Genomic DNA, 72,089 nt, shown 5'->3' with positions numbered 1-72,089 from the left:
CTCATACCAGGTCCTGGGTGCTACTTAAAATTAAGTCCAGGATCACTGCCCCTCTGGTTGGATCCATGACCTACTGTTCTAGGCAGAGGCATTTGGGGCATCTAGAAATTGTTAAATATGTATTGTGACAGAAACACATATGTAGCCAGTCTATATTTTTAAATTGTTCTTTAAAAGAATTTAAATTGTGTTTTTAAATTGTTTTTTGTTTTAAAATTTGTAAATTTGTTTTTATTGTTTTTAATTGTTGTAAACCTCCCAGAGAGCTTCAGCTATGGGGTGGTATATAAATGTAATAAATAAATAAATAAATATGAGGGTAGACCACAAGAGCAACATAACGCACACCAGGTCAGCAAGCCAACATAGAAATGACTACATCACTTTTTTTAAAAAAAAAAAACAAGAGCAGTATTAATTTAAAATCCAATCCAACCTTTAGGGCCCATCTAAAACAAATCAGGGATGAAGCCAAACATGCCTCCAGAGGGACGGTTCTGCTCTCTTGAACCTCCCTCTTTGCTTTGCTTAATGTGATGGATATAATCACCTTCCACAACACTGACTTCAGCAGAGCCAGTGGATGGACAAGGCAGTGACCACCACCAATGCTTTTCTTTCCTTGCCCTCACATACCTTCATTCTATCACCTGACACTCTGATTCTGGCTCCCTCTTGCTCACCGCATGCAAAGTCTGTCTTTCTCTTTCTCTCTGCTTCATCCCTTGTTGTCCATTTTCTTTCTCCTTCCTTCTTTGCTCTCCATAGATCTACTGGCTATGTCCTCCATGTTCTTTCTTCTTTCCTCTCTTACATAGATCCACTGGCTGTCTCCTCCCCCTTTCTATCTTCTTCTTGGCTCCATCCCCACCTGCTTGTTCCGTTGAGTATTATTACTGGTGAAGGAATGGCTTTTCCCTTGGTGAATACACCATGTATTCATGGTGTGGCATTGAATTTAGAGCCTGGAGTTGGCATAATAACATAGCCCTAATTGTTTGCCGGAGGTTGCATAGGATTTTCTTCTAACTCTAGTGGTGGAATGACAGGTTGGAGAATTGGCCCAAGAAAACATCAAATATTCTTGTATACTAGAAGTAGCTACCCAGTAGCCCCCCAGGTGTTGTTGGGCTACAGTTTGGCATTATGCAAATTGTGGTGTGTGTGACCACACTTGCAATGCTGTGTACAGTTCTGGTAATCTCATTTCAAAAGGGATATTGTAGAGTTGGAAAAGGTTCAGAAAAAGGCAAACTCAAAAACCAAGGGAATGGAGCAACTCCCCTATGAGAAATGGTTACAATATTTGGGGCTTTTTAGTTTAGAGAAAAGGAGAGTAATAGGAGACATGATAGATAGATATATAAAATCATGCATGATGTTGAGAACATGTATAGAGAAGTGTTTTTCTCCCTCTCTCATAACACTAGAACTTGGGGGCATCCAATGAAGCTGAATGCTGTAAGTTTCAGGACAGATAAAAGAAAGTAACTACTTGACACAGTGCATAATTCAGTTATGGAATTTGCTGCCACTAGAAGCAGTGATAGCCACTTACTAGGATGGCTTTAAAAGAGGATCAGATACATTCATGGAGTATAAAGTTATCAGTGGCTACTAGGCACAGGGGCTATGTCATACCTAGACTGTCAGAGGAAGTATTCCTCTGAATGCCAGCTGCTGGGAATCACAAATGGGGAGAGTGCTGTGGTGCTCAAGTCCTGCTTTAGGGCTTATGGTAGACATCTGGTTGGCCACTTTGCTAACAGGATACTAAATGAGCCACTGGCTGGATCCAGCAGGCTCTTCTTATGTTATTGAGTCCCATCATCCCCAACCACTGATCATGCTGGATGGGGCTGATGGGAGTTGGAGTCCAACAACATCTGGAGGGCCACAGGTTTCCTATCCCTGCTTTAAGCTTTCACACACAAAAAAGTGCTTGGAAGGAGAGCACTGAACTGTAATGTAAGCAAAATATTGATCCTTAGAGTAAGCAGGATCTGACTAACACAGCTACTTTCAGTGTGGAAGTTTGATAAGATCTGAAAGTATAGCAAGAAAGATATGCAATGCTCTATACCCAACACCCTAGCTCTGGGTAGGATACATGGATGTTCAGCAATAAGTGCTATCAATCCCTTGGTTCTCATCCTTGTTGCATCTTCATGATGGTCAGTGTGTTCAAGGGTTTCTTCTAGGTACCTGAAATGCAGAACTGTTAGTATGCCCATGGAGACCCGCATTACTGCACCTTCCTAATGGGTACTTGGATTAGCAAAGAAAAAACAGTTTGTCCAAAAATCAAGTGTCTGTCTAGAGAGGTACTATAAGATTTATGCTAAAAACAAACATTGCAGCAGACAAGTGCCATTCCTCAAATGGTCTTGGGAACCATAGTAAATTGGAAGATGTCACAAATTTCAAAGCATAATGATTTCATCATTTTTATCTTAGTGAGATGCAAATATAAAGTAGTGTAGAGCTATGTCATGTTCACTGTAACCTAAAGGAAAGAATCTAATGTAACCTAACTTTCTTCAGGGGATGGACAAAAATTACTTCTCTTTGCAGACCTGTCCACTGACACTATATAAGTGAAAAATGGATGGTATGCTTGGGGAACAAAAATCAGAACTAGTTGTGCATATATGCAGGAAAATGTGATATCAGAATGGTCAGGCCTGCCAGCTCACCCTTACTGATGCATTGGGCATACAGATTTGTCCAGGTCATAATGCTCTGATGTATTGTGCATTAAGCATCATTTCTTAAAGTAGTCTTCTCCATCTTGAAAATGAGATTTGGCACATGCAGTGTCAGTTTTCAGCTGGCCATGCATCCAAAGCCAGCTGTGCATGTAGGTGCATGCACATACGTTATTTAATGTTTGTCCTTTACTCTCAATGATATGCTTGATGGTTGCTGGGAAAGTACATGACCAGACCAACCAATCAACCAGCTCTTTGTGAGTAACTTCACTATTTGAGTCAATTCTCTTTCAGACTTGTATGTTTGCTGTCACCCATCCAGAACTAAGATTCTCTTTTGTTCCTGGTGCATTTAGGGTATTTTTGGGTAAGGGTTGGTTGGGATGAATTTCTAAATGGCTTTCAGCCATGGTTAATGAGAACTGTAATTCACAGAGAGCAACACAATAAGGCTTATATATACAGCACCATATCAATATACATGCACTAATATTATGAACCAAGAAAGAGTTCTTGGAGAACAGATAGATATGCTTTTTCTGAATACCTGCCAAGACAAAAAATAAATAGAAAGCCAATTCCAAATTGAGCTAGGGGATGTTTATCCATTACTACTTTCTCACTTGAGTTAAACACAGCTGTTTTTAACCTGCAAGAGTACCCCTGAGGTTTATCTTAACTGAGGTTTCCAAATCAATGTTTTCATCAGTTAAGGCAGGTAACTGAGGGCCTAGCTCACCAGATAAAATCAATGTGCTATGAAGATGCCATAAGTTTCTCTTCACATTCTGATGCTTTGTCACCTGGAAGCAGTTTTGTCATAAAGGCTGAAGTGATGTTGGAAGCCCTGTGTTGCCAAGACTTGGATCCTTCCTACTGCCGGAAGAACCAGATGAAGAGCAACTCCCACTATGCCCCTTGGATCAAGCTTTAGGGGAAAGAGACTACTAGCGAGGGATTGAAATAGTATAGGAATCACCAGGAATCAATGGAGATGCCAAGATCATAGAAAAACCTTGGAAGTAACTTGATCAAAAATGTATGCAAAATGTAGGTTCTAGTAGGGATTGATTGAGAGGTGGGAGCTTGCTATATGTGACATGCAAATATGTATATTAGATCTGTTTTATTTGAGAAAAACAACTTGGGGGGCAGGGAAGGGAAGAAGGCACACAATCCTTTCTTGTTTGTAGCATCTGTACTCCAAATCCTTCCCAAGCTGCTCTTCCCCACAGCATTTGTAATGTGGGCTACCTGTATTCTGCTTCCATGGTGGTGAGGGAGTCTGGGAAGCAATTTGTAACAGAGAAGTTGTAGTTAGGCAAATAGTTAAGTACTCCCTTCTGCCGTTGCTTCTCCATTTAAAGTGTCTCAATATCCTGAAGTGCTTTTTAAAAACAAAATTGTATTGGGGCTCTGTACATGCATTCATCCATAACAGGTAGCTGGCCTCTTACTCAACCCCCCTTTTTACATACCACCATCACCATAGACCCATGCATGCCATACCAAACCATTCTGGCTTAGCTAGGAGAAAACCCTTAAAGAGTCCTCATACAAGTTTTAAAGAAGAAAATGTTACATTGGTAATGATCCAGATCATTTCTTGTCCATTGTCCTCCAGAATAAATGCTTATACAGTACTATTAAACCCACCTGCCTGACTGATGCATTAGTAATTTCAACAACAGGGCCCTACTGAAGGGAGGTCAGTAGATAATTGACTGTCCAACAGCTGGGCAATGTTAAGGGCAGTTGATGGTCAGGGTGGTTTATTTGAACAATGGGCCAAGTTTTCAAAGGAGCCCCTTAATGCTAATAATAACAACAATAACTTTCACTTTAATAGAATGATTCAACATGGCCAGGAGGTAGAGTGGGAAGAATAAGCTACTGAATGCAAATACTTTCCCCCCAACCAAGAATATCAAGTATAAGCATGTTGAAAAATATCCTTCAAAGTATGCGTGTGTGGGGGGGAGGGGGGTTACGATGGAAACAGTGTGACCAAATTCCAAGAGCCATTGAATTCCCCCTTCCCCCAAAAATGTCTAGTGTGCATATGGCCAGTGTGGTGTAATGCTTAGAACGTTGGACTAGGACTGGGAGGCCAGAATTCAAATCCCTACTCAACCATGAAGGTCACAGGATGACCTTGGGCCATCTCTAAGCCTACCCTACCTCACAGGGTTGTTGTGAGGATAAAATGGAGAGGGAGAAGAAACATGTGCCACTGTGAGCTCCTTGGAAGAAAGGTTGGATAGAAATAAAACAAATAATTAAATAATATGGTTAATCTTTATTGTACACCGCTTTATTCAAACATAATTTTAACCTACAATTTGGCTGAGTAGAAACTATAATGCTGCTTTCTTAATGGTGTGAGTTTCTTAAATAAGAAACTGATTCAGTTAAAGCAATGGTTTTCAAATGTCCTACCTTTGGAAAACCATGTCTATACTGGCTTGTCTGTCATGGAGTCCTGTGAATTATGGAAGATTCTGGGGCAGATTTCAGGGTGCACAGTCAGTTGAATTGCATCCTTGTGAGAATGCATTTTAGACCATACCCATCACTCTCCCTGATTGAAGAGAAAGATTGGTAGGGGTAGACAAGCTGGTTTCCTGGGAAGCTGGTCTATCATTAATGATCTCATAAGGGCTAAACTGAAAGTAGGCACACAACATCTGCATGCAGCTGCTGAGACTCAGCCCTGTGGCCAGCCTTCCTTGTTAGGTGGGGCAGTCACATTTCTAGGTGGGGCATTGGGGAGGGAGGTGCATAGCACTAGCCAATACCTTTTCAACACACACACTCACTGTTCGAGAGCATGTGAGGGCCAGGCCACAGGAAAGGCAATGACCTTCCCACTCAGTCCTCCTCCATGCAGAGAGTGTGTGTTAACTTACATAATAGACAATGTAAAGGTCAAGTTAACAGAAAATTTAATATGAACACCAAGAAATAAATTATTGGCATATTTTTTGTTTCATAAGAAAAAAATGATGTTAAGGATACAGTGAACAAGAGGATACCAAAAGGTGTTAACTCTTCCTTGAAGGTCCCTCCTTCTAGTCTTGTTCCTGACCTTTAAATTTTCCAAGGAAATTTTTTTTAACTGGTGGCTATATAAAGGACTAACTAAGCAATTGAAAACTAATCGTGGAAAGCACTTGGATTTTTTTTTACTGATTGCTGGGTTGATTTTTTTTTCTGCCCAGAAACTCTAAGAAGGCCTCATGGTGAGCAGCACACATTGGAAAAATAATAAATTAGGCCTGTTAAAACTTAGGTGGCCAGCCAGCCACCTAACTGTAGTATGCACAGCAGTGTTTCTATTCCTCTAGAGCTGTTTTCATTCTTTGCCCTCAAGTACTCAAGAAAAAAAAACCCACTATGATTGTGAGTATAGTGAGTACTTTAAAAGAGTAAAATGATAACTTAGGGAGATACTTTTTCAGATCACTTTATCACCATATTTCACTCTTTAGCAATAAGCACCCAGTCCTGCTCTAGTCATAATAACAAATGCAGAATAAACAAATTCTTACTTCTTACTGCACAACTGAAATTGAAACAAAAAAGCAGAGCAAAGGAAAGTCCAAGGGGTAGACTCTAGCCCATAATACAAAGTTCTAATATTTAAATATTCAAGGGTCATGTTACTATCAAGGCTGCTTTTTTCAAGATCACTTAAGCAATTATAGGGTAATTGTGATCATGAAAAATCCAAGAGAGTCTTAAGTGGACAGACTTTTGGGAACTCTTCCAGATGAGGCTTTGGTTGTATAGTCACCCTGCCTTCTTGGTTCTTTCCTTAAATTGCTCCTGTTCCTAAAACAAGCTATTGTTCTTTAAATGGAGGTTTTAAATTGTCTGTCATGTCACAAATTAAAACAACAATTTTAAAAAAAATCAGAGTGGGGGCAAAAACTGTTGACCCATTAGGCTTTACTACCACAGGTTGTTTTTCATCAAGTCTGAAAGTTTCAAGAAGTCTGGGGAAGAAGGAGTGTTATCAGCTGCAAAGCCTGTGTCTGGCCTGGGAACGGACAGCCAAGGCCGGTACCATGGCAACCATCAAGATAGCGACTGGGGAAACGTTCTAACAGTTTTTTGTTAGTGTCTGTCTAAGTTTTGCTTTCGGAGAGAGATGTTCTGTCTAGAGGGGGGGGGAAGCTACTTGTAACTGCTACAAGCCTTAATGTCCGAGTAAAAAGGACTCTTAACAAGATCTATTGCCTCTGTGATGTTTCTTGACCATTTTACTTCCAAAAGTAACGTGTGCTGTCACGCAACAACCGCACACATCAACAGGGTTATGGGCCCAGATCCAGCGCACGTTACACAGGAGTAAGTGGCTGGTCTGAACGGCAGACGGAGATCCAGAGGGCAGCTTGATTGATTGTGCCAGACAGAGGTGAGCGAACATGGCTGTAAACATGTCTGGAGGCTTGCCGATGGAAAGACTTAATGAAAAGAATTATGCCAGCTGGAAGCTGAGAATGCGGGCTTTCCTAATAAAAGAGGATTTATTTGATGTTTTTGAAGGAACCCCCCCCAGTTCCCCTCACAGCAGCCTGGAGACGCAGAGATGAGAAGGCGCAGGCTTTTATTACTTTGGCTCTATCAGATTCACAATTGCTGTACGTGAGAGATGTTCCCACAGCCAAATGGATTTGGGACGTGTTGCAGGCTTTACATGTTCAACAGACAGCTGGGTCTAAGCTGTGTTTGGCATGGAAGCTGTACCAGATGCGCTTCACGGGTGAGTGCACCATGAGTGAGCATCTCACTGAATTCAGGCATTTGTTTGCTGAGTTAAAGGATCGAGGGGTCGAACACAGCATCCTTCAGAAGACCTATATGATCCTGGCTTCACTCGATGGAAGTTGGAATAATTTTGTGATGGCGATGGAAGCTATGCCAGATGGCGGCCTGAATGTAGCTTTTATTGAGGAAAAACTGACCCAGGAGTGGCAGCGGAGACAAGAGGCGAAAAGTGCAGAGCCGAAGGAGGCAGTCAGAAGCAAGCAGGATAGCAAGCAGGAGGAGCCACGGCTGAAAACTTGTTACTTTTGCGGAGCATGTGGGCATATTCAGAGAGACTGTGCAGTCAAGCAAAGAAGCAGGGACGGAGGCTGGAAACAGAGCAGTGTGAACTTTGTCAGCGCAGAAAAGCCTCAGTTTATGGATACAGACTGGACTTTGGACAGTGGAGCGTCCCATAGTCTCGTAAAGGACTTACGTTTATTGCACACATCAAGAGAAGTGCAGGACTATGTTTTACTGGCTGATGGATCGAGACGAACTGTCAAAGTGCGAGGAATGGTGAGATTGGATAAGATTGGCATAATTTCTGATGTATTGTATGTGCCTGACTTGTCTAGTAATATTTTGTCTGTTCGAAAACTGACCAGCATTGGGTTTTTAGTGGTGTTTGACAGAGACAAATGTTTTGTGAAAAGAGGGGGTGAAATATGCATGCAAGGGAGCCTGAAAGATGATCAGTTTGTAATAAAGAGCAATCAAGCAGGGTGTGCTGTGTTAAATGCTGTAGCGCAGACACATCAAGGCTGTGTACATGATTGGCACAAAAGGCTGGGGCATGCAAATTATGACACGATTAAGAAAACCCCGATGCATAGTGAAAACATGCGGTTGAAAGATTGTGGGCAGTTAATGGATTGTGATGCCTGTGGGCAGTGGAAGCAGAAGCTCCAATTCTTTTAAGACGCTCTGAGAGAGCTAACATTGGGAAACCTCCTGACAGATTTACTGTGGGGGTAATTACCAGCCCAGGGATGCACAAAGAAGTGCAGATGGGTCCAGAGACACTATATCTGACTTGTGTTCAACCAAAATTTGGTTAATAAAGTTTGAGCTTATTGAACTGTAGACTGGAAATGTATGATGCAATGTATTGAAATGTATTGCCTATGTATAGTAGAAAATGTATTCCTAAAAATGCCATTGTTATTGTTGTAAAAGACTTGCAGACATGATGAAAAAAGGGGAACATGTTGACCCATTAGGCTTTACTACCACAGGTTGTTTTTCATCAAGTCTGAAAGTTTCAAGAAGTCTGGGGAAGAAGGAGTGTTATCAGCTGCAAAGCCTGTGTCTGGCCTGGGAACGGACAGCCAAGGCCGGTACCATGGCAACCATCAAGATAGCGACTGGGGAAACGTTCTAACAGTTTTTTGTTAGTGTCTGTCTAAGTTTTACTTTCAGAGAGAGATGTTCTGTCTAGAGGGGGGGAAGCTACTTGTAACTGCTACAAGCCTTAATGTCCGAGTAAAAAGGACTCTTAACAAGATCTATTGCCTCTGTGATGTTTCTTGACCATTTTACTTCCAAAAGTAACGTGTGCTGTCACGCAACAACCGCACACATCAACAAAAACAGCCCCACCCTGGCTACAGGGTCGCTGGGGCTCCAGTACCCTGGCAGGATCTATCACTGTACTGACGCTTGGCCTCAGTTGCTGGGTCTGGGAACTACCCACATTTATATTTTCCACAGTTCTATTGAGTGACATTGCAAGTAGGGCAGAAGAAATGGACTCATTTTGGTATTCAAAGGTATACTGCATTTGAATTTGGAGGTTCTATCATGCTATCAAGACTAATAGTTGTTGATAGATGGACAGAGCATTCCAAGTCCTGCAAAGCCAGAGGGAGGGGGACCGGTGGAGGAGGAGCCAGCGGGAAGCTCCATGACATTTCCTCCTTGTTCGGGAGCCGCCAGGCAGGCAGAATGCCAGCTCAGTCAGGAGCCATGCTCAGGGGCTGGAAAAGCAAAAGCCGTGTCTTACAAATACCCTTACTGGGGAGTAATTAAGCGCCATTGAAATTATTTTACTCCACCAGCCTACTGCCTATTGCCCAGCGCAAATTTTGTATGGATCGGGACCCAAGGGAGCACCCCAAACACAAGGAGGAGGATGCATAAGTCTCCCCCTCTGCTCCTCCTCTGCCACACCTCCAGAATGCCTCATTTTGGGGGCTTCCACTGGCTTCCGCTGGCTCTCCTTCCATTGGGCTTGCCATCCCCAGAGGACCCCAAGCTGAGCTGGTAGGCTCCTGGTGGAACCCAGCAGCGCTGGGAACCTTCCTGCATAGCCACATCCAACTCCCCCCAGCCCATTGCAAATGCAAGTTGGATTGCACCCCAAGACAATTAAACTAGTACTGTGCTTTTAACAGTTAGAGATGGGAATCCCATAGTAGAAAGACCATCTTTCCTTTTTGGGTAGTTACAGCTAGATCCCAAGAGTAAGTCAATGAGTTAAATATTGCTTTGTATAGACTCACGGCTAAATTGGTCCCAGAGAGTAAGCCACAATTTAGTTAAGATTATAGCTTTTACTGGGTCAGCTTATCTTGCACGGTGCTATATAGGCATATCTTAACACACCTTATTGTTCATGTGGGAGTATGAAACTGCAAGTCCTTAAGTCAGTCAGGCAAAACTCTTCATTGGGCAAAACAGCATGGCAGTTTTAGTTTCCACAATATGCAGGACAAGGTTTGACACAAGCACAAATATTCTTAGTTGGGATAGTGACTGAATCACAGAACATTTTATCATTTAAAACATGGATGATACATTGGCCAGTAGGAAATTGCAAGTAATGACCCAAGACTCTAAGATCTCCATTTAACTCAATGTCCTTTGGATTCAGCATGGTTATGAATTTTAATTCCCAAGCATGCCTGTGAGAAATATTGCCTGGATATTTTTTAATACAAGGGCTGAGAGGTCAGTGGACAGGCTACTTTAATTCAATCTCTCTTGTGCCTAGTTCTGTCTGAACTGCATAGGTGGAAGCTGTATAGATCAGTGGTTCCCAACCTTTATGAGTACGGGACTCTTTTTATAAGCTCAAAAAAATTCATGACCCCCTTCCCCCAGGGAGGCAGGCTAGCTGCCAGGAAGGAAGAGGGAAAGCAGCCTCTCCTTACAGCCTTACTTCTTTTTGCTTCACAAAAAGCCCTCTCCTCTCATTCTGATCAGCAGCAGCAGCAGCAGCAGTGTGAGGATACAGGAGCTGGTGAAAGTAATCCCCTCTTCTTGGTAGCTCCACCTTTAGCCTCCTTTGGCATCTGCCATATATTTTATAGTGAGATGCCTGCCCTTTGTGCACCTGAAAGATGCTCTGGTGCTTCCGCAAAAGTCCTCTGCTCTCGTTTGGATCAAGGGAAAGATGTCATCTGCAGTGGCAGTGGGAAGCAGACAGTGTCCAGGGAATGAAGACTTTTTAAAATAATAATAATTCATTCATTTCTTTACTGGTTATGGCCTCAAGTTTGGGAACCACTGGTATAGATTATTATTGTTGTTGTTTTTATTTATTGCCCACCCTTCACCAATAGGTCCCAAGGTGGGTTACAATATCTGAAAGACAATACTAAAACGTATTAAAACACCCATTAAGGACAAAAATGGATGGGGACTGAATGTTCACCTGTATTTTTTAAAATCCCTACACAGACAAAACTAGTTGGTAAGGGAAAAGTTAGACTGTCTGCGGATAATTCAGAGAATTGTCATGTCAGCCCCACCTGCAGTCTGAAGTGGTACAACTCAGACACAGGTTTACTATCTCTGTTAGAACTATGGCAGCAATTCTATACCTACTTACCTGAATGTAAGCCCCATTGTACTCAATGGACTTCTGAGTAGACATGTATAGGATTGCACTGTAAACCTTGGTTTGGCTACCATAACTTATACAGTGGATTTGGAATAAATCTTATTGATATTCACATTAGGTTATATTCAATTAAGTCTTATTCAGAGTAAATGGAAATGGACTGCCTTCAAGTCGATCCCAACTTATGGCTACCCTATGAATAGGGATTTCACGGTAAGTGGTAGTCGGAGGTGGTTTACCATTGCCTCCCTCTGAGGCTACTCCTCCCCAGCTAGCTAGGGTTGCCACAGCTGCACAAGCTAGCCCCTTCCTTGTCCGCAACTGCCAGCTGGAGGGCAACTGGGCTCCTTGGGACTATGCAGCTTGCCCACAGCTGCACAGGTGGCAGGGCACGTAACGCTTGAGCCACTCACTGTGGGGGTGATCTTTAGCTGGCCCTTTACACCCAGGAGACACGAGCAGGGATTTGAACTCACAGACTCTGGACTCCCAGCCAGGCTGTCCTCCCCACTGTGCTATACCCATTGAAATAAATGAAGCTATGTTAGTCATATAATCAATAGAATAGTAGAGTTGGAAAGATATGGCCTATAAGGTCATTAAGTCCAACCCCTGCTTAATCTAGGGATAGAAGTTACAGCATATCTGATAGGTGGCTGTCCAGCTGCCTCTTGAATGCCTCCGGTATTGGAGAGCCCATCATCTTCCTAGGTAATTGGTTCCATTGTTGTATTGCTCTAACAGTTAGGAAGTTGATGTTCAGGTGAAATCTAGCTTCCTGTAAGCGAACCCATTATTCCGTGTCCTGCACTCTGGGATGATCAAGAAGAGATCCTGGCCCTCTGTGGAAAGTACCCCTTTCCAGTACTTGAAGTGTGCTTTCATACCTCCCTCAATCTTCTCTTCTCAAGGCTAAACATGCCCAGTTCTTTCAGTCTCTCCTCATAGGGCTTTGTTTCCAGTCCCCTGATCATCCTCCTTGCCCTCCTCTGAACCTGATCCTTTTCGTATGTAGAATTTCTGAGCCAACTGTCCCCATCTTATAACTGTGCATTTGGTTTCTTTTTCCTAGGTGAACGTTGCACTTTTCCCTATTAAATTTTACTCTGTTGTTTTCAGCTCAGTGCTCCAGCCTATGAATTTTGTTTCTGGTTTCTAGGTTATTAGCTATCATCTGCAAATTTGCTAAGCATTCCTGCACCTCTTCATCTAAGTCATTAAGAAAAATGCTGAAAAGCACTGGGCTCAGGAGTGAGCCCTGCAGTACCCCACTTGTTACCTCCTCCCACTTTGAGAAGGAAGCATTGATAAGCACTCTTTCAGTACGATTCTGTAGCCAAATGTGGATCCATCTGACAGTTGTTCCATCCAGCCCACATTTTGCTATCTTGCTATTCAGAATATCATTGGACACTTCGTTAAAAGCTTTCCTGAAGATGAGATATGTTCACAGCATTCCCACAGTCTACCAGCCATGTCATGTTTAGTAACTTTAGTGGGCCTACTCTAGTAGGACTAGCATTGAATACCACCCAAGGAACACTAATTCAGAAAAATAATTTTGAGCAGGAAAAGTCACCACAATATTAATTTTCCCCTACAGTTTCAGAAGGATAAATAGTGATCTGAGAGAACACATGAATTAAGATTTTATTGATCAAGTCCAGGATATGATAAAAGGCAATCTTATCACATGGAGAATCTTGCATAAAACCATTTCAAAACAAGAGGAGAATGGTGACTATGATCCATCTCAAAAGTGGTTTTGTGGTTTATTCTTAGCTTTGAGCAAGTAGGTATGTGGAGGACTGCAAGCCTTTGTATTCATAGTGATTCATTTGTCAGTCATCACTGAATATTGTGCAAGGATTGTCATTCGATATTTTGATATGGCCAGAATATGTGGCAGTGTTTCTGTGACTGCTGAGCTGCCTGCATTATTGAATTTTGCCTCTCAATAAAATGTTTTGTTTTACTTCTAAACAATGAGTTACTGTTTCTCTAAGCACATGTATTAGGATAATTTTACATTGCCTAATAGGTTTTTTGTACAAACACCAATCCCACATTCCTCACCTATTGATTTCAAACCACTTTACAAGAAATGTATTTTAGTTTCAGCAGTTCCACCCCTCACTTTACAATGCTGAAGCATGAAAAATGTAACACAACAGTTTGATGGTTTTGTATCCTATCCAGATGTTTTGGACTCTTGCCTGCCACTTCATCTACACTTCTTACATTTTTAGAGATACGCTCAGAAAATGTTTTTGCTTTAGAACTCATTTTGGTTCTTCAGATGGGGGCCGCTTCATTTTGGTCTACTTTAAAGCAGGACCTACATTGGTTTTGACCCAAGGTGTATCCTTGCTTCAGTTTTTGAAACCTTCTAATGTCTCCCTATTCACTTACTGACAACTATCCTGATGTCACATGGTCACATGGGCAATGTAGGAAATGCTACTGGTGTGTAAGCCTTTGAGAAAAGAGCCACAGTGAGTACGGGAAGAGGTGGTTTTTTAAAAAAATCAGGAATGAAAAGATCATTCAGACCCCTGTATATTTAATATCATAAATGCAACTCCTTCCCCAATAGATGCAGAAAGAAAATGCCTCTTTCATGGAGAACAAAGGGCCAGGGTTTGGCACAGTACTAGTTATTTTCAAAGTGGAGCAAATACATTAGACGTTTTCCATTTTTAAACAATTTAAATTTTGTGCAGATTGTGGCACATTCACATTGATAAAACACTGCCAGCATTCTTGCTGTGATTGTTGTTGTCATTATTATTATTATTATTATTATTAAATTTATATCCAAATAGGAGCCCAGGGCAGCAAACAAAAACACTAAAACCCTCTAAAACAACATAGAAACACACATTAAAATATATTAAAACAAAATATCTTTAAAAACATCTTAAAAAGCAATTCCAACACAGACACAGACTGGAACAAGGTCTCTACTTAAAAGGCTTGTTGAAAGAGGAAGATCTTCAGTAGGCGCTGAAAAGATAACAGAGATGGCACCTGTCTAATATTTAAGGGGAAGGAATTCCAAAGGGTAGGCGCCACTACACTAAAAGTCCATTTCCTATATTGTGTGGAATGGGCCTCCTGATAAGATGGTATCTGCAGGAGGCCCTCACCTGCAGAGCATAGTGATCGACTGGGTATATAAGGGGTAAGACAGCCTTTCAGGTATCCTGGGTTTGTGATGAATGCATCTTTTTTGCAATGTGTTTTATCAATATGCATACAGCACTGCAAAAAAGAAAAGAAATCTTGATGTGATTGTACATATGCCTGTGTCAATATTCTTTTTGTGTGATGTTTGATGTTCAGGAGTACAAGCGTGTGTCAGTAAATCATAGCGTGTAAAGAATCTTGTTGCAGTGAAATCATGTGATATAGTCACAGCACAACTGCTTTTTTTGTAGTGTTTTATCAGTATACACGTGGACATTGATCATGCAGAAAGGAGAAAAGATGAAAATGTACCAAAGGAACTGAAAGCTGCAGCAAACTGTTCACAGGGCTAATGTCAAGGGTTGGCATGGTTGGGCACCTGCCAAGGGACCACACCCCAGCAGGAGTCCCACTGACAAAATGCTCCTTTTCACTATTACACTCTGCTGGTTCACCTGCACTGGCCCAGAGAGGATGAGCAAGCAAACAGCAACAGTGATGAGGAGGAGCTGCCACTGTGTGCTTGTTTGCTGGATCTATCTGGCAATAAAGTGATATTAATAGTGTTAATGATGAGACGGAGGAGCAGCAGCTGGCAACAATGACTACGAGGGAGGTACACTTACTCAGGTGGCCTGTTGAGGGTGTCTTGCCCAAGGGCCCCCAAAACCTGAAGCAGACACTGACTGTTCATGCCTCAGTTCTGGAATAAATTTTAGAAATTATATCAGCTAGGTCAGGATTCAGCAGGAGTGCAACGCAGGGCCGAAAATGGGTGAAAATCTTCTCATGACTAGTTAAAACCTTACAAAAGCTTTGTGGATGGTATAACCAGTAGTGTCATGGCAAATTCAGAAGTGCAGGGTCCAGGGTCGGCGCCAGGCACATTAGGGCCCATGGGCACCTGCCTGCCCCAGCACCTGGCACCCGCCTCCACGCCCCACCTACCTTTCCCCTGAAGTGAATGCTGGCCGTGCTGTGTGCACATGCCTGCCATCAACCAAGATGGTGGCCGAGGCTTCCCTAAGGGGCTGATGGCTCCATCACCATCTTGGTTGATGGCACACATGTGTGCTTTGCTCATGTATGCCTGCCATCAACCAAGATGGTAGCAGGGGAAGCAGTCCCTTAGGAAAACTTCGGCCATCATTTTGGTTTATGGCAGGCATGTGCGCACAGTGTGGCTAGCATTCACTTCAAGGGAAAGGTAGGTGGGGCATGTCGGTGGGCATTGCAGGCCTGCATAGTAGTAGGGGGGTGCCTGGGAGCTCCCTCTCTGTGATCCGTAGCAGGATTGGGAGCCGACACTGCCACAGATTGCAGAAGGGAGCGCTACCCACCCAACCACCCTAGGGAGGGGCCCTTCAGGGGCCCTTGGGCAGGGCCTGACCTGGCCGTCCTCTGGCACCAGCCCTGGCAGGGTCCCTTCATGAGAGTCACACCACACACCCTCACAGCCACTCCACTTTTTCCATTTTCCCTCATCTCCTTTGCTCTCCCTGTCATCTCTCAAGTCCACGCTCCAGTACAACAAACATCCCTAGGTGCCAATCAGCATGAAAGGGGATGCTGTGCGTTAACTACTGAGAAGAATCTTCTCAGTAGCTGACCTACCTCTTTTCTGATTGCTCCAATCAGCCTGGAAGGACAGCGACTATTCTCAGTGGCTAATGCACTCCCTTTCATGCTGATTGTCTCATGCATAGGGACTTGGCTGGGACCCTGCTTCCAAAAAAGTAACAAGTCTATGACACCCCCCATGACCCCAGAAAACTACACCCCTGAGTATTACATTCTTTTGTGGCCCTGCCTGATGACCTTACTGAGTTAGGCTGCAATCCTAACCCCATTTACCTGAAAGTTAGCCCCACTGACTTCAACAGGGCTTAGTTCTGAGTAGACATGGTTAGGTTGAGCTGTTCATCTCTAAGTGGCCAAAAGAGGAAATGACAGATAAGAACCTCCTGCTTTCTGAAGCTACCAGAAAGATGACCTTATCTATGGCTGTGACCATTTCTGTTACCTCTGAGAGGACCCCCCCCTCCTCCAAATCTTAAGAAAAAGAATTCCTTCTTAGAGGACATTTGATTGATTGTTTAAAATATTTATATCCCATTCTTATTGGCGCCAAGGCATCCAGCATCCACCTCCTGAATATAATACATTTCAATTGGTCTCTTCAGGGACAACAATATTTTAAAGGTCATCCTCCATGGTACATTTCATCACAGACAGATCTATAAATTCATGTCTCTATTAGCATGAATAAGAGCTGAGGTTTATTGATCACCAGAGATGATGTGGCCATTTTTTTCCCCATCACTGGTTCAATTTCTTGTGTGGCTTTGAAATGTGTCATACCAGCTTAAATTCAGCTTAGGCAATTGAAATCATATTTCCTATCTCTCTCCTCCTCATTTTCCCCTCCTTTAATTTACATTTTCCACCTGCAGACTCTGCTCTTCCTATCCTTAACTTCTTTAAAAGTTGGGTCACTTATTAGTTAACCAAACTGTTTGACAACACCAATTTAATTGGTTCAGTATGTATATTTTCACTCTGGGTATAACTACACTACGGTCTCAAGAATGGTGTACAGTCATTCAGTTTCCTGGGAACTGTAGTCTGTTTACCAGAAAATTCACTGCAGCCAAACTACAATTTCCAGATTTCATTTGGATAGTTCAACTGATATAAAACCAGGTTATAATATTTGTCCAACATATTGTAAAAAAAATATTTTGTCAGTTTTGGAAGTGGGTATTGTCAATGGAAATCGGAATAAATTGGTGAAGAACAAAGAATTGGTTGAACTTGGGCCACGTTCATTAATGACACCTGCAGTGGAAATCAGAAGTGTGGGAAGCTAACTTTAACATTACCTCTGGGTAAGCCAAAACCCTACTCATGACAAAGGGCATGACAAGGCATAGGCCCAATGCCTGAGCCACACCTTACGGTGAGTAGGAAGGCCTTTATGTCCCCATCCTCTCCTGGACCCCCACAACTCTGGACAGATGTGGTAGGCTAGTTTCAAAAACATTCCATATCCAGGCTAAGGGCCTGACAACACAGAGTATCTGGCCTCTGGAAAGACCCTAGGTGTGTACATCTGTTCCCTGATCTTCCATTAATCTTCCCTGCATCTTCCTGCTAATAGTGCAACCAAATTAACCCAGCTATACCCTTACTACCCTCAGCTTCCAGTGCAAAGTAGGTAAAAAACCCTTTCCAAATTGGCCAATTTGTGGGACAAGCAAAAAAATCCTACTCAGACCCAAAGTGACTAGAAATCCTGCACTGGATCCAAGGGTGGGATGGGCATGTGGAAAAAGGCCAAAGAGGTTGACTTGGGCATAACACGGCTATGCCCCCAACATTATTAAGCCTGGCCTGGCATTGCTTGTGTCTACTCTCTCCCCCGACCAGCAGCAAATGGCACTCCCAGGCCACAGCATTGGGCCACTGGAGGAAGCAGAATTCTTACTTAGCTCTTTTTTAACTCCCTGTTTTCCATTGTTGTATGTTTATTTTGTAGTGTGTTTTTTAATCACTGCAATAGAGAAGTTTAAATAAATGAATAAAAATAATATAAACAAAGTGCATTGAGGGGGTCCCGAGGGGGAGGGCACTGACCCTTCTAACTTTTGTAAACCAATCTGGAGGAGATTGGTAGTGGGAGGGTGTATGGTGCATTTGTAGTTCCTGTACAGGGTGAGAGCCTGTGCAGTGAACTGAACAATAGGAGAAAGTCACCAGATGCCTTCAGAGTGAGCGTCTGTAACTGGTAGAAGTCTGGCCCTCCCATGGTGTGAGATGGGGGGAGTAGATGTGCTCTGTGTGAAAAATATTGGGTGTGTCTGAGTGTTCCCAATTCTCTTAGAGGCCTACTGGGATAATTGGCTCAGGCAGGTTTTGCTGGTGGGCTCCTGTTGAGTTCATATCAGGTATTTAGGAGGAGTCTTAGTAAGGAGGGACATAGGTGATGCCACCCCAATTTCAGTGATCCATGCGGAGGTGGTGAACTACCACAGAAGAAGAGGGCAAGGCTATCTACATCTTGTTCCTTGCTCCCACTCCTCTCATGAATGGGTTCCCCGCTGCTCATCCGCTGTGCCCACTAGCCTGTGTGTGCTGTTGTTTAATGCCAGATAGGTACACAATAAGACCACACTCATGCATGATTTGATCATGGATGAAGGTGCCGATTTCGTGTGCATTACCGAGACCTGGATGGGTGAGATAAGAAGAGATGATCCAGCTTTGCCCACCTGGATACTCGGTGCAACACCAGCAGAGGCTTCAGGGACGGGGGGGGAGTTGCTGTGGTCTACAGAACTTTCATCTCTGTCACCAGGAAACCACTCTGTCTTGGAGCTGGCTGTGAGGGCCTGCATCTGGTGTTGGGCCAAGGAGACATTAAACTAGGGTTGCTGGTGGTGTACTGTCCACCATGCTGCCTGGCACCTTCTCTGACTGAGCTGGCGGAGGCCATCTTGGCTGTGGTATTGGAAGAGCCCAGAATGATAGTGCTGGGTGATTTCAATGTCCATTCTGAGGCTGCCTCTAGTATTCGGGCTTGGGACTTCATGGCCTCCATGATGACCATGAGGCTGTCTCAAGTTGTCACTGGCCTGACGCATAGGGCAGGGCACACCCTCGACTTGGTTTTTGCTCCAGATGGAGGAAGAGGTGGTCTGGAGATGGGGGTGGTGGATGTCACCCCATTGTCATGGTCAGACCACTTCCTGGTGAAGTTTAGACTTATGGCTCTGATCCTCCCCTGCAGCAAGGATGGACAGATTAAGATGGTCCGCCCCTGGAAACTAATGGAATCCATAGGATTCCTGAATGCCCTGGGGGAGTTCCCGGTAGATAGAGCAGGTGACCCTGTTGAAGCCCTTGTCATGCTGTGAAACAGCGAGGCGCATCGGGCTCTTGACACGGTTGCCCCCAAGCATCATCTCCAGCATTGTGGAGCCCAGTTTGCACCTTGGTACACCAGTGAGCTAAGGGCAATGAAACAGGCTGGATGACAGCTAGAGCACAAGTGGCGAAAGACATGCTGTGAGGCTGATCAGGCATGAGTAAAACATCATAACCATGCCTCCTGTGCATCGGTGAGGGTGACAAAGAAAGCCCACTTCTCTGCCACCATTGTATCTTCAAGTAGCCATCCGGTGGAGCTTTTCTATATTGTCAGAGGTCTGTTGACATCAACTCCAGGAAATGGAGTTTTAGACCCTTCGGAAGCCCACTGTGAATTGTTTGCAAGGCACTTTGAGGGTAAAGTTGCTCACCTCCATAGCAGATGGGTATTGGAGGCACTGCTTTACAGTAGTTCCAATCCTATCTCCAAGGTCGTTTTCAGAGAATAGCATTTGGTGATTGCCTGCAGCTGTTTCTGGACTGGGATAGCCTGACCACTGTTGTCCAAGCACTGGTAACTTCCAGATTGGATTACTGTAATGTGCTCTATATGGGGCTACCCTTAATGCTGGTTTAGAAGCTGTAGTTGTTGCAAAAAGTGGAAGCGACACTGCTCACTGAAGCAGGTTATCGCCAAGATGTCACTCCACTATGGAAAGAATTGCACTGGCTGCAGGGATGAGACTGTGCTGGGACCATCAAGGGGCAAGCATTTCCACCTGCTTTGCCCCCCCCCCTGCTCTTAGTGATGTTTTTCTGGGGACTGCCCTTTACCAGGAAGATTAATGCTTTTGGTTTGCTGCTCCTGTTTTTATTAGAGATGTTAGGACTTTGTTAGTTTGATTTTTTTTTTGTAAATTGTATTGTTTTTATTTGTATTTTGTATTTATATTTTTATTTGTGTGTAAGCCGCCTTGGGGGCCTATTTGGCTGAAAGGCGGCCTAGAAATAAAACGTAACATAACATAACATAACATAACCTATTCGCTACCAGGCTAAGTTTAAGGTCCTAGTTTTGGTGTACAAAGCCCTATACAGCTTGGGACCAGGATACCTGAAAGACTGTTGTATCCCTTATATACCCAGTCAATCACTGCGCTCTGCAGGTGAGGGCCTCTTGCAGATACCATCTTATCAGGGGGTCCGTTCTGCACAACATAGGAAACGGACCTTTAGTTTAGTAGCACCAAACCTTTGGAATTATCTCACCTTAAATATTAGACAGGCACCATCTCTGTTATCTCTTCGGCGCCTACTGAAGATCTTCTTCTTTCAACAAGCCTTTTAAGTAGAGACCTTATTATCCAGTCTGCATCTGCGTTGGAAATGCTTTTTAATATATTTTTAACTTCTTTTTAAAAAATGTTTTGTTTTAATATGTTTTTAATGGTTGTTGTTTGTTCATATATATTAAAGCCTGTTTTTATTATATTTTAAAGTGTTTTTAGTGCTTTTCTTTGCGGCCCCGGGCTTCTGTTGGGAGAAAGGGCGGGATATAAATCAAATAATAAATAAATAAATAGATACAGTGTTGTTTTTATTTATTATTTATTGAATTTATATCCTACCTTTACTCCAAAGGAGCCCAGGGTGGCAAACACATCTACAAAACAGTTTAACAACAAAGTGTTCATGCAGGCCACCAGCTCTATAACATTCAACGTTTCCACAGGAGTATACTTGCATAATACATTTAACAGAATCCTAATAGACATTCAGTAAGTTTTCAATTATGTATTGGTTTTATAACTTCAAAAGAACCCTGCAACTGTAGTTTGTTGAGAGTGCTAATAGTTCTCTGTTAACAGATCTCTACTCAGTTAGCCATGACAATCAAACTGGTATAAAACCAATAAAAGTTTGCAGTCTAAATATATCCTATCTGTATTCTGTATTTTTATATGATACTAAAGGTTTTTTTTTCATGCAAATTGTACCTGCTTGGCTGGCATCATGTTCTCTGAACTATTTGAGAAACGAACTTGACAGCTTTTCTTAGTGTGTACTAAATTTTGAAATTCCAAAAATTGTAGTAAGGTGAGATGTTGTATGACAGCAAATCTAATTTATCAGCTTGGGATATTGACTCTTGGGTTTATAATATACAGATTCCTGATGTAATGTGTTTTTGAAAGCTAATGCTTCAAATATTATTTTGGCAACCCATGCTACAAGATCTCATGGATCTTTATTTATTTTGGAGTATTTATATTTCATCTACTATATTTCAAGGTGCTTACAATATATTTTAAATCCTGTAAAATAGACAAGATCAATTTGGGAAGGGCAAAACTTTATAGAAGTTCCCCTCCCAGCTCAGAAATGGCTGTTAAAGCAGCTGTGTATGAAGCCCTCATAGTCCAGGGGTTCCTCACTGGGTTTCTCCTGATGTCTCTCACATATTCTGGAGGCACTGGGAGAGCAATGGTGTTAGATGCCTCCCTGCCAGCCCTCAGGTATTCCAACTGCCACTCTAATTGCTGAAGTTCTGGGCTGCAGCAGGCCTCCTCAGAAATAATCCTGGCCTACATATGGCTGCCAAAGCAGCTGGATGTTAAGACCCTCACTCAGAGCTTGGAAGTAATTCATTACAAGTAACAAATTATTTATTTATTATTTTATTTATTTTGTTTCATTTCTAGACCGCCCATAGCTAGTAGCTCTCTGGGCGGTGTACAAAACTGGATTAAAATACAATAATATAATAAAATCAATAACACATAGCAGCAAGTTAACTAACAAAATTAAACGTAAAAACATTAAAATGCCTGGGAGTATAGCCAGGTCTTAACCTGGCGCCTAAAAGAAAGTACCTTAGGCGCCAGGCGTATCTCCTCAGGTAAGCTGTTCCAGAGTTCGGGGGCCACCACAGAAAAGGCCCTAGATCTAACAACAGTCCTCCGGGCTTCCTGATGAGTTGGTACCCGGAGGAGGGCCTTAGATACTGAACGAAGTGAACGGGTAGGTTCATAGCGGGAGAGGCGTTCCACAAGGTATTGTGGTCCCACACCGTATAAGGCTTTATAGGTCAAAACCAGCACCTTGAATCTAGCTCGGAAACAGATGGGTTTTGAGGAATGCGTGGTTAATTCCTTTACATTTTGATTGTAATAGAACTAGGAGTAATTTTATTACTTTTGTGGAGTAATTTTAATGTTTCCAGCATTACTTTTGGGCATTACCTGGGGGGGGAGGAGCAAGGGAAGTCTTTTGCTTCTCTGATTTGTGGATGAAAATCATGTGCCTCAAACTGGGCTTCTGTGCATCGTCACTCTTCCCTAATGCTCTGTGGGTGGGTAGGAGGCGACGAGGGAAGAGGTGGATGGAGAGTGAGATGGGGTGGAGTGGAGAAAACAGTTGTTTAAAAAAATGAATGGTGGTGGAGAATAGAGTAGAGGGAAAAAGGAGCTGGAGGGCAAGAACATGGATAAAGGAGGAGAAGGAGGCAGAATGGAGATAAAGAACTATGGAAGTGAAAGATGACAACGTGTGTGTGTGTGAATACTGTGTTTGTACTTGGCACACAAAGTGGCCTTCACCACCCTTTCTGGCTACTGTGCTGCATTTGCAGTATTTTAACTTTTTTCATCTCAGGGGAAAATGTTTGCTTGTGTGAGTGTCCCTTAGTTGGTGGCAGGGCAGGGTCCGGGAGGTGGTTAAGTGAGAGAAATTATGCTTGCTGGCTGAGTTGGGGGGGTTGCACTTGGTTTGATGTGCAAAGATCTGAGTAGTGGCCTCCGCCTCCCTCCCCACCTCCCTTACCAGTGGAGAGACCACCATAGCTATCTTATGGATAAAAAGAATTATTCTACTACCTCTGTATGTGTGTGTTTATTTTTAATGTTGTTTTAGGCTACTTAGATGTGCAGCAGCCAAGGCCACACCTTGTAGGCGTTTTTTTTAAAAAAAGTAACTGAAGTGTAATTGTAGTGATTACTTTTGAGAAAAAGTAATCAGTTACTTTCAGAGCAATTCTAATAGTAATTACTACTTTTGGGGCCATGTAATTGTAACTGTAATTTATTATTTGTTAAAAGTAATCTTCCAAGCTTTGCCCTCACTGGCCTGACTTTGATGTCTCTCAGAGACATCATCTGGCTCTGGAGGCTTTTTGGGAGTGTGTGACGTGTCTTGCTCTGTACCTGAACTATGAACAAGTTGTTTACTAAGGATAGAGACATGCTTATTGTTCTGCTGGTTCCAGTGCATCTCCGCCTCTCTTTTCTGAAAATGGGGGCACACGACACTAGACAAACTCTGCCTCTTTTTACTGTAAAACCTGGTGGGATCAGCTCGAATGAGGTTTTTTTATTATTGTTATTCACCTTCAAACAGATTTCGCAACTGATCAGCAGATCAACATGTTGCCCCTCTGGGTGTGGCCAATAGAAGCAGTTTGCTGTAGGCAACTGGTGTGTTCACAGCCTTAGTATCAAACAAGCAAGCCATTGGGGCAAAACCAGGTCTGAATGATGGTGACTGACAAGCAGTGATAACTTGGAATTGTAGTGAGTAGCAAGATGAAGATGCTGAGCCGGCGTGGGTGGATTAGACAAATTCATGGATAAGACTATCAATAACTACTAGCTGTGATGCCTATGTACTACCTCCAATATCAGAAGCAGAATACTTCTGAATACCAGTTGCTGGGGAGCACAAGTGGGGAGAGTGTCCTGCTTGTGGGCTTCCCATAGGCATCTGGCTGGCCACTGCAAGAACTGAGTGCTCCACTAAATGACCTTTTGGTCAGATCCAGCAGTGCTTTTCTTGTGTTCTTATGCTATCAAATATTGGAGGAGATGCATTTGCTAGGACATTCATCACTACACTGTTTGGCTATTCCACGATTCCAGAAAGCAGACTATTGTATTGTTGTGTGCAGGCGCAGCTATTTTTCTTGGTCTTCTTTTGGATGCAAAATGTCCTTTTTCACAATGACTGCCAGCTCTCTGATGAGCTTCTGCTTGCAGTTGTCTGCTGGAGTCACAATGCAGCACCACAAAGTAGAACAAAAAGATGAATAGTTTGAACATTAGGATAGAACCAGCAATCAAGCAGATAAAGAGCCTTTCTTATTCCTGTACCTCCCGCTTCTGTTGCAGAATAAGACAGAAAGCACTATGGAGATCTAAATGTATCTTGGAATAATATTCTGATTAGGAGTGATCACAAATATGGTTTAAAAAAACCCTACTACCCATTCTGCATATAATATGCCTTAGAAAGATATTGACAGGTTAATATCAACAGAGAAGTGTAAGTAAATCAACCACATACAGAGGATGGGTTTGCACTTGTAGAAAACACTTCCACTTGCCTTATGGAAAAGAAGGCACCTGATGTCTACAGGTGCATCCTACCCACTGCAGCTGTCTGAGCCCCCTGAAATCTGATCTGAGGTTTCAGGGAAGGGTTCCCTCGAACAGTGTAGGATATAGCATGAAGGACTGCAGAAGGTAGGGAGATTGGTGAAAATCAAATGCCTCACATTGTACAAGAATAAGTGGTTTTCATTAGAGTGTATATGTGTATGTTTTTGTGTATGTTAGAGAGGCTTAGAAATTCACCACCTCTAGCTTACAATGTTAGACCCTTGACTCAAGTAGTTCTTGAGTAGCAGAAAGACATGGAGTGACATGGAGATACAGAAGTCGAAGAAGCTGAGAGCAATCCCATCAGGAGTCTAGACCAAGAGACTCCTAGCAAGGTCATCCAAGGTGGAATGGTTAAAGCTGAGACACCAGACTAAGATGCATCCAGACTCACAGGAAGGCAATGATAAACCACCTCTGAATACCTCTTACCATGAAAACCAAATGAATAGACTATCCAAAATGCAACATGAGATAGTGCTGGAAGATGAGACCCCTAGGTCAGATGGCAATCAGCAAGCTACTGGGAAAGAACACAATGGACAAGTATGAGTAGCCCTGTGACTAATGACACAACTGGGTGAAGGCCAAATGGAAGCCCGGAGGCTGATGCACACAGATGCGAAAGGAGAGTCCAGAGTTGTACAATGTACACAATAGGAACATGAAATGTGAGAAGCATGGAACCAGGGAAAGTTAGAAATTGTCAAGCAAGAAATGGAATGTATCAATATTACAATACTTGGCGTGAGTGAATTAAAATGGATGGGAATGGGTCATTTTCAATCAGGCAACTATAAAATATTTTATGCAGGAAATGAGAAATCAAGAAGAAACGGGGTTGCTTTTAGTGAGAAGTGATATAGCAAAAGCAATTAGGAGCTGAGGTCTGAGCAAGTTATATAAATGAGATTTAACGGGAAACCTATTAACATAACCATCATCCAAGTCTATGCTCCAATGGCAAACACAGAAGAAAAGGAATTGGAGAGATTTGACGCAGAAGTACAGGAAGAAATTGATCACACACCAAAATAAGATGTTCTGATAGTCATGGGGGACTGGAATGCAAAAGTAGGGAACAGAGAAGAACTAGGAATTGTGGGGAAATGGGGCTTAGGAGACAGAAATTAAGCAGGAAAAAGACTTACTGAATTCTGTGAAGGCAATAATTTGTTTCTTGCAAACACATTTTTTGAGCAACCAAAAAGATGACTGTACACGTGGACATCACCAAATGGTCAATATAGGAATCAAATTGATTATATAATTGGTAGCAGAAAATGGAGAAGTTCCATACTTTCTGTGAAAACAAGACCAGGAGCAGGCTGCGGTACAGATCATGAACTGGTAATACCAAAAATCAGAGTAACATAGAAACATAGAATAGTAGAGTTGGAAGGGGTATCCTTTTAGATCGCCTGGAGGGATTAGGAATAGGGGGCACTGTCTTACGGTGGCTCTGTTCCTATCTTTCAGACAGGCACCAACGGGTGGCATTGGGGGATGTGGTTTCAGACCCTTGGCCTCTCAATTGTGGAGTGCCACAGGGTTCTATCCTCTCCCCCATGCTATTCAACATCTATGTAAAGCCGTTGGGGGCCATCATCAGGAGATTTGGGCTGCAGTGTCACCAATATGCGGATGATACTCAGCTCTATCTCTCGTTTAAGTCCTCACCAGAGTTGGCTGTGGATACCATGTCCAAGTGCCTGGAATCCGTAAGTGGATGGATGGGAAGGAATAGGCTGAAACTAAACCCCGACAAGACCGAGGTGTTGCTCGTGGGAAATAAGAGAAGGTTGGGAGATATCGACCTGGTGTTTAATGGGGTAAGATTGCCCGGACCAGGTCCGCAGCCTCGGGGTCGTTCTTGACTCCCAGCTGTCCATGGAGGCTCAGGTCTCGGCAGTGAGCCGGGCAGCTTGGTATCAACTCCATCTGATACGGAGGATGCAACCCTACCTTCCTGCCCATCTCCTCCCACGGGTGATACATGCCCTGGTCTCCTCTCGCTTAGACTACTGTAATGCGCTCTACGTGGGGTTGCCCTTGAAAACGGTCCGGAAATTACAGCTGATACAGAATGCGGCGGCACATTTGATTAAAAACAGCCGTCGCCGTGATCATATCACTCCGGTGCTAGTAGATCTACACTGGTTACCAGTTGTTTACCGGGCCCAATTCAAGGTGCTGGTGTTGACCTTTAAAGCCCTATACGATTTCGGCCCAGTTTATCTGAAGGAGCACCTCCAGCATCACCAATTATGCCGCCTGACAAGATCAGCCACACAAGACCTTCTCTCAGTCCCACCAGTTAAGACAGCTAGGCTGGTGCGGACCAGGGAGAGGGCATTTTCAATTGTGGCCCCCACCCTCTGGAATTCCCTTCCTTTCGACCTTCGTCATGCCCCCTCCTTGATAAGTTTCCACCGAGCCTTGAAGACCTGGCTGTTCAGGCAGGCCTACGGGATCTCTGGGGTGGGTTAGTTCTTAATCCCTTTGATTTAATGTAAGAGGGGTGATTAGTTAATTATTGAGTGTGGTTTGTATTGGTTTTATACTGTATTTATTTTATGGTATTAATGTACATCGCCTAGAGTGGCCGTTAATTCGGCCAGATAGGCGACTCATAAATAAAATTTTATTATTATTATTATTATTATTATTATTATTATAAGGCCATCAAGTCCACCCCCCTCTCAATGCAGGAATTCAAGTCAAATCATTCCCGACAGATGGCTGTCCAGCTGCCTCTTGAATGCCTCCAGTGTCGGAGAGCCCACTACCTCTCTAGGTAATTGGTTTTTCCTGATGTTCAGTCAAAATCTGGCTTCCTGCAACTTGAGCCCATTATTCCGTGTCCTGCACTCTGGGATGATGGAGAAGAGATCCCGGCCCTCCTTTGTGTGACCTTTCATGTACTTGAAGAGTGCTATCATATCTCCCCGAAATCGTCTCTTCTCCAGGCTAAACATGCCCAGTTCTTTCAGTCTTTCCTCATAGGACTTTGTTTCCAGTCTTCTGATCATCCTTGTTGCCCTCCTCTGAACCTGTTCCAGTTTGTCTGCATCCTTCTTGAAGTACAGAGACCAGAACTGGATGCGGTAACTGAGATGAGGCCTAACCAGTGCTGAATAGATGGGAACTAATTCTTCACGTGATTTGGAAACTATACTTCTGTTAATGCAGCCCAATATAGCATTTGCCTTTTTTGCAGCTACATCGCACTGTTGGCTCGTATTCAGCTTGTGATCAATGACAATTCCTTCTTACACGTCGTATTGCTGAGCCAAGTATCCCCCATCTTATAACTGTGCATTTGGTTTCTTTTTCCTAAGTGTAGAACTTTGTATTTATCCCTGTTGAATTTCATTCTGTTGTTTTCAGCCCAATGCTCCAGCCTATTAAGGTCCCTTTGGATTTTGTTTCTGTCTTCCACGGTATTAGCTTTGCTCCCCAATTTTGTATCATCTGCAAATTTGATAAGCATGCTCTGTACCTCCTCATCCAAGTCATTAATAAAAATGTTGAAGAGCACTGGGTCCAGGACTGAGCCCTGTGGTACCCCACTCATTACTTCTGCCCACTTTGAAAAGGAACCATTGATAAACACTCTTTGAGTACGATTCTGGAGCCAACTGTGGATCCACCTGATAGTTCTGGGCTGGGAGGAAGGGCGGGAAATAAATAAATAAATAAATAAATAAATAAATAAAAGTTGTTCCATCCAGCCCACACTTAGTTAGCTTTCTAATCAGAATATCATGGGGCACTTTGTCAAATGCTTTGCTGAAGTCGAGATATATTATGTCCACAGCATTCCCACAGTCTATAAGGGAGGTTACCTGATCAAAAAACAATATAATATTAGTTATTAGATATCCCATGAAACTGGAGATAGTGTAAGATCCTGGCAGCATCACAGATACTAGAATGGCAAATAACAATACAGCTTTCTTGGACACCACTAAGCAAAATCCCACTGTTCACTGGTGCAAATTAATCTCACTGAATGTCCTGTCTGGGATATGCCCACAATGCACCTTATATTAATGCATATGAAATACATCTAGTGGATATCATTTTCTTAGCAAACTTTATACCTTTCTTCAATTCCTATGCTTCATTGTGCTTGAATTATAGAACTAGTCAATCTAGTTTCACCGTCTGATACCCACTGCAATGGCTTGAACGCAAATGCTCCACTGCATGGCTGATTATAGTTATATAGTGGTAAATGGAAGTATTGTTCCAGTCTCTTCTTTACTAGTATTTCATACCTCTGGTGGCTGATTCTTGACAATGAAAACAGGTCTCTGGACTAAGTCCTGGCAAATCCCAGCTCGAATTAAACCTTCAGATGTGTGGGAAAGGAAACATGCTTGATTTCATCAAGTCAGTATTGCTCTGTATGCCAGAGATGGAAAAGTTACTTTTTTGAACTACAACTCCCATCAGCCCAATCCAGTGGCCATGCTGGCTGGGGCTGATGGGAATTGTAGTTAAAAAAAGTAACTTTTCCAAGCTCTGGGTACACACTGAGGTGGTTCTTCTGGGCACAATGCTTCACAAAGTTCTCCTGCACAAGCCCATTGAAATTAATCAAAACTATGCAGGAGCAGACTTTTTTAAAAATTAAAATGTTATTGATTTTTAATTTTTATACACAAACAATTTCCAGTTTCCCATTTGCCGCCACCACCCTTCCAATACATAGATATTCCATACATTTTGGAATTTTCCAGTGTTGTACAGAAATTCAGTAAATAACAACAGCTCCAATATTAATATGCCCACCCTTCATTCCCAAAACCATCCACCTTAACTGATTTCCCCCTTGCTTTGCTCTCTCCCTTTCACACTATGGGTCCCCTCCAGACATCCTTTTTATTGTGCATTCATGATGATTTGTGCTATACGCAACCCCGCTTTCAATACATATTGTGCTTGCAAAAGTTTCAGGGTAGTGATACTGTTTCATTTCCAGTTGGTGTATGTCCCATAGCTTCTGGCTGAAATCATGTAACTTTTTATGCTTCAAACATTCTGGAGTCTTGTTTTTTATTTTGTCCTGCTTTTGTTGAGCTATAGTGCAAAAGCGCCCTTCCAGATAGCAACAATGCAGTAACACTGGGGAAGCATTACAGCACAACTAATAAACTGCAGTGACATTTGGATGGTCCAGTATAAATGTACCACAAATGCATTATTGCATCAGTGACCAGTTGCAAAAAATATATCTGCAAAAAAATACCACTCCAGAGGAGCCCAGTGTATGTAAGCTTCCAATGAAAACACTGATTAGAAGAAAGGATAGGCTAACCAGTATAGAACAAGAAAGGAAGTCACAAAGAGAAGGAGGAGGAGGGAAAAAAAGGGGAGGGACTATTGTCCAACTAATAGATATGATTAGTGCACAGGTTCCTGTAGTATTCCTTTATGAAAAGCAGCTTTTTTCACATCAGTCTAGATAAAGATCAAGGAATCCCTGCCATTTGTCTTTTCATAAATTGATGCAATAGAATTTTTTCATGTGCCGCCAAAGTCAGCATGTCTTGAATCCAATTTTTTATTGATGGGGTTTTGGTTGCTCTCAGGGAAGAATTTCCCAGTGGGTTTAGCATTGTTTCTGTGAATGAAAGTGGTGTGTACAGCCTGGAACACTGAACCTACTGTGTTGATTTTAAGTTGCACTTTAAAAAAAATGAGTGGGCATATACCTAAACCCTAGTTCTGCAGGGGCGAGGATCCCTGTACAGGATCTCCGGGCTATATCTATATCTATGAAGTGCCAGGGGGCTCTTTTTACTAATTAACCAACATCTGCAGATTTAGATAGTTGGAAAGTGAGTATAGAGATATTTATCCATATCTTCTCTGAATGAGTTGCATTAATTTTGTTTTTTTAAAAGCTTGACAAGGAAATATTGTGAGAAATATTTTGTCCTCTAAGTAAAAAGAGATTGATTTTATGGGGTGAAAAATAGTCACAGAGACCACATTTGCTGATGAAGAATCAAAAATGGTGAATAATGTATTTGATTTATGTTTCTTAGACAATCTTTAAGACCAGAGGATACACTGGAGAAATATACTCATAAATAATGTATTTGTCAAAAAAAGGAGGCAAAATACAATCCAGTTCTTTATGCATGTTGTTATCTTAACGGATGTTGGGCCCATCCATATGACTGTATAATCTGCACTGTAATTGCTTTGTGTCCTCATTAATTCACCATCGTCCATATGACAAACTAGTACGGATTTTCACATTAACAAATCTACATTAGAAATAACCCCAATAAGCTTTCCTAAACCGATAATCGCATTAATGTCAGTGGGCTTGAATGCAACGCTGCAGACTTTCCTGCAATAGGTGGTCCCTGGGTGTTCCTCTGTCATATGCCAAGCCCCGTTTCCTTCCCCATACCTCTATCCACGCCTCCTCCTCCTTGCTTACAGTTCATTCCTGCTTCTGGTGGTGAACTGGGGTCCTTCCTCCATCTGGCTTCTGTAACTGTATCTCATTGGTTTTTTAATCAAACTTAAAATCAAATGTTTAATTAATAGTATTTCCACTTAATAGCTATTTTGCGACGTTACATTACAATTCATTGAAAACATGGAGTTTAAAGGAGGAGGTTTTTAACTGAGCTTCCTTGGGCTGGTAGGGGAAAGGGGGGGGGAGAGGAGCAAGATCTAGTACGTTAATGTGGCATTGATCCTGCAGCCAATCCAGCAGCAGACAAAGCCTCTCTTTTCCTGCCCAACAGCTGATGAGGATAGGAGGGGGAGCCAAATATACCAAAGAGCCAAAAATCAGGGAAGCATGGTTAACGAGCAAAGTCAAGGAAGCTCTTAGAGGCAAAAAGTCTTCCTTCAAAAAATGGAAGTCTTGTCCAAATGAAGAAAATAAAAAAGAACACAAACTCTGGCAAAAGAAATGCAAGAAGACAATAAGGGATGCTAAAAAAGAATTTGAGGAGCACATTGCTAAGAACATAAAAACCAACAACAAAAAATTCTATAAATACATTCAAAGCAGGAGACCATCTAGGGAGACAATTGGACCCTTGGATGATAAGGGAGTCAAAGGTGTACTAAAGAACGATAAGGAGATTGCAGAGAAGCTAAATGAATTCTTTGCATCTGTCTTCACAGTGGAAGATATAGGGCAGATCCCTGAACCTGAACTAACATTTGCAGGAAGGGATTCTGAGGAACTGAGACAAATAGTGGTAACGAGAGAGGAAATTCTAAGCTTAATGGACAATATAAAAACTGACAAATCACTGGGCCCGGATGGCATCCACCCGAGCGTTCTCAAAGAACTCAAATGTGAAATTGCTGATCTGCTAACTAAAATATGTAACTTGTCCCTTGGGTCCTCCTCCATGCCTGAGGACTAGAAAGTGGCAAATGTAACGCCAATCTTCAAAAAGGGATCCAGAGGGGATCCCGGAAATTACAGGCCAGTTAGCTTAACTTCTGTCCCTGGAAAACTGGTAGAAAGTATTATTAAAGCTAGATTAACTAAGCACATAGAAGAACAAGCCTTGCTGAAGCAGAGCCAGCATGGCTTCTGCAAGGGAAAGTCCTGTCTCAGTAACCTATTAGAATTCTTTGAGAGTGTCAACAAGCATATAGATAGAGGTGATCCAGTGGACATAGCGTACTTAGACTTTCAAAAAGCGTTTGACAAGGTACCTCACCAAAGGCTTCTGAGGAAGCTTAGCAGTCATGGAATAAGAGGAGAGGTCCTCTTGTGGATAAGAAATTGGTTAAGAAGCAGAAAGCAGAGAGTAGGAATAAACAGACAGTTCTCCCAATGGAGGGCTGTAGAAAGTGGAGTCCCTCAAGGATCGGTATTGGGACCTGTACTTTTCAACTTGTTCATTAATGACCTAGAATTAGGAGTGAGCAGTGAAGTGGCCAAGTTTGCTGATGACACTAAATTGTTCAGGGTTGTTAAAACAAAAAGGGATGCGAAGAGCTCCAAAAAGACCTCTCCAAACTGAGTGAATGGGCAGAAAAATGGCAAATGCAATTCAATATAAACAAGTGTAAAATTATGCATATTGGAGCAAAAAATCTGAATTTCACATATACGCTCATGGGGTCTGAACTGGCGGTGACCGACCAGGAGAGAGACCTCGGGGTTGTAGTGGACAGCACGATGAAAATGTCGACCCAGTGTGCGGCAGCTGTGAAAAAGGCAAATTTCATGCTAGCGATAATTAGGAAAGGTATTGAAAATAAAACAGCCGATATCATAATGCCATTGTATAAATCTATGGTGCGGCCGCATTTGGAATACTGTGTACAGTTCTGGTCGCCTCATCTCAAAAAGGATATTCTAGAGTTGGAAAAGGTTCAGAAGAGGGCAACCAGAATGATCAAGGGGATGGAGCGACTCCCTTACGAGGAAAGGTTGCAGCATTTGGGGCTTTTTAGTTTAGAGAAAAGGCAGGTCAGAGGAGACATGATAGAAGTGTATAAAATTATGCATGGCATTGAGAAAGTGGATAGAGAAAAGTTCTTCTCCCCCTCTCATAATACTAGAACTCGTGGACATTCAAAGAAGCTGAATGTTGGAAGATTCAGGACAGACAAAAGGAAGTACTTCTTTACTCAGCGCATAGTTAAACTATGGAATTTGCTCCCACAAGATGCAGTAATGGCCACCAGCTTGGACGCTTTAAAAGAAGATTAGACAAATTCATGGAGGACAGGGCTATCAATGGCTACTAGCCGTGATGGCTGTGCTCTGCCACCCTAGTCAGAGGCAGCATGCTTCTGAAAACCAGTTGCCGGAAGCCTCAGGAGGGGAGAGTGTTCTTGCACTCGGGTCCTGCTTGTGGGCTTCCCCCAGGCACCTGGTTGGCCACTGTGAGAACAGGATGCTGGACTAGATGGGCCACTGGCCTGATCCAGCAGGCTCTTCTTATGTTCTTATGAAGGAGAGGAAGGAAAGATCAGCTTCTCTCCCTCCAGGCAGCCAGAACTCTTTCTGTCTGTGAGCCCATGGATTGTAAGTTGTGTTCTTTTCAATCAACAAACAAACAAACTTGAAACTGAATGAGAGAGGATCCCTTGCTTTCTCCCATGGTGGGCAGTGGAGGATCTAATACAATTTGGGAGGAGTAGGCATGAAGAGATTTGGTGGGTCCACTGGGCAGAAGGTAAGCCCTTTCAAAACAGTAACAGCAGGAGATAGTGGGAAACAATCAAACATAGAAAGGAATTTGCCTCTCAGTTCGACAGATTCAGTGGAATCAGGAGTAACCAGCAGCTCCCATCCTTAGTATGCACTATGTTATATGTAACAGCCTAGATGTTTATTTTGCTTGCACTTGGAGGGGCATTAACTTTGCCCTTTTGCACATCCACAAACCTGAGCATACATGGGAATTTTAAAAAAAGATATGTTTTTGCACTCTTCCAAAAAAGCTCGCAAAAAGCTATTCACCATTATGGACCAATCACCGAAAAGAGGTTGACTTAGGGGAGTGGCCAATGCTAAAGCAAAAAAAAAAGCCAACACGTATGGTTGCTTGATCATTGGGTTTTCACAATAATCCGACCACAAACAGGACATGTATGGATCTTGAGGCCACCAACCAAATATGGAAAACCCAGGTTTTGTGGTTAGGTATGGATGGGCCCATTATTGCCTCAAATGGAAGTGCTGAATTGTGCAGAAGGAGGTGAAGGAGATCACCTGAGCATAAATACCATGGTTAGTGCAATGAGAGATATTGTTGTCTGCTTGGCTGAATCCATACTGTATCTTGGTAATAGAGCAATCATAAAAGATAACTCCACAGACTGACTGCAGACCCCATCCAGAGGAGGCATGAGAGGTCAAAAGTGTGATAATGGAATGACAGGATAGAATTAAAGCACTTGAGGATCTTACACTGAGCCACGTACCACATGCCTCCTACACATACATCATGTGCTGTTTCCTCCCAGCATTAGGGACAGGATCTGTTGGCAGGTTCCACTTCAAAAGCATTCTGTCGACCTAACAGGCTGGCATTGATCTGAGTTTTTTCTTTATCTGCCAGCTGCTGCATTTACCAATCCATGTGTTTTTTAGCTCAGAAAAATATTGATATTGATATTTTAATGGAAATACCGATATTTAAAAGGAAAAAATCAATAAATTATCATTCTTAAAATCAATGTTTTAGAGGCAGATTTTTTAAAAGTCCATTTAAAAAAAAAGTTGTGGAAAATTGCTACATGAAAATCCGGTCCTAAACTATTGAAAATAAGTGAATTAATGGGAAATTCGTTACCAAATCCAAATTGGGTGGAATTCTAGCACATCCCTAACCAGCATGCACATGGAGAAGGTGGTTCGCGCAAATGCAGATGTAATGAAATATGCACATCAGACTTGAAATGCAGTGGTGCTATAATGGTTGTGAACAATGATATTCCAGCCTTGAAGGTAGCTTGTCTAAAGCCACCTAATGAGTTCATGGCAGAAGCAAAGATTTGGAACTTTGCAGGTTCAGAGCACAGTCTCTTAGTATTACTTCATATGCACAGGGAATGGCTGACAAAGCTCCTTCTCCATAAGAATATAAGAACAGCCTGCTGGACAGGGCCTGATTAAGACTTGCTGAGGCCCTAAGCCATGTCAAGGTTCAGAGACCCAATACCGTAAAAAATAATGAGGAAAAAAAAGTGTATTACATTATAATAGAAATGGTAACGGAAAAATAAATGGTAAACCATTATACTGGCATATATACATCAGCAAGGATGCAATGAAAACAACTAAACACATACTCCCTGCAAAAAGCTTCATTTGCATTATCAAATATTTTCTGATTTTTTAATTAGTATATATGAAACTGAAGACTTATTTTATATAAACACAAGAGCAATTACAGAGATGAGAACTCAGTTAAAGGAAGTACAATGTAGCTTGTAATGAAAAATTAATGCTGGTATTCTAAACAAAATATGTATAGACTTGGAGTAATCCTATGTGCATTATTGTATATCTTTAAATGAAAGTACTTTATGATTTCTTACTTATATGAATATTTATATGAAATTGAAGACTTCTAATGTAAAGGAACATAGGAACATCACACAATTAGCAATTAGTAAATGGAAACATCAAACTAATTACATAGTTGCTTCTCTTTGCACATAAAATGTAAAACATTTAATGTTGTGATTCTAAAAGGGCAGTGCCATGGATGATGTCCTCAAATGATAAACTACGAAACTTATCATTTTCTATGCACATAGTGCACACAGCTTTTTTGCAGCACTGATATCTGCAGTTCATTCTTCATCCTTTTCAGCTGCGCAAATGATCTTTCTCCTGAGCAGTTTGTTACCATCAGACTAAAAGATAGCCACAATATTACTTCTATATTAGGGAAAGCTAACTGAATCTTATCTTGGAAGATGACCTGATACAGATTCTGATAGTATAGAAGGTAAAAAGGTGTCCCTGCACTTGTAGTGCTAGTTATTTCCAACTCTTAGGGTGACGTCTTGCGACGTTTGCTAGGCAGACCGTATATATGGGGTGGGATTGCCAGTTCCTTCCCCGGTCTTTCTTTACCCCGCAGCATATGCCGGGTACTCATTTTACCAACCACGGATGGATGGAAGGCTGAGTGGACCTCGACCCCTTTTACCGGAGATTCGACTTCCTCCTTCCCTTGGAATTGAACTCCGGCCGTGAGCAGAGCTTCGGCTGCGTTACTGCCGCTTACCACTCTGCGCCACGGAGGATAGTATAGGTGTCCTTTATCTGAATCATTTTGCTTGATATAAGTATGGAAGTGCTTTATTTCCTCAACATCATCAGGATAGACCATCAGAAGGTTTACATCTTCTGGGGCATCTAAAACAACCATGTATCATTATTGTATGTGGTTGCTCTTTTCTTCAAATTGACTTCAAGGAAATATTATTTATTATTTATTTAATTATAGGAATATAGGATTTTACTCAAAATTTGTCTCTTGAGGAAAGCCTCTCATCAGCATTAGGTGCACCACATCAGTGACTTACTTATTTTTCACTCTTCTTCTTTTAGTTACACATTTTCAGTCTACATCAGGCAGGTTTCCTTTCACTTAGAGTTCAAATTAATCAAAACTCTCTCTGGTTTCTTTCACGAAGTAATACAGCAATGTATAAAGCTTTGCACATGTGCTAATGCCAATATGTGGAACCTGTAAGGCCTTGTTGGTTTTGTGGGACTGATCTAACAAAGGATCCCAAAGTTCTAACATGAATACAAACTCTCATTCTTTCATTTTCTCCAGATGAATGCAAGCTTCTCTTCTTGTATAACCCTTCCTACTGCCATTAATGTGGGTTTGAGTAAAAGCATCAGTAATTGAATTATAATTCATAGCTATAGCTGAAGTAGCCTTTGCATGTGCACCTGGTGTTGGAAAGATGTTTTGGTACTTGGATTTTGGACCCAAGAATGATTTGAATACTATCCAGCATTTAGTATTGGGTGAGAAGAAAGTGTGTATATTTGCAGCTTTTTTTTACTGCATTTAGGCAACAATCAGCTGCAGCACAACAAACAAGATTCAGCAAATGTCAAGCACATGAAATATATATAGCATACTTATTTTTCTCTACAAGTTTTTGCTACATGCCATTGTATCTACCTACCGTGTTAGCTGCATTATCATATGACTGTCAGCTGCATTTACTGCATTGGGGCTTTTTAGTTTAGAGAAAAGGCGGGTCAGAGGAGACATGATAGAAGTATATAAAATTATGCATGGCATTGAGCAAGTGGATAGAGAAAAGTTCTTCTCCCTCTCTCATAATACTAGAACTCGTGGACATTCAAAGAAGCTGAATGTTGGAAGATTCAGGACAGACAAAAGGAAGTACTTCTTTACTCAGCGCATAGTTAAACTATGGAATTTGCTCCCACAAGATGCAGTAATGGCCACCAGCTTGGACGGCTTTAAAAGAAGATTAGACAAATTCATGGAGAACAGGGCTATCAATGGCTACTAGCCATGATGGCTGTGCTCTGCCACCCTAGTCAGAGGCAGCATGCTTCTGAAAACCAGTTGCCGGAAGCCTCAGGAGGGGAGAGTGTTCTTGCACTCGGGTCCTGCTTGCGGGCTTCCCCCAGGCACCTGGTTGGCCACTGTGAGAACAGGATGCTGGACTAGATGGGCCACTGGCCTGATCCAGCAGGCTGTTCTTATGTTCTTATGTTCTTAAGTCAGCTTTGCAGTTATCGCTCAGATAATCCAGCACATTGTTGGCCATATTTTCACCACTATGATCTTCTAATTCAAGGAAAGTCAGAAACTGTTCAATGGAAAACCATCATCAGGTGATACGTATCTTACAATAAGTGAGTTGATCAACATGAGAAAGATCTGCTGTAGAGTCAAGAGACAAACAGAAGTATTTTGCTTTTTCTCAAATCATCCAAAACAGATCCTCTTACTTTTTTAGCCATAAACTGGATGACTTAATCACATATTGTTTTAGACGAGTATACAGACTCCCCAGATCAGAGCTTGGAAAAGTTACTTTTTTGAACTACAACTCCCATCAGCCCAATCCAGTGGCCATGCTGGCTGGGGCTGATGGGAGTTGTAGTTCAAAAAAGTAACTTTGCCAAGCTCTGCCCCAGATACACTGCTTCTATAATGTTTTATATGGTTGGCAAGAAATGCAGCAAACAGAGCAATGAGTCCTGTCAAGCCAAGAAAGTTCCCTTTATGTGGTGAACCAAACATTTCTTTGCTTCTCCTAAGAACCAATCCACATTCTGCCAATATGCACACAACTAAAATAACACATTCACATACATGCCTCCAGAACTCTTGCTTCTTTTTTATCTGTTCATCCAGGTGTGAATCCAAAGTTAAACCATGCTGCCTCATCATATATGCTAGCAAAGCTGTTCTATGATTCTCCAAGTTCTTATGAATTCCCATGGAGTTTCTCTAGTCATCAAACCCATCATTAGCAAAAGTCATTGATGATGTTGAAAAGCACTTGCAGACAAAGCAGTAAACACAACTGATTGTTTGGGAATATACTATGCACTTCCAATTGTTTTTTTCACCATTAGCTATTTTTGAATGAAATAGACATTTTGAACAATACCTAAATCTGTCTTTGAATAACTACTTTGATTTCTCAAATGACCTATTCCACTGTTGACACTCTGAGGAACCTTTCTATGTGCAGAATGAAGTTCCACCCTCAGTCAAGACACCGGAGAGACCACAGTTCTCTTCATTGTTAAAGTTACAATTTTTGTTTATCCAATGAGACTACAAAAGTAGTCTTTAAAATAGTCTTCAGATTGGTATATAGGCCTCTGACCCCCTGTTGTGTTGTAGTGAGTGAGTTGTATTCTGGGAGTTGTAGTTAGGGACATGGAAGAAAGCTGGGAGGAAGAGGAAGTGAGAGGGTAGAGCTAGAGTTGTTTGACTATGGCGTGATGGATTAGTTTTCAGTTTTGCTAAGCTCCTGAAATAAAGAAGCTTCAGGTTCTTATCAATAGTACTTTGTACAACACAACACCCCTAGATTTTGTCCCCCCCTCCAAACATTGACGCTGGCTACAAGCCTGTGTGATGGTATATGGAAAGATGGGGGTGGGAAAGTGGTGAGGAAAGGATTAGCGGAGATGATGCCTGGTGTGGAATGGGACTTCAGAATGTGCTAGTAGGTTAGCTCCCACTTTTTCCTCTTGAGGTATGAGGTGAGGTTGAGCAACCTGTGGTTGATACAAGTAGGCCAGCAGGCTCAAAAGGGACATTGATGGGACTGGGTGTGGATTGGGATTGGAGATTATGGTTTGGAATTTTGGTGGTGGATTTTATATGAAAGGTTATTTAAGCAAAAGCATTTTCAATTATAATAAATCTTCTTAGTGATCTCCAACATATTCAGAGGCCCTTTATAATGTGAAGCCCTAAGGCATGGCTTAATTGGCTTGTTCCTAAGTATGGCACTACTGCTGAATCAAGCCAATGGCCCATCTAGGCTGCATTCAGACATGTGGTTTATTGTGTTAGTTTGACTGATTATAATGCTAGCACTTCTGTCCCACTTTTTAAATTTCTTTCATGCTGCAGTTGCATTATGGAACCATAGTATTTCCGATCTCTATGTATGGATGTGAAAGTTGAACAGTGAAAAAAGTGAGTAAGAGAAAAATCAACTCATTTGAAATGTGGTGTTGGAGGAGAGCTTTGCGGATACCACGGACAGTGAAAAAGACAAATAATTGGGTGTTAGAACAAATTAAACCAGAACTATCACTAGAAGCTAAAATGATGAAACTGAGGTTATCATACTTCAGACACATCATGAGAAGACGTGATTCATTAGAAAAGATAGTAATGCAGGGAAAAACAGAAGGGAGTAGAAAAAGAGGAAGACCAAAGAAGAGATGGATTGATTCCATAAAGGAAGCCACAGACCTGAATTTACAAGATCTGAACAGCATGGTTCATGACAGATGCTCTTGGAAGTTGCTGCTTTATAGGGTCGCCATAAGTCGTAGTCAACTTGGAGGCACATAACAACAAAGACCACCATGTTGTGCTAAATTTCATTCACATCAGTGGGAGTGGTGTGACACAACAATGAAGTCCAATGGACATCTCACTACTCCCCCACCCTTTCTGCACATTTGCATGTCTGTCTTCCCATGATTTCCTGATGAAAATGGCAGGAAATAACTGTATGCTGGCATACTGCTCCAAATCATGTGAAAGATCAAATAAAATGCGGAAATTATCAGGTAAGGAAATGTCAGGAAAATGTCAGGAAAATGCAGCCCTAGTCCAGCATCCTGTTCTCACAATAGCCAATTGGTTCCCCTTGGGAAGCCAAAAGCAGGAGCTGAGAACAACAGCACTCTTCTCATTTGTGATTCCCAGCAACTGGCATTCAGAGGCAGTTTGCCTCCGACAGTGGAGGTAGAACATATAGCCAGCATGGCTAGTAGCCATTACTAGTAGTAGTCCTTATCACATTCTACCGTTACCTCTTCCTTTTATCTCATTCCATGATCCTCTGTTCCTCTGCAGCTTATTCCACGACATGACTCATGTGGGAGTATTTACTATATTTATTTATTTATTAAATTTATATATCCACCATACCTCCCAGAAGTTGGCTGGGGTGGTAAATGTGCAATAAAACACTAAAAGCATCTATAAAATATCTTTAAAAAAATTTAAAAAACATATTAAAAATCTTTATAAACATTTTAAAAAACATCTTAAAAACAGTTCTGACACAGATGCAGACTGGGACAAGATCTCTACTTCCAAAGCTTGTTGAAAGAGGAAGGTCTTCAGTAGGTGCCAAAAAGACAACAGAGAGGGTGCCTGTCTAATATTTAAGGGGAATGAATGCCAAAAGGTAGGTGCCACACACTAAAGGTCCTCTTCCTATGTTATGCAGAATGGACTTCCTGATGAGATGATATCTGCGGGAGGCCCTCACCTCCAGAGCTCACCTGCAGAGTGCAGTAATCAACTGGGTATACAAGGTTAAGACAATCTTTCAGGTATCCTAGTCCCAAACCTTTTAGGGCTTTATGCCCCCAAACCTACTGTTAGCCTTGTAGTTAATGGGCAGCCAGTGCAATTCTTTCAGTGGGGTAACATGTTGGCAACAGCTGCAGTTTCCGGACCAATCTCAGTGGTGGCCCCACATACAGCACATTACAGTAATAAAGCCTGGAGGTTACCAACACATAGACAACAGTGATCAGGCTATCCTGGTTCAACAACCGCCGCACTGTCTTACCAGCTGAAGCTGGCAAAAGGCACTCTTAGCTACTAAGGACTCCTAGGCCTCTAGCAACAAAGATGGGTCCAGGAGCATCCCCAGACTACAAACCTTCTTTTTCAGAAGGAGTACAACCCATCCTACGCAGGCAATTGACGAATTATCCAGATTCGTGAACCATGTATCCACAGCACCTCCATCTTGAAAGGATTCAGAGTCAGTTTATTGGGTCTCATCCAGTCCACCACCAAATCCAGGCACCAGTCCAGGGCTTGCACAGCCTCTCCTAATTAAGATGTTAATGGGAAACAGAGCTGGGTATCATCAGTGTACTGCTGACACCTTTCCCTAAATATCCTAATAACTTCTCTCATAGGCTGCATATAGTAATTAAACAGCATTTGGCAGAATTAGCTCAGAAGGATGCCATGGTAAATTGTATCATAAGCTGCTGAGAGACCAAGTACGGACAGCAGGGTTGCACTCCCCCTGTCCTTCTCCCGATAAAGGTCATCTGTCAGGGTGGCCAAGGCCAATTCAGTCCCATAACCAAGCCTGAACCCAGACTGGAATGGGTGAAGATAATTTGTTTCATCCAAGAGTACTTGCTAGTATTGTGCCACAACCCTCTCAATCATCTTCTCTAAAAAGGGGGTATTTTATTTGCAACTGGATGTCAGTCATCACAAGCCATTGTGTCCAGGGTGGCCTTTTTCCAGAGTGGTTGGATCTCTGCCTCTTTCAGGGCAGCTGGGAGCACTCCCTCTGGCAAAGACGCATTGACCACACCCTGGATCCACTTGGTCATATCCCCTTGGCAAGCTTTAATAAGCCAAGAAGGTCAAAGGTCAAAAAGACACATTGCTGACTGCATCATCACAAGCACCTTGTCCACTCAACTGAAACTGACATCTCACAAGGGACAGCACAAAATGTGGATGGGGCATCTAGATTGCTATGGAGGTAAGCAACTTTACCCTTGAAGTGCCTTGCAAACATTTCACAGTGAGCTTCCAAAGGGTCTAAAACTCCATTTCCTGGAGTATATGCTAATAGACCTGGACAATATGAAAAAGCTCCACTGGATGGTTACTTGAAGATGCAATGGAAACAGAAAAATGGGCCTTCTTCACCAACCTCATTGCCACATGGGAGGCACAGTTATGTTGTTTCACTGATGCCTGATCAGCTGCACAGCACGTCTTGCCATTTGGGCTTTAGCTGTCGTCTGACCCAATTCATTGCCTTTAGTTCATTGGTATACCAAGGTGCAAAATGAGCTCCACAATGCCAGAGAGGGCTCTCAAGGGCAACCATGTCAAGAGGCCAACACATCTCATTCCACGATGTGACAAGGACTTCAACCAAGTCACCTGCTCTATCTACTGGAACCCCCTCCCCCAGGCATTAAGGAATCCAGTGGATTCCATTATTCTCCAGGGGTGGACCCTCTTAATCTATCTACCATCATTGCAAGGGAGGATCAGAACCATGTCCAGACTTCACCAGGAAGTGATCTGACCATGACAATGGGGTGACATGCACCCTGTCAGCTCTTCACTGAGACAGCAGTGTTGGTGGGGGTGCAGGCAGGGCTGGAGATTCCTTGGTAATTGCCAGGTCGTAAGTCCTCAGCCGGCAGCTTGGCTATAAATCTGCCAGGCTAGCAAGGAGGAAGCAAGATAAGGGCAGAGGCCGTTCAAAGCTTACGTGCCAAGCCAGAAATCCAGAAGAGACGTCAGTGAAGGTCCGGGTCTAGTTTGCCGAGAGATCAGTCCAAGTCAAGGTTCAGGGGATAGAATGACACACAGTGATCAAGCCTGACGTTGTAGTCAGCAACAAGCTGAACCCAAGGTTTGACTTTTAAGGAGCAGGTTTGTCAGCAGGTGTGAGCCATCAGCATTTTGGCCTTAAGTGGACAGGCCTGCCCCTCTTCTGCCTGACCTTCTGTTGTCTACGTTCTGCAGGTGAGGGGGGAGTATCCTGTTCACTGGCTGCGTCTGGCTGAAGGGCTTCATAGGGTTGCCAGGTCCATGGCCTGAGACAGATCCTGTATCTTTAGGAGAAGAGAAAGTCAGCCAAGTGCAGATGTTCTTGCAACACTGTAATGGGAAAAACCACAAGGTGGAATTCTCTCTTCTTCCTGCACAACTTTTAAAGATACAAAAGACCTTTTGGTTGCCAGGCCCGGCCTCCAAGAGGTCTTCTGTATCTTTAAAAGTTGTGCAGGGGGGAGGGAGAATTCCACCTTGTGGTTTTTCCCATTACAGAGTTGCAAGAACACCTGCACTTGGCTGACTTTCTCTTCTCCTAAAGATACAGGATCAGTCTCAGGCCATGGACCTGGCAACCCTAGGGCTTCAGCTGTGTCTGGGGTGCTCTGCAGCTGAGGGGGAGAAGGAGCTGGGTTCTCAGGAGTTTCCTCCATTTCTCCTTCTGGGTCTGCTGCTGTTACTCCCGAGTCATCCTCGTCTGATGAGTCCTCTGACGGGGCCATGACACTCCCCCCATCTTCAGACCAACTCTTTCTTCATCTGGAGCAAAAACCGAATTGAGGGTGTGTCCTGCCCTGTGTGTCAGACTGGTGACAACTTGAGACAGCCCCATGGTTGTCATGGAAGCTATAAAGTCTTGAGCCAGAACATTATAGGCAGCCTCAGCATGGATATTGAAATTACCTAGGGCAGTTATTATGGGCTGCTCCAACACCACATCCTAGACTGCCTCTGACAGCTCGGTCAGAGAAGCTGCTGGGCAGCAGGGTGGATGGTACACCAGCAGTCACCCTAGTTTACTGTCTCCTTGGCCTGACATCAAGTGCAGCCCCTCACAGCTATTTCCAAGACAGAGTGGTTTCCTGGTGACAGAGATGGAAGTTCAGTGGACCACAGAACTCCTCTGCCCACCTCCCGTCCTTGCAGCCTGTGCTGATGTTGCACCAAGTATCTACGTGGGCAAAGCTGGGTCATATCAACTCCTCCCAGCTCATCCATCCAGGTCTTGGTAATACATACCAGACTGGCACCCTCATGTATGATCAAATCATGGATTAATGTGGTTTTATTGTATACCGATCTATAGAACGAGAGAGAGATCACCTCTCATTGAGTTCCTTAAGTGTGCGGACCTTTTGTCAGGCAGAAGTTTAACATACTCATCTTTGTTAAAATCTAGATATTCTAATTTTTGTCATGTAGGATTCCTTTTGCCCTTTTTTATTTCTTTAAAAATGTTGTTGATAACAGCTGCCTGTACTTAATTCCTTTTAATGGCTTAGCAAACTTTTTATTTGCACCCTGAGGAGCAACGGGTATGTAGTGTGTCATAGAAGATGAATTAATGTAACAGTGGCCTTTTAGTCACAAGGCAATAAACTATTATGATCTTCATTTGTAGAAATATGTAGAACTGTTCATCATGTCCTCTAATGTTTTTATACAGCTACAGACTCCATTGCTGATTAAAAAGAAGGGAGAATTGGGCCAAGCCACAGCTATATTCCAGAACTTTCTTATTAGGAACCTGAACCAAAATCAAATGGGGTTTGTCTCAGGCAATACAGATCACCATGAGTCATGCTTAAACAGATAAACAGATAGCAATCTAGCTGGAAATGAAGATTTGTGCCATGTGCAAATCAAATTACTGTCTGCCAAATTGGTTAATTTAGTTATAATTTTAGTTCTAGCTGCCTCTAAAGTACAGGTAATGGCTGTTCTTGAGAAAGGGCACTAGTGATCATATTTTAGCTTAGTAATTCAGTAATCCTGTATGTGCACGCATAATTATCTGTCTATCTGTCTATCTATCTATCTGTCTGTCTGTCTATGATCTGAAAAGGGAAAAGACATAGTGTTTCTGAAAATGTTTGGCATGTCATTCTGGGGCAGGATTTACCAGCATGGAATAAAGGCACAGCTCTTGGTTTTAGATAACCTAAATGTATCTTCTCACTAACATGCATATAAGAAGAGGCTGCTGGATCAGGTCAGTGGCCCATCTAGTCCAGCATCCTGTTCTCACAATGGCTAACCCAATGCCTGGTGGAAGCCCACAATTGGGACCTGAGCACAAGTGCACTCTCCCCTCCTGTGGTTTCCAGCAACTGGTATTCAGAAGCATGCTGCCTCTGAATGTGCAGAGGGAAAGTTATTGTCCAAGCTCTATTGTAGGGCCTGTTGAGTGCCAAGCTGTGCTGCTCAGAGGCTGAAATCCCCTTAACTTTATTTTAGGTAGAAGCAGAAGAAATCATGTTGAGAACAATTATATGTAGATGACAATGTAAGAAGTTTTAAGACTACCTGACAAAGTACCAGGGACCAAACTAGATGTGATGGTGGCAGATCTAAATGTTTAAAGCCGGATTTGCTACAATCACATAGAACTGACCCAGGGATGGGCAGTTTAAGGGACAAAAAGGATGCATAAGGAACTTCTCCCAGCCAGAGAATCACCAAGGATAGGTGGTGCCAATTATGTCATATATTAGTTTAATATTTGTCCAAGTAAATGTGGTGGCCGCTAAAACATTATTTATACAAGAGCTGTTAAATATTATGGGTTGTATCAATGAAAGTGGCCTGTTCACTCAAGGACGTCCCTTTATGCACCTGAACTTCCCCTCCCTCTCTTCCCCTGAGTACCAGCCCTAAATATGTTCTGGGGTTCCCCTGATCCTTCAGAGCAGATTTCAGGGGGCACAGGTCGGGGAGAGGTGAGACAGGGGAAGTTCCATTGCACAAGCAGAAGTCCTTGTATAAATGGGACAACTTTGTTGGATACAACCTGTTAAAGAAGTCTTACTGATGAAAAATCAGCATGGCTTTTGCAAAGGAAGTGTTTTCTCACTAATTATTTAGAATTATTTGTGGTTTTCAACAAGCATGAAGACAGGTATTCATAGATTTTGTAGGTTCATAGGCATTGAAGAGTTATTTTTTTTTAATGGCAACTGACAAGTCTTGTGCAGACATTATTGGGGGGTGGGAATGAATCAACCCTCCACATTCTCTTGCTGAGTGCGTCTCCAAACATTCAAGATCCCATCTGCACCATGACTTATCTTTGTACATATAGGTTCCAGCGGAGCCATCCAGCTGGGCCCTGGTACAATGGAGGATATGAATTGCACTTATATATTTATTATTTATTTATTTCACTCATTTATATCCCACCTTTCAGGATATAAATCCTACCAAGGTGACTTACAAATTATATCCAATTACACCTTTTTTAAAATACAATATAAATATAAACATATCAAAAATACATCAGGATTGTTCCCACATTATTGTTGATGGCAGATCACCCTGTGGTGGTGGGTGGGAAAGAGATAGTTTAGCTGGAGCAGGCCCTGAGGTGATCTTCACCTTCCTTCCTTTCTCTCCTGGAATCCTTCCCATAATTGCTCAATAAATAAATAAGAAATAAGAAATGTTTGCCTAACCGGCCTTTTACAGTCTGTAAAATATGAGCAGTCATGTACACACACAAACACCAATGATTGACAGTGTTTACTTTGCAGGATTTCATCTCTGTTTTCTCCTTTGTACCACTTGAGCCATCATGGAAAAGGATTGCCTGGTATGCCATGCCATGTTTGTTACTCTTGCTCAGGCATGGTTCTGTGATGGGCACAGGGCTAGAATATATTGGTCAAGTCCCATTTTAGCCATGGTTTCCCAGGGTGATTTTGGGCAAGCAATTAACTTTTAGCCTGCATTTTTTCATCTGTAAAATGGCAACAATATAGAGACATCTCTAGAATAGTAGTGATACTTTAAAACAAAAATCTAAAATAAATTATAATACAAAGGTGCTTGAAAAAAATCCTTAATATTAATTTACCCAGCATTCCCTGTTGTGAGTGCTGTTGGATTAAATATAGAAGCACAATGTAAAATTATTAGAGCCAGGAAGTCATCATGACTCTCGAATCAGACTTCCCATCTTTGCGGCATGCGACTGAGGATTTGGAGGAAGTATTAAGAATTAAGAGTGGGAGAAGGATTTGGCCACAGAACTAGCCCCAGATGTCCTCACTGGCCCAGGTGATTCAGTGCAAGAGAAACCCATTTTGCCAGGACCTCTCCATCCTGAGATCAGATTGCTATCCTTGGACTCCAAACCAGAACTCCAATTGTCTCCTGTGTGCCATTGGAGTCAATGGCTACTGAAGTAGGCTAGGCTCCTTTAATGATTTATTTATTTATTAAATTTATATCCTGCCCTTCTTCCCAGTAGGAGCCCAGTGCAGCAAACAAAAACACCAAAAACACTCTAAAATATCATTAACAAGACTATATTAAAACAAAGCATCTTTAAAAACATTTTTTTAAAAAAAGCTTTAAAAACATCTTAGAAAGCAGATCCAACACAGATGCAGACTGGGATAAGATCTCTACTTAAAAGGCTTGTTGAAAGAGGAAGCTTTGCTCACAGCAGTCTGAGCTAATTACCCTAATGTAACTGAAGCTCTGTTTAAGACTCAGTGTGGATTTGTTTGTTTTTGAAGCAACATTTGAGCCTGCTTATATGACTAGGCAACCCCAAAAACCTGCCTGAAGAGCCAGGTCTTCAGGCCTGACGGAAACTCATAATGGAAGGGGCATGGTGGAGATTATTTGGGAGGGAGTTCCACAGGGTGGGGGCCACAACTGAAAAAGCCCTCTCTCTAGTCCTCACCAGTTTGGCTGTTTTGACTGATGGGATGGAGAGAAGGTCTTTTGAGGCTGATCTTGTTGGGCGGCATAGCTGATGATGCTGGAGGCGCTCCTTTAGATAGACTGGGCCGAAACTGTATAGGGATTTAAAGGTCAAAACCAACACCTTGAATTGGGCCCGGTAAGCAACTGGGGTGCTTCCCGCTTTGCTCTGACTTTGCCTCATTGGAACTTGACCTCTGTTTTGCTGACTTTTTCCTGATTAGAATCTGAACTTGAACTTGCTTGACTGCTTTGTTTCCCTTTCTACCACCCAAACTCATATCTACCCCCCTCTTCAGTTCTCAGGCTACAACCCAAGCTGGCTAAGACTGCCTGGAACAGAAAGCAAGTTGACATTTTAAAAAGACCCCCCCCATTCTGGAACTTCAAAAGGGAATTTTGGGAGGGCAAGTCAAATTTAGGGGTTTTTTGGTCAAATTCTGAACTGTAAATTGTGTGAATTTCAGTGTAGTTTTACCAATTTCATAAAACTGGTGTGAAGACAAGAAACAGGGTTGCCAGTTGTTTGACCAATGGAGCCATGCTCAGACATGTAAGCAGTATCAGCATTTAGAAAGCCAGTAAACATCAGAGCCAGTTCAGCAATGTTTTGCTTGCTGTTGATTCTTCTCCAGACTACCAGGCTCCATTCATGACTTTTCTGCTGCTGTTATGCATTGTTGCTGACCTGACCATCAACCACTAAACATCATCAGATTTTATGCCCCTGCCCCCATTGTGCTTAACCCAAGTTAGAATGCAATGTTTTTGAAACATCCAAAACAATATAATGGTTGTAAAACATGTTATGTATTAAAAGCCCCAAATAATAATAATTCATTTGCTGGGAGTAATGCTTATGAATGCTCAGAGTTTCCCCCTTGATTCATAGTGGCTTGTTTGAGAATCTTTGTCCTGAGTCAAAAGATAGAGGTTTTTATCTGTCACTCCTTAGTAGTTCAGCCACAGCACATGAGTAAGAGCCACTCATAGCTAAGAACAGTTGCATTGTTCCTAAAGTAAACACTAGAAGAGGTGCTGAAGCTTTGTAAATTATCTTAATTTTCATGGCTGATAACACCAAAACCTGAAAAGGGATTTGTAGAATAAAGTTAGATAATCAAGCACATCATTGATCTAAACTTAATCTGCTGTAACAACCTTTGCTAAGAGGGGTCTTTTCTCTCTGTTCTATAACTCAAAGAAAAGTCTCTGCCAATATCTCAATAATGCCAAAGGCCCCTAGCGCTTTTCTCAAACACACTACAGGTTTGCTCAGATCAAATTAAAGCAGTTTACTCATAATTGTTTAAGATTAAGCTCCAGGTAGAGAATTACTCTTGATTTTTTTTTGGGTTCAGCCTGATAACAGGAAAGCAATAAAAGCTGAAAACAAAACAAACCCAGCAGACTTTTGAATTAATCTCTGTTATGAAGTTTCTGGGTAGCTTGTCCTGAAAAATGAATGTATTGCATTATATTCATCCACACTAATCAGAAAACTTTGGAGATACTGTAATAAGAAATGCCTACTTAGAGATAATATAATAGTTTGCATATTTATGCCTTTGGAAGCTATGTAGGGCAGAATGGTAACGATTGTGGGAAGCCAGTGGGAAGTTTTGCAGGTGACTTCAATGGAGTTGGGTTAGACAATGAAAGGAGCAAAATGCTTTTATGGTGGTTTGGCACATAGTTCTGAGCCTCATTCACACATACAGCAATTGAATATCATATGCAGCCAGACTTCAGAGGTTTCAGGAAATTAAAGACTGATCAAATGTCTGTGTGAAATTAGGTTTACTCATAATTTGTTTAATATTTATTGAAACAAAAAATTAACATCAGAAGCAATAGTTACAGAGTCAGAGTTTTATTGCCTCATAATAACAATGTTCATTAAAGTACGATATTGAGATTGGGTATATTTTAACAGATCTAAAGTTCCATCCAGAACCGATATTGCAGGACCAGTGGTCATTTATCGCTACATTGTTAATTAACAAAGGTAAGAAAAGGAAACCCTCCATGAACCCATCTTGCTGAATTTTCCCTCTGGCTTATTTGCCATTTTGGGTTAGCTTTTCATCCAGGACTATTTGCCTTGTTCTAAGATTGCACCTTATAATAGAAAAATGTTCACTGCTTTTTTTTTTTAAGAAATGTGCCGTTTCCAAATGTGCTACATGTAGAAATTTGATTATCAGGTCCTTATCCATAACTTGCTTGCCCCTTGCCCTGAAAATTGTGAGCAGTGCTAGAGCCAAACCTTGCAGAACTGCTGTAATATATCTCCAGTGGTAGTAAAAACCACTATCCCAGATTTCCTAAACTAGGGGGCATTCCCACCATAGCTGGAATAGCAATCCCTGCTCTTGACAACTTCTACAGCAAAGGTTGGAAGACACATTCCCATTTATGAGCTGTAATCTATCTGGGGTCAGGTGCCATTTGTGTGCTACTTTTAAAATGGCTTCCTGGACTTTCACTGAAGTGGCTTTCAGATGGGATTTAGCCCTAGCTTTCCATGCTGTTTTAGTAAACTGGATGTCCACCTTCGGACCTTTACTCACATTTTATAATTTATTGCCTTGGCTTTTCCCAGCCTAGTCTCCATAAATTCCCAATTTACCAGCTTAGCTTGCACCAAGGTTTCATGTTTCTGTTGCCCTTGAAATTGACACTGCTGTTTTTGATAATAACTGACCACATATATTGGTAGGCTTAGGCCCAGGATAGCCAATGTGGTGCTCTCCAGATGCTGTTGGACTCTAATGCCCGTAGAAAGGAAGGTGGAAGGCATACAATGACGTGTAGAAAAAAGGAGGGGTGTGAACCCTGAATGCCAAAGGAGGGAGTATCAATATGTTTATTGTATCTTTTCTTAGAAGAAGTAACTTATAATATAAAATGCCCAACGCGTTTCAGCCCATCAAGGGCTTTCATCAGGGGATGATAGTTGCTAAAAGCTCTATATACAGGTGCGAAATTACTATGCTGGAGCAATCAAGTAAATTCTCTAAGAACCATGTTCTTTTTTTATATAATAAAAGTAGTGCTGACAGCTAGGAAAGAAGGATTCAGTTGAGCATGTGTATGCCTGCTCCTGGGTGATTTTTATTTATTTATTTATTAAATTTATATCCTTCCTCTGGCATGGTGCCAGCAAATGTCCATTTGCAACACAATATAGTGCTGCAGTTCCTTCCTCTCCTCTACTATCTGCCAGCTTAATGGGGCCACCCCCACCTCATCCAACTAATTAAAGAAAATGCATTGGACCTGCAACAGACTCCTAATATTCTACTTGTTGTCTTATAATTTGGCAGTGAGCTGAATAACTGCTATTCTGATTTTGAATCAAACATCAATAGAAAACAGACTTATTTTTTGTTTAACATAGTATGGTAAGCTTTGAAACCCACCAGAACAACACCACAGTAGAGTTCTAACCCCCATCCCATGAGAAAGTACAGGAGTTTGAGGAGCAAAAGCCTCCTCTCTCAAACTCCTGTACTTTAAATATAGCTAGGATAGCAATCCAGTCCCTCTCCACTTGTTTTCTTTGTGAAAGAAGACAAGCGTTGGAGGAGAGAGCCTATATTGACTTCTCTAGTAGGATTGAAGCTCAATCCACCATTCTATCTCTTAACATCTCCAGTTTTGGAAAAAATACAGTGCAGCCTAAGAAGAAATAGGTTAGTGCCAAAGTCCCAACAGAAGCTGACTCATCTGTCTATCTGTCTGTCTGTCTGTCTGTCTAATCTGACTTCTCACTCACCCCTCACCATAAGGTCCCAGAGTGGGTTACAGCAATAGAAAATGCAATTATAAAAACAGATGAAACAGTTATAAAAGACATACAACTCTTCCAAATGAAACAGAACAATGTAATAAAATAACAATTGCTTGGAATGCCTGAGAGTCTGCTGTAATATTGTACATGAGAGCCATGGTAGAGCTCACCAACACTCTTGTACACATCATCTATTAACTAGTGGATCACTGGGACTTCTATGACATTTCAGTTTGAATTAGTAGTAATATTTCCTATCATATTTATTTAGTAGAATAAATACATTATTAGGTTCTTAAGGTGATTGGGAAACCATATTTGTAATACTGTTATGTGATAGACCAGAATCAGTCTGTAGTTGCCAAATGGTGCCAAACAGATGTACTGAGTGGTGAATGATCTGGCTAAGAATCCTCAGGCCATTGGTATCAGGGTCACCATATTTTATTTAATAACAAGAGCCAGCACAAAACTGGTCTATTAAAAATAAAGCCTGGGTATTGAAAATGGGACCATGTTTATGCTTAGAATTGCACAGTATCTGGTTTTTTAAAAAACAGAATGCTATTTGACTCAAAATTAAATTGTTTAATGTAGTTTGCTTGAGTTACTGGCATTTTTATTTATACCATTGCGTCAAACATACTTAATTTATAGCTACCTAAATGTTGTTTGGCAACATTGTTTATTGGATGATGCTAATACAGTAGCTTCATCAAAATTATGTGCAAGGATGTCTGTTGTAACATCCAGAAGACTGCTTGTCAGTAGCAGTCAATCAGCTGTGGAATTTGTTAACTCAACAGTACTTGAGAGAATCTTTAAAGCAAACATCTAGCAGCAATACTGTTCCTATTCACATGCTCCAGCTTGGCATATTATTTATTAAATTTATATCCTGCTCTTCTTCCCAAAAAGAGCCTAGGGTGGCAAACAACAAGTGATAAAACAATAAAACATCTTTAAAAACAATTCCAATACAGATGCAGGCTGGGAAAGATCTCTACTTAAAAGGTTTGTTGGAAGAGGAAGGTCTTCAGTAGTCACCAAAAACACAACAGAAAAAGTACCTGTCTAATAGGAGGGGATTCCAAATAGCACTAAAGGTCCAATTGCTATATTGTGTGGAACAGAGTAGACCTCGTTTTAGCATATGCTCAAAAATGCCACTTCAAACCCACTATTATGCATGGTGGCACTATTTTGCTGGCTAGCATATCATTTGATGCTTTTTCCTCCTTTTAATATATTGTTTTATTGTTCACTGTTTCTTAAGCAAAACTTGTAAGACACGTTGGAGACATGTTCATGTAGAAAAGCAGGACAGAATGAATGAATGAATGAACCTCTCTACATTGGCCTCCAAGGTTGCAGTCCTCCGCATCCATGTTGGGAGTATATTTCACTGGAAGTGTGGCATACATCTGAATAAACATGCATACAGTTTAGCTGCAAGGCTACAGTTCTGTGCCCAATTTCATACAAAAGAAGTGGAGCCAGGACCCATATAAAATTTCAACCCAAAAGTGTCAGAATCCAGATTACCTATTTTCTGTCAATTTCAGGTTGTAATGGCATTGACCTCTCCAAACTGAGTGAATGGGCGGAAAAATGGCAAATGCAATTCAATATAAACAAGTGTAAAATTATGCATACTGGAGCAAAAAATCTGAATTTCACATATACGCTCATGGGGTCTGAACTGGCGGTGACCGACCAGGAGAGAGACCTCGGGGTTGTAGTGGACAGCACGAGGAAAATGTCGACCCAGTGTGCGGCAGCTGCGAAAAAGGCAAATTCCATGCTAGCAATAATTAGGAAAGGTATTGAAAATAAAACAGCTGATATCATAATGCCGTTGTATAAATCTATGGTGCAGCCGCATTTGGAATACTGTGTACAGTTCTGGTCGCCTCATCTTAAAAAGGATATTATAGAGTTGGAAAAGGTTCAGAGGAGGGCAACCAGAATGATCAGGGGGATGGAGCGACTCCCTTACGAGGAAAGGTTGCAGCATTTGGGGCTTTTTAGTTTAGAGAAAAGGCGGGTCAGAGGAGACATGATAGAAGTGTATAAAATTATGCATGGCATTGAGAAAGTGGATAGAGAAAAGTTCTTCTCCCACTCTCATGATACTAGAACTCATGGACATTCAAAGAAGCTGAACGTTGGAAGATTCAGGACAGACAAAAGGAAGTACTTCTTTACTCAGCGCATAGTTAAACTATGGAATTTGCTCCCACAAGACGCAGTAATGGCCACCAGCTTGGATGGCTTTAAAAGAAGTTTAGACAAATTCATGGAGGACAGGGCTATCAATGGCTACTAGCCATGATGGCTGTGCTCTGCCACCCTAGTCAGAGGCAGCATGCTTCTGAAAACCAGTTGCTGGAAGCCTCAGGAGGGAAGAGTGTTCTTGCACTCGGGTTCTGCTTGTGGGCTTCCCCCAGGCACCTGGTTGGCCACTGTGAGAACAGGATGCTGGACTAGATGGGCCACTGGCCTGATCCAGCAGGCTCTTCTTATGTTCTTATGTTCTTAAATTACAGTAGTTAAAACTGGATTATTTATGTAAGCCACTCAGGCCCTTGTTAGCTAAAACCAGGAACGAAATACTAGTGAAGTACTAGTTCCCCTCTATTCAGCACTGGTTAGGTCTCATCTTGAGTACTGCATCTAGTTCTGGACTCTGCACTTTAAGAAGGATGCAGACAAACTGGAACAGGTTCGAAGAGGGCAACGAGGATGATCAGGGGACTAGAAACAAAGCCCTAAGAGGAGAGACTGAAATAACTGGACATGTTTAGCCTTGAGAAGAGAAGACTGAGGGGAGATACAATAGCACTCTTCAAGTAATTGAAAGGCTGTAACATAGAGGAGGGCCAGAATCTCTTCTCGCCAGGGGTGTATTCGTCCAGGGTCTTGGGGGGGGTGTCTTAGACCCCTTACTTTTTTGGGAGCAGAGTCCCAGCAGGATCCCTATGTCTCCAGCATCCTATGAGCCAAACAGCATGAAAGGGGAGTGTGTTGGCCACTGGGAAGAGTCTTCTAACATGCTTCTTTGTTCTTTCCTTCTGATTGGAGCCAATCAGAGTGAAAGGAGATGAGTCAGCAACTGAGGGCTCATCCAGACAACTGCAAAATGTGATACACGATCGCTTTGTGTTTTTATTATTTTTCGGTCATCCATATGACATCGCGCGCTGTTGCGCTTTTTTTACGGGTTAAATCCGCTCCTGGCAATACCGCAAAAAATGCGATTTGCCTTTTAAAATTGGGAATCATCCGCTGTGCCTTCAGGAGCTAGGACGCAATATGGCGGACTTTACAGCTGATGGGTGGTTCGTGGGCGTTTCCCTGTGCCCCTTCTCCTCATTCCAGCCAATCACGTATCTGCACTTTTGCGCATGTGCGTGAATATTGGGGGGGGAAGCCTGGGAAAATTGAACCAATCATCACAATGGTGGGGTGTTGGGGCAAGTCTGCGAACTGGGCGGCCGCTCTGGGTGAGATCTGCGATTGTGGTTGTGTGTAAAGCCCCCCTTTTCCTGGCTGGTCTCACTGAAGTGTGGCTGGTTGGTGCAGGAAGCCGCTCTTGGATCGGGCAGGGAATGCGGGGAAACAGCCCTGCTGCGCTGAAGCCCATCCTGGAGATGCCATAGACTGAATTTGGGACGGTTTGCATGTGAGGCATGGGGGCCTCTCCTCAAGGAGCTGCTTTTGGAAAGCAGTCAGGCTTTCCGGTGTTCCGTCTAATAAAAGAAATGAAAATGGAAGGGCAGGAAGCAGGAACCCCCCTTTGGGGGCCCCTCCTCGAGCAGTGTAGTCCCTTCCTGTATTTTTGTTAGCTTGCATTTGCGGTATAGGGCAAAAGCGGCTGTATGCTTTTCTACCTTTATACATATTAACGTTTCTTCAGATACACAGGGCTGACAATTCCACTTATTTCTCCAGAAACACAGGTAAATGGGAGGGAGGGGTGGTAGTGGTTGTGACAAGGCGTTCTCAGAAATGGAAGGGCAGGGAGCAGCAACCCCCCTTGGGAGGCCCCTCCTGGAGGAGCTGCTTTTGGAAGGCAGCCGAGTCCCGGCTTTCCAGTGCAAAAAGAAGGGAGCCAGCAGTTTTGTCCCTTCACGTCCCCTCTCCTGCTCCCCTACTGGTTCTAACCCAGATAAAATGAATTATAATTGTGATGGGTAATAAGAGAAGAAAACATGGGTGGGCTTGAACCACCAACCTTTCAGTTAACAGCTGAAGACGCTAACCGATTGCGCCACAGAGAGACATGCAGGTAGCAATTGGCAAGGAACTCCTTTACAGCCACAGAAAAATTCAAACTTTTGCGCTCTAATGTTCAAGCTCAGAAGCAAATTTCCACTCTATTACTCTCCAGACATTTTGCAGGGAGTTGCAGCCTCGTTGCCCCATGAAGTTTGATGGGATCTAGTTCTACAGACAAAAATGCATCTGTGACGCCCTTCCCTGGCTCTCCCTGTCAGGTTCCTACCTGCTCGTGGTTACTGCCTGTCTCTAGGCACCACCAGGGACTCCACCAGTCCGGACTGTCCTTTCTTATGGTTTCTCTCCCCGCTCTAGCACAGATCTCAACAGATCCCCCTGCTAGACAGCACCACCAGTCACGTCCTATAACCAGTAGTCCCAGAGACTCTGCCTGAGTCTCTCTATCTGGTTACCTCTGTGACTGAGTGCTAAAGCTGTCCCAATCCCTTTGATTTACTCAGACTGCTTATAATTCTGGTTTGCTCTGAATACTTGTGGTGTTATTCTTCCCTTCCCCGCTGCCACCATTTGTCACTCTTCAGCCTTGGTATTTACCTCACCCTCCCTTCTGGTCTGTGAAACCCCAGCCAAGGATCAGGCCTTTGGTAAACCAAATAAGTATTTTATTATATAACAGAGATAACAAGATTTCTTTAAAAGGCACTTAAGCATATGGTTACATCTATTCCTGAGGTACTGGTCTTAGTATTAATACGAACTCCACCCTCTCCTCTCAAAACCCACCAAAACAACCCACTAACATTCACCACCCCACAGATTCCACTGTCATTCTTCCTTTTATACTGTCAGCCATTTTAAACATTCAGCCAATCATCCAACATTCTACTGCCCATTCACTCCCCCTTCCTCTTTCATTCTACTTACCATGTATCTCCTATACAAACAGCACTTACCCTATTTACACTAATACAGGAACATCACATTTCCCCCCCCTTAAAACAACGGCAGAGTATTATTCCTGTTCCAGGATTTATACGTTGCGTTAACAATATAACAAGTCTCTATGGGGAAAATGTCTTTCTTTGTTCCTCCGTCTGGTCACGTCACTGCAGTTCCAGCCACTTGCCTGGAAAGTCCATCGGCCAGTACATTGTCTTTGCCTTTTACGAACTGGAAGTCCACTTGATAGTCTTGTAGGGCCCAGGACCACCTCTGCAGCATAGTATTATGGTTCTTCATAGTCTGTAACCATAACAAGGCCCGATGATCCGTTGTTACCGTGAATCTTTGTCCCCACACGTATGGGCGCAACTTGTTCAGTCCCCACACGACCGCTAGGCACTCCTTTTGGACCGACGAATAGTTTTTCTCCCTCGGCGTCAGCTTGTGACTAAGATACGCCACTGGATGTCTGGTGCCTTCTCTCTCCTGCAGCAAGACGACTCCCAGCGCGAGGTCTGACGCATCTGTAGCCACGATGAATGGTTGCTCATAGTCTGGTGCTATTAATATGGGTCCTTGGCACAAGGCTTGCTTCAGCAGATCAAAAGCCTTCTGACATTCATCCGTCCATACCACACGCTCAGAACACTTCTTCTTTGTTAATTCATGCAAGGGGATAGGCCACAATTGCACTGCCTCTACCTTGCTCCATAAGGGGGTGATTTTCCCACTCCCCACCCCATGTCCTACACAGATTACTTCACTCACAACTTTCCCATTCACACAGCACGGTACAGATCTGACTGGGGCATGATCTCCAGTATCAATGGAATGTATAACTGTACTGGTTCGGCCAGGTTTGTTGCTAAAGAGATTCCTATAGGTTTTCAAAACTCTCAGAATCTCTTCTTTTACTTCCTCCTTCACCTCCTCTGACCATTCCACTTGATCTACCCCTCCTTTGTCTTTGCTTTCCTGTACCAAATCTGGAAGTTCAGGCCCACTTCCCTCAGGGAATAAGGTAACTTGCAACACCTGTGCATCCCTGGTATGGTAAGGCTTCAACATATTTACATGAACCACTTTGCTTTTGTTTAATTGGTCTGTGGTGATTACATACGTCACTGTGTCAAGCCTTTCTCTGATGGTATATGGTCCTTCCCAGTTAGCCTGTAATTTGTCATGTTTCCTGGGTATGAACGCCATTACCATATCTCCCACATCATACACACGTTCCCTGGCTGTTCTGTCATACCAGTAACTTTGCTTCTGCTGTGCTTGACTCAAATTCTTTTTCACCACCTCCATCATTGATGTTAATTTATTGCGGAATTCCAATACAAAATCTACTACAGATGTTTTGTACTCTCCCAGGGTTCCTTCCCATGAATTTTTTAACAGTTCCAAAGGTCCCCTCACTTTTCTAGTGAACATCAGTTCAAAGGGTGAGAAGCCTGTTGACTCCTGAGGGACTTCTCTGTATGCAAATAAGAAGCATCCCAAACGTTCATCCCAGTCTTGTGGGTGATCTTGAACATAGCTTCTGATCATGCCCTTCAAAATGCCATTGAATCTCTCTGTTAACCCATTAGTGGCGGGATGGTAAGTAGTGGTCTTTAGATATTTTAGACCACAACATTTCCACATACATTGCATCACTTCTCCCATGAATACACTGCCTTGATCCGTCAGCACTTCATGAGGGAAACCCAGCCTCATAAAGATTTTTAATAAAGCCTCTGCCACTACAGGGGCTTCTACAGATGTTAGTGCTTCTGCGTCTGGGTACCTGGTGGCAAAATCCACCACCACCACTAGATATTTCTTGCCATGCCTTGTGGGTTTGGAAAAAGGGCCCACCAAATCTATTCCCACTCTATAAAAGGGTTGTCCAATTATAGGAAGGGGCTTTAAGGGTGCCTTAGTCTTTACTCCACTTTTTCCCACCTTTTGGCATATACCACAAGATAGACAATGTTGTTTTACATCTTTGGAGATGTTTGGCCAATAATAGTGTGCAGCCAATCTCCTCTTGGTCTTTTTTATTCCCAGATGTCCTGCACATGGGACATCGTGGGCTACCTCTAGCAATCTGGTTCTGTATTTGCTAGGTACTATCAATTGCTTCACTGGTTCACATTCATCCTTTCTCTCAGCAGGCATCCACAGTCTATATAAAATCCCATTTTCACACACAACTTGATTCCTCAGTTTGTCAGTGAAAGGAATCTGTTGGGTCAGGGCTTGCTCCTTTATTTGATTCAAACTGGTATACTTATTCAGTTCTTCTCTGAAATGCTCTGTCTCTTCCCCAGAGACCAGTTGATACAGTTTGTCTCCTTCAGCAGGCCTGCCAAGGGTTGCTATGGTGACCTGAGGCTCGCAAACAGATTCCACCCTTTTTGTTTCAGCCCCCCTTAACATGGCTTCTGTTTCTCTACCAAGTTGCTGTCTGGTCACCACATATATTTTCCTTTGTGCCCCCATAACATCTCTTCCCAGTATCACTGGTTCTTGTTGTTGGGCATTAATGCCTACTTTATATCTGCCCTCTCGGCCTCTCCACGCCATTTTCACCAGGGCCATAGGCAAGCTTTCTGGTTGACCCCTCACTCCTTGGATATTCACCGTTTCCTGAGGTAATATTTCTTCAGATTTTATTAAATCTGGCCTCAGTAACGTCTGAGCGGCACCAGTGTCAAGCAATGCCCAATAATTTGCCCCTTGTACACTCACTTCCTCTCTCAGACTTGAATCAAGGTCTGTTACTTCTGTCCAGTTTATCTGGCAGAACTGAACCTTTTTTGTGGTTAAATCTTTTGGTTCTATTTTTACTGCCCTTGCCTGAGCAGGATTACTAATGGGGCTGGCAACCTCACATTGAAAACGTAGGTGCCCCGGTCTACCACATTTATAGCATAATTTCTCCTCTGTTTTAGGGTACACAGATCCACTCTGGGGTGTCCTGTGCCCTTCAGATTTTACTGGAGGACTCACTCGCTGTGGCACCACATCCTTTCTGCCACCATTATATGGTCTGGGTTTAAACTCTCTTGATGTTTTCCCCACCCAGCCAGTTCTGTTGGAGGCAAAGTGATCCGCCATCTCTGCGGCCTCCTGCACCGATGTAGGGGAACGGTCTTTGACCAGGAGCCTTATTTCTGGTGGTAACTGATGGTATAATTGATCCAGTATCATGAGGCTATTCACCTCTTCCACTGACTGAGCTTTGGCACTACTCATCCACTTCCCAAATATATCCATCAGCTTTGCTCCCAGTTCAACAAAAGACCTCCCTGCTTGGATCTGACAGTTTTGGAATAATTTTCTAAAGTAGTCAGGTCCCAGTCTGAACCTTTTGTATACTGCCTCTTTAAACTCAGCATAGGTGACGGGCCTGTCTGAGGGGAAATATTGGTATACCTCTGCCAATTCCCCTTTGATCAGGTTTGATAAATACTGCATGTATTTATCTTCAGGTAGCCCCCACAACTGAGCTGCCTTTTCAAAGGTTGTGAGATAAATTTGAGGATCTTGACCAGGCTCATAGACAGCAAAGTCCTTTGGAGTAACTTTTATTTTTGCTCCATCTCTGTCTTTCCTTGTCTCATCAGAATGAAACTTCTCTCTTTCAAATTTTAACTTTTCTGCCTGTAATTCCGCATCCACTCTCATTCTCTCAGTTTCCATCCGCAATCTTTCAGTTTCCAACTCTCGCTGTTTATCTTTTTCCTCAGCTTCTATCCTCAATCTCTCAGCTTCCAACTCCCTCTGCTTGTCTTTTTCCTCAGCCTTCCATCTTAACTTCTCTCTCAAGTATTCTATATAAGCGGGATTGCTTAAATATCCTTCTGGGGTCTCTTCCCTGACAGGTTGTTTTTGCTGGGCAGTTGCAAATCCTATAAGTGCTACCCTCAATTCATCTACCCCTTTACCCTCGTGAGGTATGTTATGCACTTCTCCATCAGCTCCTCTCTTTTCATTTTTATATATTCAGCAATGGTGTTTGAGTTCACTCACTCTTTGCCGCACACTCTTTGCCAGTCACTCTCACAAGTAATCTTGTTTTGTTATTTCTGTTTGCCACACCACTGTTAGGGATTCTCTAGTATCCGTACCACCGCTACAGCCAACACCTGTGATGTAGTCTCCTTTGTCACCACGTGTCTTTGGGACTCTCTTTGGTTCGTATCCCACCGCTACTGCCATCACGTGTGATGCCCTTCCCTGGCTCTCCCTGTCAGGTTCCTACCTGCGCGTGGCTACTGCCTGTCATTAGGCACCACCAGGGACTCCACCAGTCCGGACTGTCCTTTTTTATGGTTTCTCTCCCCACTCTAGCACAGATCTCAACAGATCCCCCTGCTAGACAGCACCATCAGTCACGTCCTATAACCAGTAGTCCCAGAGACTCTGCCTGAGTCTCTCTATCTGGTTACCTCTGTGACTGGGTGCTAAAGCTGTCCCAATCCCTTTGATTTACTCAGACTGCTTATAATTCTGGTTTGCTCTGAATACTTGTGGTGTTATTCTTCCCGTCCCCGCTGCCACCATTTGTCACTCTTCAGCCTTGGTATTTACCTCACCCTCTCTTCTGGTCTGTGAAACCCCAGCCAAGGATCAGGCCTTTGGTAAACCAAATAAGTATTTTATTATATAACAGAGATAACAAGATTTCTTTAAAAGGCACTTAAGCATATGGTTACATCTATTCCTGAGGTACTGGTCTTAGTATTAATCCGAACTCCACCCTCTCCTCTCAAAACCCACCAAAACAACCCACTAACATTCACCACCCCACAGATTCCACTGTCATTCTTCCTTTTATACTGTCAGCCATTTTAAACATTCAGCCAATCATCCAACATTCTACTGCCCATTCACTCCCCCTTCCTCTTTCATTCTACTTACCATGTATCTCCTATACAAACAGCACTTACCCTATTTACACTAATACAGGAACATCACAGCATCCCACAACCAATCTATTGTGAGATATCCGTCCCACTGACATGTGGAGCTCGCTTACCCACATCTTCCTCCCCCCCCATGGGAAACTGCCTGACACTGAGTCAGACTATTGGTCTGTCGAGCCCAGTACAGGCTACCCTGTCTAGCAGTGGTATAAGCCCCAAGATTTCGGACGGGAGTCTTTCACAGCCCATCCTGGAGATGCCGGAGACTGAATTTGGGACTGTTTGCATGCGAGGCAGATGCTCTTAATATGTATAAAGGTAGAAAAGCAGGGGGCAGGAACCCCCCTTTGGGGGCCCCTCCTCGAGGAGCTGCTTTTGGAAGGCAGCCAAAAGAAGGGAGCCAGCAGTTTTGTCCCTTCACATCCCCTCTCCTGCTCCCAGATTGGTTCTAACCCAGATAAAATGAGTTATAATTGTGATGGGTAATAACAGAAGAAAACATGAATTGTCCTTGTGTGGGCTCCAACTGCTAAACTTTTGGTTAACAGCCGAAGGCGCTAACTGATTGCGCCACAGAGAGACCTGTAAGTAGCAAGCAGCAAGGAACTCCTTTACAGCCACAGGGAAATTCAAACTTTTGCGCTCTAACGTTCAAGCGCATGTGCGATATTGTGCGTTGCAAAGGGGGGAGGAGCACACGTCATTTTTTTGGTGAACCAATTGGCTGATGGGGGTGGCTTTACAGGCGGGGCTTGGAAAAAGTGAAAAGGATGTACGGATCTTCCTGCTGCATGTGCAGGCGCAAAAAACACATATTTAAATCGGAAAAAAGCGGGGGGGGAAGACAGTGAGGACTGTCAGATGGCAAACCGGATATGAAAAACATGGATTATCCCGCTCCGTTTGGATGAGCCCTGAGAAAACATTTCTCAGTAGCTAACACTCTCCCCTTTCATGCTTATTGTCTCCTAAGAATGTTTGTTGTGGGAGAAGGTATTAACAAGGATTCTCAAGTCAGCAGCAAAAAGGAGGGGGTAGGGGTTGTAGCTATGACTAACATGAAGGGAGCCTGCAGTTGTGAATTTGCCACTACTCTACTGCTTCTCGGTCATCCCAGAGTGCAGGACATGGAATAATGGGCTCAAGTTACAGGAAGCCAGATTGCAGCTGAACATCAGGACAAACTTCCTAACTGATAGCACAATATGACAATGGATCAAATTACCTAGGGAGGTGGTTGTCTGTCCTACACTGGAGGCATTCAAGAGGCAGCCGGACAGCCACCTGTCAGGTATGCTTTAAGTTGGATTCCTGCACTGAGGAAGGGGTTGGACTCCTATAGGCCCCTTCTAACGATTCACGTAGATTATGTTCACATTTCACCTAGATTCACCTAGATTATGTTCACATTTCCAGTGAACTATGTACTTGTCAATACATGCATGAAAAGTTGGTGGTTAAATAGTGATGTCTCCCCACTGAACGTCTCCCCACATGGGTAGGTTCATCTGTTAGGCATGTGGGACATTGGGCCCATGGTGTTTGTTCAGAGAATCTCACATAATTGGTCTCTATGTGATCATCCAAACACAGTTCTTAAATATTATCTATTCCCAAGGATAATACTCAACAGAGTGGTGTAAGAATGGAGACTGACACAGAGGACCCCCCCACTTAATCTGTGTATGTCATGGTTAGGGTTGCCAGGTCCATGGCCTGAGACTGATCCTGTATCTTCAGGAGAAGAGAAGGTCAGCCAAGTGCAGGTGTCCTTGCAACTCTGTAATGGGAAAAACCACAAGGTGGAATTATTCCTCCCCCCCTCCCCAACTTTTAAAGATACAGAGATCTCTTTGAGGCCGGGCCTGGCAACCAAGAGGTCTTCTGTATCTTTAAAAGTTGGGGAGGGGGGAGGGAGAATTCCACCTTGTGGTTTTTCCCATTACAGGGTTGCAAGAACACCTGCACTTGGCTGACTTTCTCTTCTCCTAAAGATACAGGATCAGTCTCAGGCCAAGAACCTGGCAACCCTAGTCACGGTGTGAAAATGGTGAGAGTGGGGATATGGCAAGGAACCCAGGTAACTGTTAAAAAGGGAGTGGCCAGAGCTTGGAAGATTACTTTTAAAAAGTAATAAATTACAGTTACAATTGCTTGGCCCAAAAAAGTAGTAATTACCGTTACAATTACAATTGCTCTGAAAGTAACTGATTACTTTACTTTTTCTCAAAAGTAATCACTACAATTACATTTCAGTTACTTTTTAAAAAAAACTCCTACAAGGTGCTGGCCTTGGCTGCTGCACATCTAAGAAGCCTAAAACAATATTAAAAATAAACACACACACACACACACAGGGGGTAGTAGAATAAAAAATTTTATCCATAAGATTAACATAAAGGCATAACAGAATCTCACATCCCCCCAAGCAATGAAGATACCCCAACTCTTGAAATCAAATTTTACACTTGAAATTAGGGTTGCCAGGTCAGAACCATTCAAAAACCTGAGAAAATGGGGGCGGGCCCTAGTGACGTCATGGGGCGGGCCCTAGTGATGTCATGGGGCGGGCCCTAGTGATGTCATTAAACATGATACATTGTATCAACCACAGTTGCTTGGAGCATACCATTCAAAAAAAATTCTCTGGAGATTAAAATAGAAATCTTACCTAAAATAGGGTGTTCCTAGGTCCATCTGAAGTGACAAAGTCATTCTTTCTCACAAGCTTAGGGTGATGCAAAATGGAAATGGACTGCCTTCAAGTTGATCCCAGATAGGGTCTTCATGGTAAGCAGTATTCAGACAGAGGTGGTTTACTATTGCTTTCCTCTGAGTCTGAGAGGCAGTGACTGGCCCAAGGTCACCCGGTGAGCTTCATGGCTGTGTGGGGATTCCAACCCTGGTCTGCCAGGTCACAGTTCAACGCCTTTAGGGAACATTTAATCTAGCTTACTTGCTTCTGGCAAGAAGGGTTTACGTGCCCTCAGGCCAGGCCATTATTGGAAGAAAGAAGCTCAGTGTTGCAGAGATGTTAGATGGGAGCACAAATGGATGCCCCTGAAGGCAACAACTGTAAACATGCTTATTAAGGAACTAAGCCCCATAGAACTCAATAGGACTTACTTCTGAGTAGATATGGTTGCAGCCATGTTAAGGACAAGGGAGGGCATTCTAGGCAAACAGTTGGCAACTGCCTGTCAGCATTGTGCTGTTGCTAAGACTTGACTGGGGATCATCCACAAAGTTATCCATAAGGCACTGCAACTTTATGTGTTGGCTGGCTACTGCAGTGGGTGTCCCCTAATATTTATGGCCATACAAGCAGGGTGAGTGTAGGCAGCAATTGCCTTTCTACTTTACGAGGCCTTATATAGGACCGACAGGCAGCAGGAGAGAGGGGAGGACCAGAAAAAGAACAAAAATAAAAATAAAGGAAGAGAGCGCCTCCTCCTAAGCAATAAGCATGTGCACTGTGCAGAGCGCCTGCCTTCGTTTCCCCCCGAAGCTGCCCCACCCAGCCTCGACGCCAGCGCCTTCTGGGCCAGGCAACCTTGGTGATCTCTGGGCCGCTTCAGCCCCGGCACCTCTCTGCCCTCCCCCCCCTGAGAAAAATCAACTCATTTGAAATGTGGTGTTGGAGGAGAGCTTTGCGGATACCATGGTCTGCAAAACAGACAAATAATTGGGTGTCAGAACAAATTAAACCAGAACTATCACTAGAAGCTAAAATGATGAAACTGAGGTTATCATACTTTGGACACATAATGAGAAGACAGGATTCACTAGAAAATATAATAATGCTGGGAAAAACAGAAGGAAGTAGAAAAAGAGGAAGGCCAAACAAGAGATGGATTGATTCCATAAAGGAAGCCACAGACCTGAACTTACAAGATCTGAACAGGGTGGTTCATGACAGATGCTCTTGGAGGTCACTGATTCGTAGGGTCGCCATAAGTCGTAGTCAACTTGGAGACACATAACAACAACAAATAGCTCCCAAATAGCTCCCAAATGTGTCCCTTGCTTCTGATTGCATGGGACAAGAGAGTATGTGACCTATAGCTGTTCATTCACACAATATGCCACCATGGTTTAGCATTACATCTGAACATAACTACTCTGTCTTCAACAGCAGCCAAACAAATTACTTCAAATGCCCATAAGCAAATCAGGATGTGCCAACCAGAAGTATACAGCCTCTGAATGTAGATTCCATTTGCAGCCATGTTAAGGACAAGGGAGGGCCTTCTAGACAAAACAGACAAATAATTGGGTGTCAGAACAAATTAAACCAGAACTATCACTAGAAGCTAAAATGATGAAACTGAGGTTATCATACTTTGGACACATAATGAGAAGACATGAGTCATTAGAAAAGATAATAATGCTTGGAAAAACAGAAGGGAGTAGAAAAAGAGGAAGGCCAAACAAGAGATGGATTGATTCCATAAAGGAAGCCACAGACCTGAACTTACAGGATCTGGACAGGGTGGTTCATGACAGATGCTCTTGGAGGTCACTGATTCATAGGGTCACCATAAGTTATAATCGACTTGAAGGCACATAACAACAACAACAAACCTCCCTGATAGACTGTGGGAATGCTGTGGACACAATATATTTCAACTTTAGCAAAGCTTTTGACAAAATGCCACATGATATTCTGATTAGCAAGCTAGCTGAATGTGGACTGGATGGAACAGCTATTGGGTGGATCCACAGTTGGCTACACAATCATATTCAGAGTGCTAATCAATGGTTTCTTCTCAACCTGGGGGGGGGGGTAACTAGCTGGCTACTATAGGGCTTGGTCTTGGACCCAGTGCTCTTCAACATTTTTATTAATGACTTGGATGAGGAGGGGCAGGGAATGCTTATCAAACGTGTAGATGATGCAAAATTGGGAGGAATACCTAATTCCCTGGAAGACAGAAACAAAATTCAAAGGGATCTTAATAGGCTGGAGCATTGGGCTAAAAACAGCAGAATGAAATTTAACAGGGATAAGTGCAAAGTTCTACACCTAGGAAAAAGAAACCAAATGCAGTTATTAAGATGGGGGATACTTGGCTCAGCAATACTACATGCAAGAAGGATCTTGGGATTGTTGTTGATCACAAACTGAATATGAGCCAACAGTGTGATGTGGCTGCAAAAAAAGCAAATGCTATTTTAGGCTGCATTAACAAAGTGAGTGAAGTACTAGTTCTCCTTTATTCAGCACTGGTTAGGCTTCATCTTGAGTACTGCGTCCAGTTCTTGACACCACACTTTAAGAAAGATACAGCAAACTAGAATGGGTTCAGAGGAGGGTAACGAGGATAATCAGGAGACAGGAAACAAAGTCCTATGAGGAGAGACTGAAAGAACTGGGCATGTTTAGCCTGGAGAAGAGCAGACTAAGGGGAGATATGATAGCACTCTTCAAATACATGAAAGGTTGTCACACAGAGTAGGGCCGGGGTCTCTTCTTGATCGTCTCAGAGTGCAGGACATGGTATAATGGGCTCAATAATGCTGGAAGCCAGATTTCGACTAAACATCAGTGCATTAAATTGAGAGAGAGACAGTGACTAGCACAAGATCACTAAGAAACTTTTATAGCAGTGTGAAGCTTTGAACAAAAATCATCCTGGTTACTGTCCAAATACTTCCTAGCTGATACAAGTACAGTGGCTATTTATTGTCCTGGTTCTACCCTACAGATCCTCCACCTGCCTTTCATTTCCTCTAACCTCCATAGTCTCTCCAGTCAATCCCCCTTTTTAAAAGGTCTTGTTCCTTCCCACTCTATTTTCTATATTTTGGTACATGCATTTTCTTTACTGCTTGCCTTTTTAAAAAAACCAGTACCGCTGGTTTGGACTGAGGAAAAGGTGTGTGGCTTTGCTCTAACTCCCGTCTCAATAATAATAAACGGGCAGGCAACCTGTCAATTAGTACAGGCTCCATCTACGCAAAACAGGAACGTGTAATGATTATTTTCTTCAGCCGGCTTGTCTTGCTAGGTTACTCACTGCTCCCCCAAATCGCCCCCATTCCCATTTCTCCCAGGTAGGGAGGAAAGAGCGCGCTGAGTCTCCTACCCGCCTGCTGGGAAGCCTCAGCTGAGGCGTTGCATGATCCGGAAGAGCACCGGAAGTGCCCTCTCACTGACGGGAAAAATCGCCAAAATAAAATAACGTTTGATATTGTTTTTAAAATAAATAACTTCGTTTACGCTAGGCAGGATTTCATTTCTTTTTTTAAAAAAAGCAAAACGTTAAACATGTAAAAGTGAGCTAATTTACTTTTAAACCATTTAGGATGGCAGGCGGGGGGAGAGAATGGGAGTGGGGGCAGGGAGAGTGAGCGATCTGATCTCTTACTTTTAAACCATTTAGGATGGCAGGCGGGGGGAGAGAATGGGGGTGGGGGCAGGGAGAGTGAGCGATCTGATCTCTTACTTTTAAACCATTTAGGATGGCAGGCGGGGGGAGAGAATGGGGTGGGGGCAGGGAGAGTGAGCGATCTGATCTCTTACTTTTAAACCATTTAGGATGGCAGGCGGGGGGAGAGAATGGGGGTGGGGGCAGGGAGAGTGAGCGATCTGATCTCTTACTTTTAAACCATTTAGGATGTCAGGCGAGGGGAGAGAATGGGGGTGGGGGCAGGGAGAGTGAGCAATCTGATCTCTTACTTTTAAACCATTTAGGAGGGCAGGCAGGGGGAGAGAATGGGGGTGGGGGCAGGGAGAGTGAGCGATCTGATCTCTTACTTTTAAACCATTTAGGAGGGCAGGCAGGGGGAGAGAATGGGGGTGGGGGCAGGGAGAGTGAGCGATCTTACTTTTAAACCATTTAGGAGGGCAGGCGGGGGGAGAGAATGGGGGTGGGGCCAGGGAGAGTGAGCGATCTTACTTTTAAACCATTTAGGAGGGCAGGCGGGGTTAGGGAATGGGGGTGGGGGTAGGGAGAGTGAGCGATTTTACTTTTTACTGCTGGGGGGGTCCCTGCACGGGCGGCGGCTGCTCAAGTCCTCCTGTCTGTCTGCACTGCAGTCCCTGCTGCCTGACTGAGAAAGAGCGGGAAGGCGGCCAGCTACAGCCCAACAGTATGCGTGTGTCAATCACGCATGCGTGGCTGAGGGGGCCAATGAAAAGCCGGAGATCCTCCAGTTTAAACAAAATATTGCCGGAGGCCGGAGACGGCCCCCTTTTGCTGGAGACTCCGGCAGAAAACCGGAGACCTGGCAACCCTACTTGAAATGCTTTTATAATGTGTTTCTGTTATGTCTCAAAAGAACAAGATGCTCAAAGAGCATGTCAGACAAGGAATGTCTTTTTACAGTCATTACGTTGCCACCAGTACTGAACAGGCGTTCTACTGCGGCGCTTGAAGGCATGCCTGTGTTGTGCTGCAAAAAACACCGCAGCACACGTGGAAAGCCATGGAGTGATGACACTTCCCTGCTGGGAGACCTCAGGTACCTCACCAGTTCCTCCTCAGCAGTGTCCACTGCTGACTTCTTGCCCTGGGGCAGAAAGTTAAAGAAGTCATCTTCTAAGTCATCTCCTTCCTGGTCTTTATCTGAAGACTGATCACTGTCCTCATTAAGTACACCCATCTTTATTTCAGCTTTCAACAAGGCTTCCATTGTGTATCTAAGAAAGAGAGAGGATATGTTAACACATATATGTTAGGAAACCATCATCTGCTCTTCATTTCCTGATGCTTGTCATGTCCCCTGGTTCAGGGTCCAGCCTGAGCCTGTGGATGATGACATGGAAGGTAGGAAGGTGACCAAGTCACCACACTCATGGGGCAGCACAGCAGACCCTTAAGGATTACCTGCAGCAACCCAAGGTTGTGATGAGGAGCCCCAGGAAGAAAAGGCCCAGCCCCTGCCTACCACCTTAAGCCCTCTGATGCCTCCCTTGAGACAACATTTCCCTTGGAGTAATCCACCCAAAGGGCTTCCCTAATGTTCTTACTTGTTGGTATGGGTGGTGGCCTGACATGATTCCAGCCAATCTAGTTTGAAGCGAGGGTGTAGGCAGGCTGCCAGAAGAAGCCTCTTGTCCTCCCAGATAGTAGTGCACATAACTTTGGTGTGGATCCTGTACTGCACATGTACATCATGCAGTGCTTTTGAAAGGACATCATATGTATGGCGCCCCTTCAGACGCTTACAAGCCAAGGCCCCGACCTCACGTTTCAGGGTAGTTGGGTTGATCCAGTGGGCTGTTACCCCAAAGTAACTCTTCTTGCCATTGGTCCAACAATCTGCAGTGGTTGCTATATATGCCACAGCACCCATTCAGTTTGCAAGAGTTGCTCTCTTCTCAATTTTGTCTCTCAGAGTCTTGGCACATATGATGGTGATATCTTTGGGGAGTCCAATGCGAACCAGATTAATGAATGATGGTTTGTCCACAGTCTGAAGTGGTAATGTCTCCTCTACAATGAAATCAATGATTCTCCTGTCGAGATTGCTCTGGGTGACAGGCTCCCTGCCAGATCCCCACCTCTCAAGGGTTGTCTGCTGCTGCTTCAGCATTTTGAGAGGAGGGGTGTCATGCATTGGTTCAGGAAGGCCACGTCTCCTTGCCTTTATTGCTTCTTCAATTGCTCTCAGCTTCTCAGGGTGTGCCCTCTGAGGAAGAAGAACAAAGCATGAATCCAAGAAAAAATGGAAGAGGAACTTCACAATTTAAACATAAATAGACAATGGACACTCTTTGAGGACCAGCATGACAAAGGCTTACCTCAAAATGTTTCTTCACATTGGATGAGGAGGAAACAGCTGATCTCAGATTTTTGATCCTTGGAAGGCAGTAATTGCATCGTACAACAACATTTTTCCCACTCTGGCTCACAAATGTACAAGCTTTCTCAAAGCCAAACCATGGTACTTGCTGTTCTGCAGATGTGGCTGTGGGCAACTGGCACTGCTTCATGCCCTCCTCCTCCTCGTGCACAGGGCCTCCTTTCTGAACCTCACTTTCTAGTTTTGCCTCCTCAGGATCAACAAGCTGTGACTCAAGTGGCCGCACTAACTAACTGCTGCTCTCAGCAGCAAAACCTGCAACAGGCGTCTCTGTAATAAACAAGAGATAATGCTCCTATATGGGTGAACTTCAACTGTGATGTGCCCCCATCTCTTCCCCATGCTGCAAGATCCCCCAGTCAGAGTGGAAGTAAGCAGGTCGATAGCACAATTAAAAGAGATCCTATTTGCATCATTTTTGCTCACTGAATAACCCTGCCTGGGCTAGTCTAACCTACTATCTCACAGGGTTGTTGTGAGAACAAAATGAGACTAGGGTTCAAATCCCCACATAGCCATGAAGCTCCCTGGGTGACCTTGGGCCAGTCACTGCCTCTCAGCCTCATGAAAACCCTATTCATAGGGTCACCATAAGTTGGAATCAACTTGAAGGCGGTACATATATTTTTTATTTTGAATATGATGATTATGATAATAAATATGCAGCATTTCAAATTAATTCTGTATGAGAAGCATTCCATGCCAAGCTTGGAAAACCAAGGATGAGGTATAAAATGTAGACAAAAATACTTCTGACAAAATGCCGTTTATCTTTTATATCTATATCTATAATTAGCAATACAGCTGAATGATGTATGTAAAGTATTTTTTCTTTCCCTTTCCTTTTTTATTAATATTTTAGTACTACTGCTAAAGTTCTGATGAAAGACTAAAGCATTCATTAGCCAAATTCAAATGATTAGAACACATCACATAAATTCCACTGAAGTTGGAGTTTTCGCCATAGAAAATGAAAAAAACATATAACCTATGATAGCCCAATAGACAATCAGAACTAATATAA

The sequence above is a fragment of the Rhineura floridana genome, chromosome 4 (assembly GCF_030035675.1).
Source record: "Rhineura floridana isolate rRhiFlo1 chromosome 4, rRhiFlo1.hap2, whole genome shotgun sequence".
Lineage (NCBI taxonomy): Eukaryota > Metazoa > Chordata > Lepidosauria > Squamata > Rhineuridae > Rhineura > Rhineura floridana.
This window is presented reverse-complemented; position numbering follows the sequence as displayed.